The sequence below is a fragment of the Melanaphis sacchari genome, unplaced genomic scaffold, assembly GCF_002803265.2.
Source record: "Melanaphis sacchari strain LSU unplaced genomic scaffold, SCAv2.0 Contig21_pilon_pilon, whole genome shotgun sequence".
Lineage (NCBI taxonomy): Eukaryota > Metazoa > Arthropoda > Insecta > Hemiptera > Aphididae > Melanaphis > Melanaphis sacchari.
This window is the reverse complement of record NW_020271096.1, coordinates 357,138-428,268: the sequence shown is the minus strand read 5'-3', so window position 1 is coordinate 428,268 and position 71,131 is coordinate 357,138. Positions and strand designations below refer to the sequence as shown.

Here is a 71,131-nt window from a genome sequence, read left to right as displayed (position 1 = left end):
TTTTCTTTTTATATCTAAGTTTTGAAAATTTAAAACAAAATTCCTCATATGTAGTTCATATTGGAACCATAAAATCTGAAAAATATATTATTACAGTTATTTTTATAGACATTTAAAGTTCTAATTTGATCAAAATCACTTATTTAAACAATAATAAATAACAATTTGTTAATTATTTTGTTATAATTTAAAAATTCCTCCATTTTTGATTATTCTTAAATTTTTCACTTTCAATTTTTAGCATAAATTATCTAACTTTTCTATAAGAAATATGTACTAAATCTGAAGTCTAAATGAAACATAATCGTTTCATAATCATATTTTCAAACAAAAATAATTTGACAATTATACAGCAAATGGGATTATTGGGGGGGGGGGGGGGGGCAAAACGGAATACAAACGACTAGTAATATCAAAAAAATATAAATCACTTGGTTAGGTAGACCTTGATAAACCGTTTCCACTCAGAATTGTTTTTTGTATACAATGATACATCACTGAATTCAAATTTAACACGCTTATAGCCTATAGGTTATAATAGTAACACACTCAACACCTAATACACAGCGGAGTGTTATCCATTTACCTACTTTTCTTTGACTGTATTTACATTTAAGTAAAAGTTAAATAAGAAAAAAAATATGCTTTTTAATGAAAAAAATTAATTAAATTAAGCATAATATCTCTTATCATTTTTATTTGTAAAAATAAAATTTTTACTATTACTTATTGTTTTTTATTACTATAACATTACCTATAACCTATATATAATATATTTTTAAATAATATTTTACAAAGTGCTCTAAAAATATCTAAAACAACATGTAAAAATAGGCATATGGTGTACTTTGAATTGTTTAAGACCGATTACATTTTATAGAGAAGACACTTTTTTTATTTGACTTTTTGGACCACCAAGTCTAAGTGTCTATAGTAATGCCACTAAACATGCCCTTTAAGAAACAAAAAAAATTTTAAAAAAACCCCAAATGACCCCAAAAAAATAATCTTATTCAATACATTTCTAACAATTTTTATGAACCCTTATCAAAACGAAATAATTTATTAAATGTTAATATATACTACATATTTATACCTAAGACTTATAGTATAGTTACGTAATATTTAGGTAGGTATATATTATTTAAATTATTATAGCTGTTGCAGTTAATACAAATTATCAATAATAAAAACAAATTGACTTAATTATAAGTTAAGCATTAATCAACAACACGATATATTCATCTAATTATATATCTAATAAGAAAAAAATATGATTTAAATTACGATTATTACGGTTATCAGGACATAAATTTATAGATAACCGTTAGCTATTGCATGTTTGAACTTCAACTATGTATACCACTAAGCCACTATTCACTAAACAATTATCAGACATAAAATATAAATATAATATTTTAAAATAGGTGTACTTTATTTTCACAAAAAAGTAAAAACTGTACATTTTTCACCATTGTTTTTTTCGTGTTTGAATCATTTGTAACAATTTGTTAAAAATATTCTTAAGCTTGTAATAATATTTCTTTAATGAATACCTTTTAAATTCTGGCTCACTGCAATTATGACTAATTCGGAATACGTTCGTTCGTTTTTTTTTATGCGCCTCCGATCTATTCAACACCGAAGATGTCAGATACACAAACAAGATTTCAATAAATCTTAGTTAAACCAACTACTGATATAACTAATTTAATTAAAAATGAGTATATTGGCTTTATTAATAATTAAAACCATGATCTAACTGCGAGAATGATTAAAAATTTGAAATATGTTCCACAAACCAATAGATTGAAGTTACCGTATAATTACCTATTAAAAAAGAGTAGATATCTACTCTTTGACTTTACAAAGTGTTATTTTTTTGACAACCATCACGCCTTTTAGAGCGATAAAATGTTTCGATTTTCTACTTCAATATATTTTCTAATATAAAAATAAATCTAGTTGGTAGATAAGTAAAATTTAAACATTTTTTCTACTAATTTTGGTAAAAAATTATTCATTCGATTAAAAAACTTGAAAATATATTCAAAGGTTTCTTCCTTATAAATCATAGATCATTATTATTAAAACTCGAAAATTTAAAAAAATTATAGAAATACAAATTTTATAGACATTTAAAGTCCAAATTTTTTCGAAATTAAATATTTAAATGAAGAATAATGATTTTAGTTATATTGTAGTAATTCAAAAATATTATTCGTGTGTACTTGAAGAATTTACATAAAATGCAATGACATTTTCAAAATATATTAATTTTAAACTATGATTTATTTTTAATTTATACCTACCTACTACCAATAGTAAAATATATTGCTATAATAGTAAGTTAACAGCATTATCAAATATTTATTAAGTAAGTAGATAGTTGTAATGTAACAATATAGTTTTCTCTAAGTTACGTTTGACTTTAGCTTTACTACTCTATTCCGAATTTAGGACTTCTAATTAACTGCAATAAAATATTTCTTTTTTTTTTTAGTTATAATTTCACTGTGTTATCTTAGTATCAAAATATTCAACTATAAAAAAGGTTGTAAAATAGTATATTAAAGGAAAACAAAATATATAATAAATATGAACCAATATACGATATACAATCTGCAAAAAATATACAAAAACTTAAAAAAGTAGGTACCTCAGTACTTTGGAGTTTGTTGCCTTTAAAATGTCCTAACTCCTGACCTAAGCATACATAATCTTAGTACTTACATTAGGTATAATTGTATGAACATCATTCACACTAACGCATAAGATAAATCATAAATTTAAAATAAAATATTACTTATTCATTACTATAATAATTATTAATTACCTATTATTAAATAATATTATTTATAGGCACTAGGCAGGTATGTCATATCTCATATGGCTGTTGGCGGGTCGTTAAAATATTTCAGATAGCAGTGCGTACAACTGCGTTCAGGCACGATGGCGACACTGTAGTTAACATTGAATCTGCAATCTTTTTATTGCTGTCGACAACCTGGTAACCGGTTAATGGTGAATGGTTCTAGTTCTATGGGTAGTGGGTACTACGTCTTCTAGGCTAATTTATGGCTTTAGTACCTCTGTCCTCTACTCCTCAGTCCACTCTTCAATATTCCAATCACATTACTTCCTACTTTCATAGTTCTTTGTTGTCGTCGCGGTTAACGCGTGTGCGCCTGATATTTTCTAATTAATTCGAAAACCGCTAACAGCAATCCAAACTAACAATGGGCGTTGATGTTACATTCCTTGCCGAAGGAGACGGTAAGTTAAGTCCTATACTACTGCTCTGTGACCGCGTCGATCGTTCGGCTGACGGCTGATTTCAAGAGCAACCGGCCGGCGTCCGCGTCTCACGCGTATTTCAAAATTTTGATTTTTCAGTGTAAGACAACGAAAAATGCTTTTGGTTAATTGATATTTAACTAGGCAGACGCGTATGGCCGTGTGTGATCCCTGTTCGAAGATTATACAGCTCTTTTGCTGATTATGCTCATTTTGTGTTTTTTTTCACAGGTGCCACATTCCCAAAACGAGGCCAAACCGTCACCGTTCACTACACAGGTAACGTGCAATCAAATTTATTTAAATGACATGACCGGTAATGCCACTCAAATTTGCTTGAAAAATATTTATACAACTGCCCCCTTATTGCTGTGAGCCTCACTTAAACATTGGCCATTAACCCATAATTTTTAATATGTTTTAGTGCCATTAATTTCCTTTAATGTTTTATCTCCAAAAGTTGATAAAAAAGTATTAAGCATGTTGAAAAAAAATTAGCATTGCTTTATGAAAAACTAGAAAACCTATTCTAGACACTTTACTGTAATTGTTCTTTAAATGGATAGGGGGGGGGGCACCACACCTTAAAAGTAACTGGGACATTTGAAACTATTTAATCTGTCATAGATTTAAAACACTATTTGCCAATATATAGTTGCTTCTTAATTTGATACCAAAATATGTGTAATAGGTACATTGACTGATGGCAAGAAATTTGATTCATCGCGGGACCGTAATAAGCCTTTCAAGTTCAAGATTGGAAAAGGAGAAGTGATCAAAGGTTGGGATGAAGGAGTTGCCCAAGTAAGAAAATTTAATTTGTATTAAATAAGCTAAATTAATTTCTTATCTTAAATTGTTTAATTTTTCTAGATGAGCATTGGTTCTCGTGCTAAACTGACATGTTCTCCAGATTATGCCTATGGTGCTCTGGGACATCCTGGTGTCATTCCGCCAAATGCTACTTTGATTTTTGATGTTGAACTCATCAAATGCGAATAAAAATGTACACAACCCATGATATTATTACTACTTACTTATATACTTAATTAAATAATGCACCTTCAAGACTGACCAATATGTTTTTCCGATCAAAAAATTTCATTGCTAAATAACTGTCATGAATTAGTGTTAGAAAAATATTATCTTAACAAATTTACTATAGTTGCTGAATTGCCAAAATTATCTATAAGTGATTTCTAATTATCAATATGAATAATCTATTACTTAATAGAATTTTATTGTAATGCGATAATTATGTATCTTTTTTTCTTTTTAATTACACAAAATTAAAATAGAATACAACGATCAATAAACAAAATGTCTGTAATTATAATTAATGTTTTGAATTGTTTTTTATCCACAACGATTGTCATAAAATCAAGCTACTATTTAATGAAATGACTTAACTACTTGGTTATTCTCAAGCATTTGTAATGGTATGTTGTATACCGTTAATCCTAGAATACAAGTGAACATTTTCCTGAAAATATTGTATGAAGAAAGTATACTGGGTTATTTTCCTAATAATTATAAATTAAGTATTTTTTGTGATTATGCATATTAAATATTGAGTATAAACATTCAACTTAGTGTCAGGTATAGTTCAATGCTTTAAATAGAAAATTTTACGAACTAGAACATTTATATGTCTTTAATTTAGTACATTTTTTGAATATTTTTGAGTGATAAACAAAATTATTGGATATATATTATATATATATGATGATAGTTGATGGATAAGAGTTCTCAGAATACGTTATCGATAGTATCTGTGGGTTAGGTTATATTTTTTTTTTAACGGGCTTAATTATTATGTAGGTACTTTCCATGTATAGAATTATTAATATTTTTCTTTGGCTATAAATATAATACCATCGGAAACGTCTTATCGAGTAACAATTTTCTTGATTTTTCTATATTTACTTAATATTTTTCTGATACTTTGAAATTAAGATTTTTTAATTTGTGTCAAGTAAATTATACTAAACAACGGTCACTGACTAGTTTTTACTATAATTGTAAATTTGTAATACTATAAAGGGGTAAAGTAGACTTGTTTCAGCCGTTCGGGATCTACTGAAATAAACTACAGACTAAAAGCTTTCTTAAAGTCTGTTAATTGTTAAACTGATAACTCATAGTGACATTTTGTTTTTTACTAAACATTTCTAACAGAATATCAATATTATTTTTATAAATAATGAAATAATCAAATTTATTGCACAATGCATATACATTTTATCTACATCGTATCTTATTGAATAGCTAACTAAATTTTAAAATTGTTTCCTCGACTTGGTTGCGGAATACATTCCCACACAACATATTTGGTATCATTGAATATTTTGTAGATGGGTTATTCATTAATTTCAATTTATTGATAAATCAAATAGGTTAAATCCCAATATCATGTACATAAATGTGTAATAACAAAGTGCACCCGGATGATGGTGTGTGATGCGGGATCGGATCGGTATGAAGTTCTAGATCTAGAACATACCATATTAACCTACTCTAATAACTATTGCACTTATCAATGCTTAACAATAAATTATTTTGTTTACACCAGGTTAATAAAAAGTAATTTTGAAGTAGGACAAAATCCGAAGATGACTACTAATCGAAATAATTTTAAATTATTGTTGAACAGAAGTTTCAGCGACTTCTAAAAATGTGAATCATGAATGTAATAAACAACATAAATAATAACGGAGATAAATATGAACCTAATAAAAGTAGATATATCAAAAATCGTCAACCCTTATGCATGGAGTATTACAGAATGAAAATGTAGAATGATAAAAATGGCGGTTGAACGTGGAAAAGAAGTGCCATATAAGATTATTTCCTTAAAAATAAAATTATACCAAATTGTTTTTCGTGGTTTATTTAGTTTAAGTAAAACAGAATATGACAATAATACTCAGCACCCGACCTAGGAGGCGGGGGGAAATCCGAGGCACGTGCCCCGGGCACTGGTCATAAAGGGGCGCAAATTTCTAATTATAATAAAAAAAAAAAAGGTTATTGATATAAAAGGACGCCAATTTCATATTTTGTGCCGGGTTAAAAAAACGTTAGATCCGGCACTGTTAATACTATAGAGTAAATGAATATGTATATTTTTAAAGAATTTAAATGACCACCAATTGTAAACTGAATTTTGATTATTATTATATGTATACTCGTATCAACCATTAAAAATATTCGCTACTTGACTTAGAAGCTTTAATAGAAATTTATTAAGAACAATAATATTTCACTGTGTAGAATAACCCTATAGTACCCCAATAAACAATATAATATTAATCGACTTAATTGGTAAAGAATTTAATTTTAATAAATAAAAATTGATTTGATTAATGTTAAAAGAATTTTAAATTTAAAAAAACATTCTAAATACGTTTTTGTTGAAATAAGATGTGTTAGTCGTTTGAGAATTTGAGATACTTTTTGCTAAAGAAAATATATGGAATAAGAACACAAGTGAATACCTTTGAATTATAATTAGGTAAAGTTTTAGTAAATATATACAAAATAAATAAAAAATATTGCATGACCCATAGCACATTAAGCATGTATTAGATGTAACCACTAACCAATATTTTATAGTGTACCTATATGTATACTTATAATTATGTGTACGATAACAGTAGAATAGATATATTAGGTATGCGATAATACATTAATAATTTAATATACAATCGTAAAATAGGCACAATCGCTAAAATCCACTAAAACATATTCAATTATGCGTAGTTTACTCGATACAAAAACTATACGCTTGAATAATAATCAATAATTTTTTTAAGTACCCAACTCATTTGTATTATAAATATTGGCAAACATTGTAAAGACGATTAAATTATAGGGCTTGTCAATAAAATAAATGAATATTTATTTAATAAAATGACGTAATATTAAATTTTATTTAACTTTTAGTATGCTCTCCAACGGCGACATGGTGACTTCTGTATGCACTCTACCGTCTACCGTGTTTTATCATTTTACAACCATATTTAGATTTTCGACAATTTATTCTCGTAATAAGTGGACGATGTAAATATCGGTTAAACGACGAACAAAAATTATTAAAAATATTATATATTATTAGCAACCGTTCGTCGTCGTATCGTTATTCGTTTAATTATTATTATTCATTAATAATTATAAATATAAATAAATATTAAAATACTTGTGCCACATCTCTCAGAAATGCGTCAAATGTATCACTTTTATTCATACTTCTCCGCTACGTTTCAATAACATACTTGTAATAGTTATTATATTTAAACACATAATTATATTATTATATTTAAATATTATACCTTAGAAGCAAATATGAGTTGTACCGCACATATTTGTCTTAAAATTACTGGTAAATACGCATGTATATTGTATAATGGAGTTAATATAAGTAGTTAGTTAATAATTTTTTAGGCTTAAAAATCAGATTATACTCTAGCTTAATTAAATTCGCGGGGTATTTCATGTTGCAAAGTTGGCCCTTATGACTTAGTAGAGAGTTGAATGCGGATATTTTAATGGACTTTGTCGAATTCCTAACTTATTCGGACTTCTTTTGCCCGGTCTACAATCGCTATGGTCCCAGTTTAATACTAAAATTTGTTTAGCAAATTATACAGTAAACTATATGAAATTTTAACTATAGTTATAAATTTAATTTTTAATTTAAAAAAAAAAAATGTCCAAGTACGTTTATAATGAAATAAGATGTGATAGACGTTTGGGATATTTATTTTTATTTTGTTCATGAAAAATTTGTGAAGTAAAAACACGAATAAACCATTGAATTTTATATTTAATGTTAGTAAATAAAAAGTGTAAAGACAAAAAATTGTATGACGCATAACACATTAAACACATGTACCTAACAAGTATTACACTGTATATATGTATTAACATTGGTAATTTAATAAATTTATAAAATACAAAAATAAATCCGCTATAACATTTAAAAGTTATGCAGTTTACTCAATAATTAAAACTAAATGCTTGAATAATAATCAGTCATTTTCTAAAAGTAACTTAATTAATATTAACATTATTATTATTGGCAAAGATTGTGAAGACGGTTAAATTATAGGTTTTGGCAATCAAATAATTGAACATTTATTTAACAAAATTGATGAAATATTATGTCTGCTCTATATAAAGCGACTCATAAATACGCATGTAGATATTCATTTAAATAAGTTCGGTTCTAATATTTAGTGACGTTTAAGGTAATTTTTTCGTGGATGAATTTCACACGCTGACGGACCAACTAAATGTTTATTCCAATCTTGATGATCGCTTCCAATTTCTTCCAAACACAATGGGCAAATATTACTGACAGAATTTCTTTCTAAAAGCAAATATTTAACATTCATTAATCATTATTTATTGTAAGTATTCACCACACGAGTGAATGAATAAATTGTAGGTAACACATTTAATAAAAGGTTCATTTAAAAGTTAGCATGCATAGCTAAATTAATTTAGACAGTAATACTGTATAATGTATAGTCACCAATATTTTTTCAATTATTTACAGTTTTAAACAAAATTCATTAAAAATATTTTACCTACTTAAGTTAGTAACTATAAATGTTTAAATTATAATTTGTACGTAGTAAATTAAAATTTCAGTTCCCCATCAAATAATTCAAATACAAATAAATATTTTAATATTTGATCAAAATAGGTATATTTAGTATTTTATTAGTTTGTTAGTTAAACTTTTTAGCTAAAGAAATAGTAGAAATATATTTAACATTAGAAAGTCGATGTAAAGTAAAATCAAAATAAGTAAATACCTATATAGAACTATGAATAATTGCTTTAATGTACAAAAATAATGAACAGCGATATTGATTATTTTCGCAGCTTGTTTGTGTGAATAAATCGCTATACTTTTAAGATAATCTTACAACTTAAATACATAAACAACATACGTTTATACTTAATCCATAACTAATCTTATATTTTATACTAACTTTTACACGTTGATCCTGAAATATGATGCTCTAGAAATTCGATCTCGACTACTTCTAAACACCGATCGCATGTCGTATACTTATCTTTAAAATCACAGTCTTCTGAAAAAGGACGATTATCAGGACGTATTAGGTTTAAAATTCGTATAGGTAAAATCGTTGAAAAAAATATTAATTAAGTAATAAGTACTTAAGAGGTGATGTCGAAGTGTCATAATCTCAATAACTTCGGAACAATTTTCACAGCGCATCAACAATGGGCAATATTTCCAATAATGTATATTCAATTCTTCTTCGGAAAATGTAGATTCCTCTTTGCAAAATGTACAGCGACTGTAACAGTGAAAAAAATATGATATTAAATATTTTTGATTGAATATTAAATTTTATTCTACGCGCTCTCAGGGTTAGATTATATTATCAAAGGAGACGCGTCTACAGTAGAAAATAAAAAAACAAACAATAATACCTAACAAGTATTATATTATTATAATTATTTTTTCATATAGACATAAATAGTTTATGTGATGAACGATAAACCGATTCCTTAGACCGTATTACTTAGAGTTTATTTTGCTATTCAAGAAAGTTGGTTTGAATAATAAAAATTTGTTTGTTTAATTGTTATTACTGTTTTTATGGGAATAGTTTTAATTGTTTTCAAAATTGGATGAACTATGGACCCAAAAAAGTTGAAAATCTCTGGTAGGTACCTATAGTATAAATTGTATTTTATTTCACAATAAATGATAAAATGTATTGTATTTACTATTTAGTACTGATATATTGTGTTCATTTATTTATTATACATTCCTCCCCCCCCCCCCCCCCCCCCAAAAAAAATAAAAATATTCTAAGAATAGTGTCGCATTCATGAATAGCTATTTAGACATATATCATATTGTATACCTATATACCAAGTGACAAGTGTGCCGTAAATCATAATGATAGCAATAAGGTTCGCTATTTTTTTTTGTGTAAAATAAATAAATACAATTTTCAAACTGGAACCTATATATTATTCGCTAATATTATAATTTGTAATTTTTTTAAATTTTTATATAAATAATGTAATACATACTTTAGTTTCAACGCATTGATACTGTTATTTTGACCATTCTCGTAAACATCAGTCACACTAGCTGATGTACTAGAACTTAATTTGCTGTGGACTGTGGTATTGTGGGTACTTTCTTTATTATGATAAGTTGACGTATTTTCACTAGTCGATCGCACCAGTTTGCATTGTGTTTGACCTGCTGTGTCTATTTCGCTTAGTCTCTAAAAACCGTATAGATATTTATTATTTATAAAAAATACAAATGGTACAAGTTTAATTATGGTGTTTTGTAATATATTTTTTGATTATTTCCTATTTATGAAATATTAATCTAACCTAACCTTGGGATAGTGACAATTAACAATAAAGTCCTATAACTTTCAAGCACTGCTTTAACAAGATATAAATCGTAATATTTGTATACTTGAAACGTACAAAGTGCGTAGGTATTTGATATAAACATGGAGCTAATGTTTTTTACTTTATCAAAAATTTGTCAATGTTTTATGTTGAATAAACCGTCAACCGAGTTCCACCCTATCGTTTTTTAAATCATTTTAATAACACTATGGTGTTCAAATACATGATGGTTTATTTTTCAATACGTGTTCTATTATTGAAATATTTGAAATCTATTACATAAAAATTTGTCAAACCACTGAAGTTGGTTAATGGCTAATGCCTAATGTATAGATACACTATGTCACTATACATACTCACTTCTTGGTCGATGCGTTCAAACTCCTGCATTAGTTGCCTGTACATGATGTTCCGCCTGGTGATCTCATCATCTGGCGGCAATTGTTTTCGCACAAATCTAGGGTTAACCTTGTAAACATGCACTAAAATTCGCTCAGCAGCTTTGCGTACGGCTTCAGTCGGATGATGAATAGCTGACATACCAAATTCGCATAAAATACGACAGGTCATCCCGCTAGAAGAAATGTATAGGTATACAAATTTGCGAGATCAAATGCAATTATTAATTTACTATCAAAAAATTGATGCAAACCTATTTTTATCGGATGATACGCCTTGGCTGATGATCAGTTGTTCGACCATTTCCAAGCGACTGAGTATCAGTCTGGGATGTATGTTTCCGGTTAGTAAACGCGTTAAATGAGTCGGTATGATATTTAATTTTCTAGAATTAAAAAATAATTTCATAAAGGGTATATACACATGTATAGAATGGAAGTATTATAGGTACTAATAAAATCAAATAGTAAGTATAGAAGCCTTCAGTGATTTTATTTAACTGCCTAAGTGACTACCTTGGTTATAACTTATAAGTTATAGCTTATAATCAAGGTACGTAAACAATTAAATCTTACCTTATATCGGGAACTTCAGCTACACTTAATATGGTGTGCGTCGCTATGTTATGAATACGCGGTGTCGTGTCTCCGGCTTTCGCCAAAAGTTCGGGAAGTAGTGTTTCTAGACTTCGTGAAGCTTCGCCCGTCGAAACTCTATATACAAAGTAATCATACATATACTACAAAATTATGATTTATCTACAATAAATTATAATATACTATATTATCATCATTATGTACGATTAAAAATGTTATTATAAATTTTAAATTTAACTAATTTAAGTATATAAATAATATTAAACAGATTTGGACGTAGTAAATGATAACGACTACTTACCTCCCGGGGATGAATTCTGAGAACAGGAACCTTATGATTTCCGCAGACAGATTGTAGACGGCAAAAACTTTATCTCTAAGCGTTCGATGCAACAACTGGACGGCCGCCCGGGTCATTTTGTTCGGCGAGTGCCGAACTTCTACTCCGTCGAACATAAAACTCTTCATTGAACTTTCCATTAGCTTCAACCCTTCAACTTTATCCGAATACTGTTTCGAAAAAAAATGCTTCACCTGAAATTGTTAAACTGATCTTATATTACACGTATATCGTTGTAGGTAAGAACATTAGATAATATCATATAATAATAATAATAAAATATTGTATAGTATATTATTATGTTCATTTGCATACCATCGTAAGTCCAAACACTGAGATTGGAATAGAAGCTTGTTTCTTATCTCTTTCGCTTAACTTTGACGTACCAACACCGCTGGCCAACGTTGATGACGAAGAGTCTATATTATTTTGGGTTTGACAACTGAAAAATGATAACCCCCGTGCATATATGAACAATAAACATAATTTCGATAATTAAATATGTAGTTATACATGTAATTCGTGTATAAACAGAAAACACGTACAATCTTTGAGCTGGGATAGCTTGTTCATCGTACGCTTCGTAGCTGCTTTTGTTGGATTTTGGACGGATTGGTTTAGGTCTTTTTAACGAAATTGCTTTCGTAACGACCGTATGCTGTAGCTTTGGCGATCTAAAAAACAGAGACCAAAACCGTCAACTATTAGACGAGTTCTATTTTTCATCTTGAGTTTATTAAATTAACTAATTTTCGCACCTTTCCCTTGAGTTATTTTCAGGATAGTGAAGTGGCGATACTGGACTATGATAAACGTCTGGTTCGTCAGCCACTTCGGTTTCAATTTTTTCTGGTAGAATTTCTCGTTGACACGGCTTGATCGAAACTTGTTTTGGTGAAACGATCGGAGACAGTGAAGCCACGTACTTAGTGGATCCATCATTGGATCCCGGAGTCTTGTCGACGAGATCTTCAGGTTCCTCGTCATTTATTTCTAAAGGCTATTAAAAACGCAAATTTCAATGGAAGTAGTGTAATAATATTATTATTTATTTAAAAGAAAATAACAATTTGTTTATAGGTAATTCAATATTATATAAATTTGTCAGGTGAAACTCAACGTAAATATTATTATCTATATACTTATTTATATAGATACGATAGTTTGTTCTCAAGAGGAGATAAAAACATGAAAAAAGTACGATACTACACCGATTATCATTTAAATTGATAGCATATATCGATTAGTATTATGATGAGTATAAAATATATGTTTATGATTTAAACTCGATTAATTGATTATAAATTAAAGATTTTAATTATTATACTAGCGTACAATATTAAATTTAAAATTATATATAGACATTTATTTTAGCCTGGTATCTATTGATATATTATGTAACCGTAATTTCATATTAGTTGCAACGATATTATATTGCACCCTATTCAACTCACCCCATTTTTTTCCAAAAGGTCATCTACCCGATTTTCAATCATCACTTGTGCACGATACTCTTCCATTTGTGTTTTTTTCTTCTTTGCTTTACTGTAATCTTCATTTTGTATGGCCTGGGTTTTTGACAGTTCTAATTTTCCTAGCTTTTCTCCGGCAGACTTTAACTCTGTCATTGCTCCTTTTAATTTTCTTGCATACTCAAATCGTTCATCTGTACAAACGGCCATATTTTATTATTTTTTATTAGTGACATTCATTTTAAAAACATTACCTTGAACAGCTATAATCTTTCTGTTTTCTAGCATTCGAATAATTTGTGCAATGTGTTTATCCACATACATCTCAAAAGCCAAGTCATCACATATTGAACTGTGATGGGCAATGCTCCCTTGATCAGAATGTTGTTTTTCACCAATCACTTGTATACCTATCAAGCTCACCTACATTAAAAAAACTTATAAAGTATAATATAATTAAAAATTAATATTAGTAAAATACAAACCTGATTAGAACGATTAAAAGAATTTTTATGGTTTTCGTACAAAACCAACTTGACATAACTAGTCGCACTAGCCAACGGTAATGAAATAGTTTTAAGTTCTCTGCTTTTCACTGAACCACCATCATTATCATTAAGTGTAATATAGCCTAAATATTCGTAATTTTGAGTTAATAAATTATCTGTTTCCACGTATTCTTCTGGACCGATCCATATTTCAATTTTATTGGCTTTAAACAATTTAAAAAATAGATAATAAATTTATATGTTTACCATGCCTATGTATATAATATTAGTAAACGTAAAATGTAATTATTTAAATCTTACGTATTAGTCGTATTACATTCAAATAATTTTTACAATAATCATTTGAATAAATAATTATTAGTAAATTGTAAATACCAACTAAATTGTACTAATATTAAGCAGTTGATACCATATTTTCAAAACGATTTGGTTTATTCTAATTAATTTCGAATTAAATAATTCATTTTATACTTACGAATTAAATATTGATGAGCAAGTATCTGGATTTGTTGGATCACAGTAGTTTCATTAAGTTTAAGTATTAATTGCTGTGGATATTCGCAGTTTTTGGAAGACCTCCACCCCTTAACGGTCGGACCATGATTGTTGAGTTCAGAGCTTTGGTAAATTAAATCTTCGCCTAATTGTAAATTTTAAAAATACAATTTACAAGTTAACTTATAAGCGAGTAAGATAGGTACTATTAAACATTAGTTTAGTATTGAATATTTTGTTTATAGTTATCATATTGTTGTAATTTCTATGAAATCTTATAATACTAATTAATAAAATTTAAACACAATATTTCAACTATTGATTTTCTACTTATATTAATTATGTATACCATGTTTAACACCACTTTATATGATATACTCTTACATAACATGGATATTAAAAGACAGTATATTTCAATATTTTTAATTTTTGAATTGTTCATAAAATATAATACTTATTGACCATTGTTGTATCTTGTAATTAATAAACATCTCTACCTATTCCAAAGTATTATAAAGTATTGTATTAATTAAAATATAACTGGTATTTATACTAGTATATATCCATAGTATACATGGCACTATGGCAGTAGCAACACGCAATAGGATAATTAAGGCTGTACAATAGTAAATGTATTGCGTGTTAATAAAAACACGTGCCAAAGTTATAATGGTAAATGGTAATACAGCATTAGAACATTAAGCTCTTAAATTGTTATCAATAACAACCGATTAACTATATATTATTATTATATATTACAAAAAATAAAGTTTAATCACAAACTACTATGTCAAAAATAAATATCTTGTTATAATATTAGCTAGGCAACATAACTTACTTGTCTTGTAAACAACGACAAACTCCATTTTTCCAGCTGACATTGTTTACGTTGAACTGTACGTAATTAAACTGAAAAATATGTTTCACCGTTAAAAACACAAAAATGAAATACTAAATTTCCTTTTAACTAAATACTAATTTTACTTGATTTATAACATTACTTAAAATAATTAGATGTAATGTTTTAATTAAAATTACATAATTACAAGAGAAAAATCTTAATAAGATAATTTGTTATCAAACTTTTAATGTAAACAATTTATCTTCAAAGTTTTAAAATTAATTTAATTTGCCCTACTGATAACTTGATAGACAATTATTAATAGCTATTGGTCCTAGATCATCCACAAATCACAATAGTCTATATTATGTATTCGTGTAAGTTAAATGAATACATTTTTTTGTCATGAATACTTATTTTTTCTTAAACTGTTTGTATATAGGTACTTAAAAAAAAAAAATACATTCAGTATTCTAGTGTGAACATTTAGTTTATTCACTTCTCTTATAGGACTATATAAAATTATTAAATAACGTATTGGAATGTTTAAAAATAGTAAAACCGAAGAATAACATTCAGTGCACTCGGTACAAGGCGTTTTCAATAGTACCTTCATCGACACTAACAGACGTTATATATTTTACCTGGACGGACGAACGATTTTCACTGCTGTTGGCGGCGCCGAATTTTCTTCTGACGTATTTGAACCGTTCGGGACTATTAAACATTACGTCGATGGAACTTTTATTATTTTTTTTTTTTTCACTCGTTTCCTATTAATTTATCGTATTTTTTTTTTCTTCTCTCTGTCTGTCTGCCTCACACCCACTACCGCCTACCTACTTCGCGGCATACACACGCGCGCGCGTTTTTCCATGCCGATTGTCGACGACGCGGGATACAGAAATCAATCGATCAAAAACACCGCTGCAGCCGCGGTCGTCGTCGGCGGACGTCTGCACGCGACCTCGCAACAATAAAGAAGTTTTCGAACTTTAACGGTGGGTGGGCGGAGATCGGACGCCGCCGCCGCCGCCGCCGTATCGTGTGGTCCCCGTCACCCCACAGAAGAAGTGCGGCGATATTATAATATTATAGAATGAAACGCGTTACCCCGCGACTTTTGTCTCTGCGCGCTCCGGACCCAACGCCGGTGCGCACGCGCGCCCCGCAGCAACCGACGGCGCGTACGGTGTTCCCCGCACACAACTCGGAAGCCGCGCGCAATCAATATAATATTCGGCGACCCGCGCGCTCCGCCGACGCTTGATCTGGGGCCGGGTACCGCCGAACGTGGCGTCGTATACAGCGTGTTCCAAAAGTCACCGTTTCACCAGTAACGGGTTTAGCAAAAGTTTGATGGGGGGAGGGGGAAGGTACCGCCGGGGCCGTAGAGCTGGGGAGACCTCAGAGAGGCTTGGGGGTTGACGTCCCGGATTTCCGGTCGCGCGAAGAATTATTCAATTCGCGACAACATTTTTTGAACGACCGCGGTCGAGAATAAAATAATTATTAGGCTTACGCACCGCCCCGAGCGACGGGCGCGCATGTTATTCGGTCTGCGACGGATACTGCGATGTCGTTTAAATGCGAATTTGTCGGCGATATAATATCGTTTTTAATGTCGACGAGAGAATTCCGATTGAAACGGCACGCGAACTGCGTTTCTTGTGGATTAGGAGACGGGGAGGGGCTGAAAAAAATTGCATTTACAATTTTATCGTTGTATTGATCTGTTTACCATCTAGATAATAAGGGTGATGCGGGACTTGATTTGGTGTGTGTTCTGAACAAATTGATCGTATACGTATTGTAATAATATAATTATATTATTCGTGCGTGGGATTGTGCGCAGGCGACCATTGATCGACAGACGGTGGCGGCGCGGCGAAACGCCAGAGATTGAAGACGCAGTCGCGATCTTTCTGAAAATCTGAATATCGCATATTATTATTATTGTGTATTCTTCGAACGGAGTAAATTGTAATAATAATAGTTTAATATCGTTTGAATAAAACTATACCGGAAAACCAATCCATTATTGAGCATATTATTATAAATTTGAATTAATAACTATTATAATACATATTGTACACATTACACGTAATTAATATGATTCTCAATAATATTATATTATTACATTACATTATTTGGATAATATTAATCGTTGTCGACACTCTAAATATAGACCACGAATCATCTGGACACTTGACTAAAAATATAGGAATACCTTTATTATACAGCACGTCTGCGAGCGCCCTATATAGTAGTGTTGCGTTAAACATAATGACTTGTACCCTCATACAATATTTACTTTTCTGCGGTCTTTTTGTTATTAAAAATTAAATACGACTATACAAGATACATAATAGTAGTATAAAAGTGCATGTACAGTACCATGATATAAAGCGTTAAATATTAGAGAAACAAAAAAAAAAAATTAAGCGATGATACTATAACAACCTAAGAGAATATAAAAGCTTTTATGAGGATTATATATGTATAGTATGTACCTACCTATATTATAGATAATATTTATTAACTATTTTATAGGTAGGTAATTTGAACGGTTTATGATATTAATATATATTTATAATAATAGTATGTCGATGCATCTAATCTTCCAACAAACAATAATATTTATTTTGGTTTTACTTTTCAAAACTTCCAAAATACAAGTAATATAACGTTCGTTACATAGTAGCTGGTGCCCGCGTATACTAATGAAAACAGATTCACAAATTGCAGTTATACATTCATTAATTATTATTTAGGATGTTTTAATTATTATTTACGAGTGTATTCACTGCAGTAATAGCATTTTGAAATAGTTTCATTGACATTTATCAGAATTCCTATTATTTACTTAAGCTTTATTTGTTTTTTTTTTGTCTTGCTTTTTTTTTTGTAGTATACATGGCAAAATATCATCAAATATAGAAAATAATAGTATGTACATTTAGTAATCTATCAACAACGCCGTGTGATAATAAAAAGTTTGTTAATATTTGTTTGTACTTACAAAATAAGGTACACTAATTGAATGTCGTCGGTACATTTTTCAGTTAGAAGATGTAAAATTTAAAATTATTTATGAACAATTTTATTTGATAATGACGAATATTTATGGAACAAACATTTTAAATGTTTTCTAACCGATATAATATTATAATTTATAGTAAAAATATGTAACATTCTAATAACTATTAATTCGTTATTGTTAATTGTGAACAAGGATAAAATGAAAGTTGAAACCTATTTATATAGACTAAATAGTTGATTAAAAATATTCTATCTGACACGTAAAAACTCTTAATAGTTAATAAAGTAATTTATCCTAGCCTAGAATATAATGTATAAATATGGACTTTTAAAATTATTTTTACACTAATATTAAAAAATTTAAATGATAAACATAAACTAAAATTTAAAATGTACGATTATTAATGATATCATTGGTCGTTCAAATAATCTATTTAAAAATATTTACAATAACAATCGAGTAAAGTAGTTACTATTTTAAGTAAGGCGTTACTATGGAAATACCATGAGTATAAACAAATGAGAAATTATAACCAGATGCATTTTTATTTTTTATTAAACTAAAAATCTTTAAATCCCATTGATAAATTTCGACGAATTTAAAAATGGATTCAGCACATCTTAAAAATAAGTTTAATGCTTATGACAGTGACATGTATTCTCAATACGATTACCATTTAGATGGGGCAAAAGAGGATCCTGAGGAAATTCTTAGACAAGCACTACGGTCATCTTACAGCAGAAGGACATCAGTTAATACAATATTCATTTTTAACTATTAAAATAAACTTAAAAAAAATTAAAACTAATGTTTTTTTTTTTAATAGATGTCCACCAAAGCTCCAACGGGTCTTCCACTACCATTTGCCACAACACCAGTAAGTAAAATTACCTATAGGCTATGGGTACTTAAGATTTATAATACAGAATACAAATTATAATTGGTATGACATAACATTATTTTGTTAAAAACATTTTTATTTTTAAAGCAAATAAAAGACCCACATGCATTAGTTTTGAGACCAGAAAGCTCTAGAAGTGGTTCGGAATCATCAAACAGACCAGCAACAGCTGTCAGAGGAGCTGGTTACACATCACATTCATCTACTTATGATGTTTTAAGTCAGCCTTCAAGAAATATGATCATGTCAGAACCAAACAAAGAAGAAAGGTACCCATATATACGAGTATAGAACTATAAAACAAATTAGTATTATATTTTAAAATATATATTTATAAATATAAATTATATTTTCTGTTTATTATACAATAATAATGATAGCAAACATTAAACATGTTTTATATTAATAAAATTATAATAGAATAGAAGATAAAATCAAAAAACTTGAAAAACGCATTCATGATTTAGTCAATGATGCCTGTATGGCTGAAGCTAGAGGAGACTTCCAGCTGGGATTAGAGAAGTCAAAAGATGCTTCAAATAAGGAAAGAAGTTTAATTCGAATGCAAGAACAAGCAGGATTGAACGATTCTCACAATATTGATCTGACTTTTTTGGTATCTTCATTTAGTTACATTTTTTTATTCATATTATTACATTATTTAATTTATTTTACTTAGATTATTTTTTTTTATTTCTTATATAACAATATTGTATAAATAATTGTATAGAATTACTTATGATTACAAAATGCATTTATTCATCCATTTTTTAGGTCTTATTTACATTAGGTAACCAGTATGCAGCAAATGAAATGTATACAGAAGCTTTAAATACATATCAAGTAATTTCTAAGAATCGATTGTTTCAAAATGGTGCACGAATGAGAGTAAATGTTGCAAATATTTATGAAAAGATCGGACAGCCTGAAAAAGCAATTAAAATGTATCGAATGGCTCTTGATCAAGTACCAAATACCAATAAAAGTTTCAAGTAAATCAAATACCTATATATTATTTATTAAATAAACTCTGAAATAATAATTAGTTTTTTTTTTATTTAGGCGAGCTATTACACATAATATTGGTGTAATATTTTTGAAACTAGGCAAATATGAAGACGCTTGTTCAAACTTTGAGTATATTATGCACGAGAAACCTACGTTTAAAGCAGGAATGCATGCCTTGCTATGCTATTATATGTCAGGCAATAAAGATAAATCAAAACAAATATTCAAGCAAATGTTAGAAATATCATTAGATATAGATTTTGAAGACAAGTATGCTGCAAATTCTGTATGCAATTTTTAGTTTTTTAATTATTAATCATTAAATATTATTTTAAATAAATATTTGATAAATGTTTAGGACGATATTGAAGCAACACTCTTAGCAGAGGCTATTAAATCTGATCCTCTTACAAAATATGAAAAACAACTAAAATCGAATTTTGAAAAAACAATTCTAAACGCAGCACATCTAATATCATCAATTATTGAAGATACATTCACTGAAGGGTACAGTTGGTGCTTAGACACTATTAAAACGTCACGTTATTCGTACTTAGCTGGTCACTTAGAGATAAACAAAGCTGTCGGATTTCTTTATCAAAATAACATATCATCGGCAATTGATACACTCAAAGCGTTTGACAACAAAGACAGCAAAGTAGCGAGTGCAGCTGCTACAAACTTGTCGTTCATACATTTTTTGGTATGTCCATTATTAAACATGACATGAAATCATTAACTGACCAAATTTTATGCGTATGAAATTTATAGAAAGGTGATTTAGAACAAGCAGAAAGAACTTCAATAGCTGCCTGTGAAACAGATTCATGTAATAGTCTTGCGTGTGTCAATCAAGGAAACTGTTTCTTTGTCAAACAAGACTACTACAAAGCAAAAGAACTTTACACACTCGCGTTAGAGAAAGATATAATGTGCTCAGAAGCAATGTATAACTTGGGCTTAACTAATAAACAACTCGGGCATTTGGACGATGCGATGGATTGTTTTCAAAAGCTTCATGTCATTATTAGTAATCATCCGGAAGTTATTTATCAAATCGCATTGTTAAATGAAATGATCGGGGATTTTGAACAGGCCATAGAATGGTAACTATGCATAAATATCAACTTACATTTATAATTTTAGTTTGAATAATGACAAATGCTAAAATTATTTTAATAAATATTTTACTTTAAGGTATTTACAACTGTTGAGTATAGTTCCTGACGATGTCGGCGTTTTACAAAAATTAGGCGATATTTATGAAAACATTAACGACAAGCAACAAGCATACCATTATTATTATGAGGTTTCAAATACTTATTTTTGTAATCTTTTTTTTTGTAAATTTTATCATTAAATCTAATTTTAGTCATACCGCCATTATCCGTCAAACCTTGAAGTGTTGGACTGGTTGGGAGCATACTTTGTTGAAATGAAAGTACCGGAAAAAGCAGTAGACTACTTTGAACAAGCATCTCTTATGCAGCCAGCTGAACCAAAATGGTATATGTTGATTGGATCATGTTATAGAAGAGCAGGGCATTTTCAATTGGCTTTTCAAACATACAAAGATGTATTAAATAGATTTCCAGACAATACCGAATGTATGCCAACAATAATTTAAACAAATAAGAATATCAGATTAAATATTTAACAGTAAATCTCATAACTTAGGTCTCAAATTATTAATCAGAATATGTACGGATTTGGGACTGAAAGAAGCATCAGAATACAGTGAACTGTTGAGAAAGGCTGAGAAAGCTAAAGATATTAGAGAGCGTATAAGCACAGCACGGACTGGTTACCGTAAGACAATGGAAACAAGGGGTGGAACAGGTATGGTTACGACTTCTAATACAAGTAACTATGTCCAAAAGCCAACAGCTTCAGGAGAAACAAATATTTATGTACACAACAGCCCTAAAGATTCAGGTATAAAATTATGTTTATTACGCACCTAATTTTTACTGTGTAAATTACTAATTAGGTACATAATAATTAGTATAGGTACCTAAGTACTCGTAAAATGTAAATATGTAAGAAAATATTACGAATATTATACATACCTATAAAAAGTAAAAAAATAATATTCATATTCAACCTTTTAGTTTCTGATTATTGAATTAAAATTAATTGTACATTTATAAATGTTCATTAGCTAAACTCAATAACACATTTTGTTAAATATTTTTTAAATTATATTACTCAGGTTTGGTGAGCGATTCTTCGCAACGACCGCGGACATCTAGAGGAGGAACGGCTTTGATTACAACATCAATGCCATTAACAAGTGCATATTCACGACAAAATATTTCTGATGAAACCAACATATATGTTCACCCAGAAGCAAAATTATCTAATGGTAATTAAACGTATTATCATTAATATGAATTTCAATATTAAATACTATAAAGTGCAGTGCAGTAAAGCCAGTGATGCCCAAAATTTTTCTTTGGAGTGGGCCTCCAAAGGTTAGGTTTATAGTAAAATATTGCATTCATGCATGCCATAAACAGCAGAATAAATAAATATGTATAATAATAATGAAAACAAAATTAAAATAATTTGGAAATTTTACTTTTTATACATTTTTTTAAACTTATAAATTGTTTAATGGATTGAGTATCACTACTGTAATCAGTGGTGTAACTAGAGAGGTTAGCATAGCAGTTCTTAACCTTTTGTAAATCACAGACCTCTGATCAAAGATTCATAGAAATAACAGACTTCTAACCAATTTTTTTTTTCAAATACCTTTTTTTTTTTTTTCATAAAACATCACATGTTATCATAATCAAAATAACAATAATTATTTAATATTAAAAATTACATAACAAAACATACATATTTATAATTATTTTTACTACACTAAATTTTTATACTTAAAAAAATAATATAACTTATTTTATTTTTAAAACTTAATTTTCATTTACTTAATGTGATGGTTAGTGTTGCATTTGAGTGGTAGTAAATAAACAGTTACCAACCAAAGAGCTGTATGCCAATACATTTTGAATGAACAAAATAACTGATAAATATTAATAAAAAAATATTGAATGTAGAATCTACACCTAGTATTTAACACTGAAGATAATTTATTGATTGTATCAAATTCCATTATATCTCGTCATCAGTGTTATAAAGTTAAGATGGGTATATCTCTTATATAATAAGATACAGTATCTATAAAAAAAAATTAATAAGAATCCAATATTGTAATAATACAATCATGTCTCACATATCAACATATGTTATAACTTATAAGTGTTAAGGTTGCTGCGGACCACAAGTTAAGAACCGTTGGGTTAGTAACAAGCAATCACCTATTGTATAACCTGACCATAATACTATCATTTTGTTATCTTTACTTAACTAAAAATTGTTCTACGATGTTTCAAACAATTCAATAAAACAATGTTATGTTCTCGTGAACTTTAAGTATATTATACACAGACTATTTATACATTAATTTTAATTAAAAATACTGTGATAAGAAGTAAAATATTCTCATAACATGCCTAGAGGTAATACAAAACTGCAATGAAGGCTAATTACAGCACTAACTGTAATAACTATAACATACATAATTATAAATATTTTTTTTATAGACATGACGTATAGTGATCCATTGGGACCCTTACAAAGACCACGCACATCTACATCAAGACCAATCACATCATTAGAAAAAGAATTTGCAGATGAACAAGTTCAAGACCTTTTACCGGAATAATTATGCATATATTATAAAATAACAATAGAAATTATTTTATTTACATTTTTGCATAAACATAAACATATTTTTTTTTATTGACTATTTAATAACTAACTTATATTCAATAATCATTCAAAATAAAAAATAACCAAAAAGCCAAGAAATCCAAGATGTTTGAGCCTGTGGTTGATCTAATTTGGTTTCTATGACAGTTTTATCAGGTTTTAAAATTTTATTTTCTTCATAGCGACGTTTTGTTAATTCTAATGCAGCTAATCTTTGATCATTTAAAAATGAAGGCATTCCTAATAAAATAAAATACATTTTGATTATTATATTATTAAAATTGAATAAATTAAAAATAATAATATACCTTTACATTGGTACCACGACATAAGGTAATTTGAAACAGTAACTCCAGGGTCATCAAAGTAAGTGATTGAAAACTCGACTCCTGGCTATAACATAAACAATAAATTCAAAATCATGATATTTAATAGTGCAATAAATTATTCATAAAATTAATACCATGAACTGAAATTTAACTTTTTTTGTTTATAAATTATTAAGTACCATAAGTTATAGTATGTCTCATAAATTTCTTATATCTGTTAATCTCATAGTAAATTTAATTTTTCATTATGATTATTTAATGTTAAGTTAATTTATAATGAAGTATACTATTTTAAGTTGCATAAGAAGGATAGTAACAGAAAAAAATGTAATATAGCCTTTATATTTTAAATTATTAAAAGATTTGTTTTTTCTAGTAAATTCTAGTTTATATTCAATTTCGATTTTAGATATTGTGTACATAATGTTAAGTACAAAATATATGGTGAATATTTAATTTCTAAACAAAAAGAATATAAACATGTTTTTGAGTAAAAATAAAATCTAAATCAAACATTTTATATTTATGAACCTTACATACCTTATCAAAATCCTCATGTGGTTTAATGACAATATATGACCAGTAATTTTTTACTCTCCATTTATTACTCCGTTCAGGAAAATCAGGATGTTCGACGCTTTCACAAACAATTAACATTAATTTTTCATCTTCATCAATTTTGTAACGTCGTTTAAACACATAATCACGATTTTGAAACCATTTCTATAAATTATTCAAATAACTTATGTATTAACAAAATACAATAATAATAAAATAAGTAAAAGTAATTGAAAATAAAAAAATTATACTTAAGTCACATATTATAGATAATATATTAATTTAATAAAAAAAATCAATACACAGAACAAAATTAAAACAATATGAAAATTAAAAATAAAAGAAACTATCTACTAATTTTTTTATCAAAAATATTGTTTGGATATGTTAAGTACATAAATATAATAGAAACTAATATTAACTGCAAAAGAAGGTTTTTTAATCGATATGTAACATTTAACAACACTATATAATAAAAATATAATTGTAATTTACTCAAAAATTGATATATCTTAAATTTTAATAAATTTATAAAATATAAGATAGAATATATCGACATTATTACAAATTAAATAAAAACATATAATAATATAATAAATATAATGTTTATATTTTATCGTATACTATTAAATACTATTCAAATCTAAATTTCCAAAAAGTTGACATGTTGACTTAATTTTTTTTTTTTTAATTTGTATTTTTATCATTGTAATCACTTTAAAAATATTTTGATTTTTCACTTAGTATAATAATTTATTTAGTCTAGTAAATTTATAAATTTAAAATTGATAATAATATATTTTTTTTAAATAATTACCGGCCAACGAAGTTCCCAGTAAATGAGATCACTATGTGTAAGAGGCTCAGAATCAAAAATATTCAAGTCTACAGACATACTATCCCATTCTTTTCGATAGTCAAGATCTAACTGTACTTGCATGAAGTCTAATGCTGTTATATCATTAAATGATCCATGCACTAAAAAAATATATTAGTTTTCATCTTGAATTTTAATTTTTTTTTATAATTTTATTAGATACCTTTATAAATATATAAATTTTGATCTGGATAATCAACATTAGGTTTTTTCCAAGCATTGTAATAAGAACCACTCGTAAAAGGTTCCCATCCTTCTTCTGCAAAAATAAATTAAATCAAACTACAAAAAACGTTTTACAATATTAACTAAAATGAAAATTAATATTTAGTGATTGGTACTATAATTATTGAATTACCACTCATATTTCTACATCTAGGACAATCACAACTATTTTGTGAACAATCAAGTTTGTTTTGATTATCTTCTGTTTTAGAAATAGATAACTCTAGTTCATTATTATTAGAATCGGTATTTTGAGAAATACTATTTTGCTCATTTTGAATATCATTTAAAGCAGATTTTTCATTTAATTTTTTGACAATTCCAAATTCTTGACGTAACCTATGAAAAAATAAAAATAAATATTCATTAGATGAAAATTTAATTTAATATTATTAAGCCAATATACCTGATTAGTTCATCAACACATATTCTTTCTTTATACCAATCAAATGTAAAAGCCATAGCCACACACATGATCAAATTTTTTCTGTGTTTAGCCAATTGTTGTTTAAACTTATTGACTGCAGTAATCATTTTTTTACAAGCTATCATTACCTTTTTAGTTCTTGCAATATGAGCACCAAAGTCTTGTTTTTTAAAAAAATTTTTTGTGCGTTTTTTTAAAATAGATAATAATAATGAATCATTTGATAACGATTTTTTGCACCGCTTTGAAAATTTACGGCATACTGCTTGTGCCCGACAACTTGATGATGCCATTAGTAAATTTTGTTTCCAAACAATGTTTCTAATTGACATATTGACTAGCTAATAGTGATGTTACTAACAAAAAAAAAAAAAAAAAGTGAAAACAAAATATTAATCTTAAAATCAAATCAAAGTTAAAAATAATATTATTATTTTAGCATAAAAGAGACCTATTTGGAAAAATGCCAAAATATTTTGACTGTTTAAAGAAAACAATTATTTATTTAACCACTTTTAATATATAATAATAATGTAAGATTAAATCTGTCATAAAAATATATACCTACACAAATAGATAAAAAAGTAAATCTAAATTACTTGAAGAACAATCATGAAATACATTGATTAAAAGCTAATAAACAGCCATGAAAATTATTAAAATTGCTTTTAAAATTTTCAACTAATATCACATTAAATTTTTAAATACAAGCAATAGTTATTTTTAAATTTAAATTTTAACTTTTAGAATGCCATTCTGGGTTATTATTAGGGCTCGGAAGTTGATGACCTTAAAAACAATAAAATATGACATAAAAATGACAAAAATGTCCTTAAAATGGGAAAATTAAAAAATTAAAAATATATGTTTTATAAATGTCTGTGGTTTAAGTTATCGGCATAATGGTCAACAAGAAACGATAAGAAATGAACTAGTGTGAAATCAGTAAAAATAACTAAAAATGTGGGAAAATTACCTAAAAATCTCAAAAAATGACTTAAAAAGTAATAAACACCAAAAAATGCAAAAAAATGCAAAATAAAAATTAGTTATTTAGATTCACATGCTTACGAAACAGATTTGTGGCCAGGAGAGCATCGCCTAAAAAGTTCCAAAAAGAAATGCAAAATGCATCAACTTTTGAGCCCTAGTTATTATCATACACCTAAGTACTAAAAGCAACATTCTTTAGTAAAAATAGTAAAATAATATACATTAAAAAATAATCAACTATTTTATTATTTCATTAATTTACCTACTAAAAATAATACTTGAACTCTATTAAGATCAAAAGTTTTAGCAATTATTTATTAGAATACATCGTGATCAAAAAACTTACAAAAGTTGATTAATTAGGTACAATTTCAGTGCGTTAAGGTAAAACAATGTTAAACAACATATTGTTGCATACAGTTTGATAGAAAGTGTCAAAGTTGTTCTCAGTTCTCTACATCACATGTATTATTAAAATAATTTACGAGCCCGTCGGTTCAAATACAAGTTGATTATCGACTGAACGTTGCGAAATAGTTAAATGAAAGCACGGCGCACACCGATAACACCATAATTAATTCTCTCAATTGACTGACATTGACTAATATCTGATTAACGTAATATGAATATTACTATTTATTATATACACATAACTCGAAAGTAGCAAGTACATTACACATTTATATATCAGAAAAAAATATAAATAAAAGTTTTTGACTTAGGTCCAAAACACAAGGTTATCTTCGTCTAAATTCTAAATAGTTCAAACATGTGAAAATTCAGTGTTAATAAAAAAGGGAAAATAATATCAATTTGTTCGATGACAGTGAACACATTGTATAACATTATTATTAGTTATCACTTATCAGTTGTCCAACTCTAACAAGACTGAGAACAGTGAGTGAGAAGAGAACATGAAAGACCGGAAAGATTATTATTGGAGTAATTACTGATTTTAGATTATAATAATTATTAAATATTAATTATTAATCAATTAATTTACGGTTTAAATAGTGATTAGACCATTAAACAAATTATTTCTAGCTCTTGCAGAAAATTGATTTTTTTTTTTTATGTCAAGAACCTACTGATAAAAGAAAACTATTTGGTTATTACTGCAGTTAAAAATTTAAAATTATAATAGTAGTCTAATAAATAGTAAACAAAAATTATCAAGTAAAAAAAAGTACAAAATATATTCGGACAATAAATGACAATTATTATTGCTCGATAAAACTCGTGCCTAGTTTTTGTTAATGAAATATTTAAGTACTTTTATGTGAATCATGTATGAAATATAAATATGGATTTAATACTTGTATTTTTATAGTTTATATTGGTGTAACATACTAACACGGTATTAACTATTAATACTTGTACAAAGTAGTAGTAACTAGTTATTTCTATGACTATATAGGTACTCACTTGTTTTCCACATAAAAATTAAAAAGTGACTCAGTGAACAAAGTAATAACTAAGATAATGGAAAAACGTTTCTTCATTAATAAATATTCCGAAAGTCATGAGATTGATTTAAGTGTAAATGAAAAATTTTGGATAGATAAAGTAAATAGCTTAATGCAACTTGTTGATCAAAATGCTTCATCATCGTCAAAAAACACTTTGTATACTGGAACGGCTGGGATCGCATATATGTTTTATCACTTGGCAATATCAAACAAATTTAAAAACAATTCCTCAAACTATTTAAATAAAGCTATCAAAGTCCTGAAACTTAAAGAAAGTAGTTTTAATCGGAAAAAATCAAATCATTTTATTTGTGGAGACGCAGGAGTAAACGCTGTAAGTGCTGCAATATATAACCAGATAGGTGATGCTAAAATGGCTGAAATGTATTTGAAACATTTTGAGGATGGAGTAACTATTTGCAAGCCAATAGATTCTTTGAAACCTGGAGAAGATGAACTATTTGTTGGCCGTGCAGGTTACCTCTATGGAGTTCTTTGGCTGGAAAAAGTTTTTGGAAAAAAAATAATACCTGACCAAGATGTTATTGACATATGCTTAACAATTGTAGAATCTGGTCGTCAATATTCAAAAAAATATAATAGCATATTTCCCCTTATGTATTCATATCATGGTAAAGAATATTTAGGCAAGTGTTCTCAAAACTGAAAAAAAAATTTGCTTTATTTCAATCTCATTCTCTTGGTAACTTGTTTGTTATTTTTTGTTATAGGAGCAGCTCATGGCCTGTGTACAATTCTCCAAGTACTAATTTCAATTCCTTGTTTTATTAAAAATGAACCAAAAGCTTTACAAGATATCAAAAAATGTGTAGACAAATTGATATCTTTACAAACATCCAATGGTAATTTTCCTGCTAAAATGCAGGAACCCCAAGAAGATAAATTGGTTCATTGGTGCCACGGAGCTCCAGGTGATTAATTTTATTTTTTATAACTGTAAACCATGAAAATATTAAAATGATATATTTATATCTTATATTTGTTTATGGTCTATGACTCTGTTCGTAGTGTTGGTCTGGTCCACCTGGTTATCCTGCGAATGTTGATGGACTCTTTTAATAATTAATATTGGGAGTTAATAACTGAATGGGAGAACATACATTTCAATAATACCTACAGATATTTCAAATTCTTTTTAAACCAATAAAAAAAAATTTGATTTATTTAACACATTGTGCATCGCATTTAATTATGTTCTTATACTTTGTGCATACAAGTTACCTAATTGTAAATAATTATTTTATAAATCAAACTTAGATCTTCAATAAGCAAATAACATCTGGATCCCTTAACTTTTCTAACTATTGAAGAAGTCATCATTCAATTTATAAACAATTAGGTACATCATTGTTATGTTAGGAATAGGATCTTTCAATAATTAATTAAAAAACTATTATTTTTATAATTAATTAGGTACAATTTTATTATTAATACTATTTGTTTATTTTAATTTTTTTTTTTTAACAACAAGGTTAATTATTTTCTATTTCTATTTACAGTTGTAACAAAAATACCTTTTTTAAAACATTGTTATACCTTATACACATTATACCTACCAACAATGTGAGAAATTCTATATTCCTGAATATTACTGTTAAGAAAATTTATTGACATTTTGATTGATAAACTAAAAAATAATTATTACTTAGATATATATATTTTTTTTTAGGTGTTGTATACTTATTAGCTAAAGCATATTTAGTTTTTAAAGAACCTTCTTATTTGGAATGTTGTTTAAAATGTGGAGATTTGGTATGGGCAAAAGGACTTTTAAAAAAAGGCCCTGGTAAGCTATATGAAATTTAAAAATTTTAATTTGTATAATTTTAACTTTAAATTTTAGGTTTGTGCCACGGAATAGCTGGAAATGGATATGTTTTTCTACTATTATATAGGTTGACCGGTGATACAAAACATTTAAACCGAGCTGTACAATTTGGTAAATTTATATTCACTGATGAATGTATTCAAGGATCTAGAAGACCAGACAATTTGTATAGTTTATATGAAGGATTAGCTGGCACTGTGTGTTATTTAAGTGATTTAATTCAACCAGATAAAGCTAGTTTTCCATTTCTAGATGTGTTCTAATTAAATATTTTGTTGTATCAATCGTCAAGTAAATTATTAACCATGTATAGATTATTATAATAAAGTATGTCTTAAATATTTGAAAATGGTTGTACATTGACACATGTTATTAGGAATTATGATATAATCAATATATTGTAAATAAACTATGCACAACATCTATAATAGTTATCAATATCTTAAGGTATATCTGAACTTATGATTTTAGTTTAATATGAATGATGAACAAAATCATTGTGTATATAAAATTATAATTCTATATTGTGAATGAAATTATCTCTTCGAGATTCATGTTAATTGTATAAATCATTATTTTGTCTTGATTTTGAATTTAAGTTTAAGCCTAGCCTAATATACATTTTTAATAAGTGTCTATTTTTTAGTGAAAATCTCTATTAAATGTGTTCTGTAGTAATACTTCTATTTATTTTGTTTTGTTTTATTCAACCAAATATATATTATTTAAAAATTCTAAAAAAAAAAATATTTATTAAATAATTATCAATAAACATAAATTAAAATCACAGTAACAATACCAATAAATTGAGTAAATAAAAATAATTGTATGAATTAAAACAAATTTATATTAAAATAACTGTGCAAATGACATAGTATAACAATTTAATTATGATTAACTTTTCATTAATCATTTTTGGAATGAGACTGATTGGTAGACATTAATGTATTATAGAAAATGTTCTGGATAATTGTTTGAATTTGACTTCCAGAAAATGTTTGATCAACAGGAAACTCGCGTGCTATACTCTTATACAAGATTTTCATGGATTTCTTTAATTCGTTTGAATTTTCTATTTTATTTGGCTTTTCTATAACCAATGCTTCTAATTTTGTTAATCTGTCATTGGTTTTTATACTATCTAATTTAAATTTTTCAAATTCTTCATATAACGATTCAATACAAACTGACCTTAACGGAGCAATGATTTGATCAGTTTGGTTGTCCTCAATAATATCTTTTGCTTGAAAAATATCTTTTGTTTGAGCTAAAGAAGAATTATTTTTAGGAGCTACACTTATTGATTCTTGGCTTACATTTTCTGAAAAATCATTTATGACATCTTCTGGAAAATCATTTATGACATTTTCTTTAATTTCATAAACATTTTTCACAGTTACAGTTAAACATAAACATTGTCGGCCATTAGTCAAAATTTTCCAAGCACCCATTTCAGCAAATGGTATGTATATAATTCTTTGAGTGTTGTTATTAACCCCTAATAAAGATCTTTCCCAGCCATCTTGATTTACATTAACTTTTAAGTATTGACTATCTTCAATGTTATTAGAAACTTCTGGTCCAATTTTATTACCCTGAATTGTATTCGCAACATAAATTATCTCCACAACACTGCCAAACATTGCTACATTGTCATTCCGAGATGGATAATAAAGATCAAACCAAAACAATTCCTTATACCCATTAAGCTTCCACAGTACAAATGCCAAATGTGAATTGAAGTCCACAGCGTCATTTGTACTTGAAAATTCTAAATGCCAATTATCTTTGGAAAAGAATTCAACCGTATTATTTTCATTTACATTGTACTTGAAATCTTTGGTTAATATGAGATTGGCGAGAATAGAATTTTTACTACCATAAAGTAAGAGTTGATAGTAATTTAATTTCACATCTCCAGCCAACGCAAATCCATATTTACCAATTGCAGTTAATTCGTTGTTTTCAAGCTTGCTTACAGTAACTGCTTTCGCAACAATAGTTGCAACTACTGGAGGATGAGTCGTCAAAGATTTTGGTCGTTGAATTGGACGACTGGCATCATTTTGGTGATGTTTAAATGTTTCTTTTTTAGTAGTCGAGTCCATAAATAAAAAAGTATACCTTGTACAGTAGTTATTGAATAAAACGTATTCAACATTTCAAAACATAATCATGATCATGTATTCATGTTGCATTTAAAATTATTTATCAATTATCAGTTATCAATTTTTTATAAAATAAATTAAAATGATTATCAATAGTATTTTTATCATGAACATCAAATGATAACATTAAACCTAGACAGTAGACAATATTTATAGTGATCTCTAGAATACAGATCTACTATTGTTTTATGCTATGTTATTATTTATTATAATTGATTGTTATGAACTGAACAGGTGTTCAAAATTGTATAGTAATAAATAATTGCATCCCGAAACTAGAGATCGAGCACTAAAGTGGACAATAATTATTATAGTAAATTGATATAGTGCAAACTGATGGCAAATGAAGAACATTTATTTATTATTTGTTTTCATTTCTGTAAATTGTTTTTAGTTTTATATTTTTGTATCAGACACTGAGACTTAATTCTTTAATTGTTTTAACATTTTTGTAACCTGATATTTCAAATTAGATAAATCTTATTTAAAAATAGAAATAATACAAAGTACCTAAAAATACAACTTAGGCATAATACATACACTATACCTAGTATTTACATGACTACATAATAGACAAAAATTGAGTAACAGAAATAAGAAAAATACACTTCAGATAGTAGCTTTGAACATAAGATTTAATGAAATAAATTACACATGTTATGTACATAAGTCAAATTTAATATTTGTTTGATATAAAAAAAGTTTAATTAGAATACATCTAGAAATGGAAAACTAGCTTTATCTGGTTGAATTAAATCACTTAAATAACACACAGTGCCAGCTAATCCTTCATATAAACTATACAAATTGTCTGGTCTTCTAGATCCTTGAATACATTCATCAGTGAATACAAATTTACCAAATTGTACAGCTCGGTTTAAATGTTTTGTATCACCGGTCAACCTATATAATAGTAGAAAAACGTATCCATTTCCAGCTATTCCGTGGCACAAACCTAAAATTTAAAGTTAAAATTATACAAATTAAAATTTTTAAATTTCATATAGCTTACCAGGGCCTTTTTTTAAAAGTCCTTTTGCCCATACCAAATCTCCACATTTTAAACAACATTCCAAATAAGAAGGTTCTTTAAAAACTAAATATGCTTTAGCTAATAAGTATACAACACCTAAAAAAGAATATGTTTTTTTAATAATATTAAAATAACATTATTATTTTTAACACCAATACACAATATAAATTTCAATGAATGATACATTTTTAAATAATTGATACAAAAATATTTAAAATAAATTTTATTACCTGGAGCTCCATGACACCAATGAACCAGTTCATCTTTTTCAGGTCTTTTTCTTGAACCTAATTCGTCCATTGCACAAGGAAAATTACCACTAGTTGTTTGTAATGATATCAGTATGTCTATACATTTTTTAATATCTTGCATAGCGTTTTGTTCATTTTTAATAAAACAAGGAAATGAAATTAGTACTTGTAGTATTGTACATAGACCATGAGCTGCTCCTATAAAAAAAATTAAATTATTTTAAAATATTCTGAAAAATAAACTTCTATAATAATAAATACTTACCTAAATATTCTGTATTGTAATATGAGTACATGAGAGGAAATATACTTTTATTTTTTTTAGAATAATTACGTCCAGATTCCACAATTGTTAAACAAAGTTGAATAATGTCTTGGTCAGCTATTATTTTCCTATCAAAAACTTTTTCTAACCATAAAAGTCCAAAAAGATAACCGGTACGACCAACGAATAGTTCGTCTCCTCCTGGTTTAAAAAAATTGATTGGCTTACAAACAGCTAATCCTTTTTTAAAGTTTTCTAAATAAATTTCTGCTGTTTTTTCATCACCAATTTTGTGAAATATTGCAGCATATACAGCATTAACTCCAGCATCACCACAAATGAATTGATGTGAAGATTTTTCAGATGAATTGTGCTGCATTAGTCTTGATACTTCAACTGCTTTATTCAATAAGGCAGGAGAATCGTTTTTAAACCCTTCCGATGTAGCTAAATGATAATACATATATGCTATTCCTGTTGTTCCAATATACAAGTCATTATCAAGCGACAATGAAGCATTTCGACTAACATCTTCCATTAGACTGTACACACTTTGTTTCAAAAAATCATAAGACATATTTGAATCAACTTCCTGACCATCAGGAAATACATTGTCGAAATAGCGTTTTGGCATTTTTCAATAGATTTTAAGCACCTACAAAAATAAGCTACCAAATTGTTTTTCAACTGATGTCTGTTAATGGTATTAAAATTTATATTAAATTATACACTGAACATTAATATTAAGTTTAAACATTACTAAAAGTAAGAAGGTACCTAAATAACATTTTAAAAATACAAATACAACCTTTATTTTATTGTCAATCCTCTATGAAGAACTGTTGGTTATTTTTAATTCGTTGCTACAATAGTTGTTACTTTCTATGTAAGGTACCTATATGTGCTACATAAATTATTACGATAACCAACGAAATACGAGTGATAAAATAATAAAATAATTATTATTATAGAAGTAATCGCTCACAAAGATAATTTACCTACCTATCTGAATAATGAATATATTTTAAATAATGCTGGTCGGCCACGATTTATGTCTTATGACAGCATTACAGCAATGATACTTATTGATAGTAGATAGTACTATAGTAGGTACGCATAGGGCTAAAATCGTATACGATATGATTAAACAGATATTTGATAATACTAGGTTCACCCACAGCTGATAATCATAATCTAGGTTTATATTAAAAGGATTTTTAAATAATTCTCATTTTAAAGACGGGTTCACACAAAAATGTTTTATTTCAGTAAATAAAAATCTAATATCTATTGTTTGTAAAGAGTCGTTTTATTGGTTACATACGATTAAATAGCTTCTATAATAGGAAATAATTTTAGACGAAAAACTATCATTTTTTTTTTTTTTTTTATTTGTATATATTGTTGTCATTACACGAAGTTACATGAAATGAAATAGTTATTATGATTGGATATAATTTTTTGTATTTTGTACTTAGTCAAAATAACCCAAATAACTACCTATGTTAAAAAATCTTCGCAATCTTAGGTACTCATACATGCCATTTTATACTTCCTAATTAGTTGCATTTATGTAAGATATTTATAAGTTACTATGTAATATTATTCACCTATATGTTTATTTAATTTAATTTTCGAATTTTAATAGTTTATTACTGAAAGCTATATAAATATATTAATTTTTTATTTTAAGTGCAATCTACAATCTATACCACTTGAGCACAATAAGCAGATGTGATACAGATTAGTTATATACACAAATTTTAGAAAAACACACTATATCATCTTTAATAATATAAATAATAATAATAATAATAATAAAAATTAAATTAATTGTTTAACGTCTTTACTTTACATTAATCGAATTTATAATAAAAAAAAAACAAAATTATTAATTGACGTGTATAATCATAGACCTGCTACTAACGAATTAATGCGTTTTAAACTTGACAATCATAATAATACAGGTAATTGGGCATAATCAATGCCTCCATAAATAATAAATAATAATAATACCTCTGGTGAGATATAAGAAATAAACAGTTATGTTTATTTTATGAACAGTTTATATTCAATAGACATAATTACATAATATATAAATATATTCAAATCGAATTGGTATAATGAATAGGTATTGTGATTATTTACATAAATGTATTTACATTCTTCCTTCGAAAAAAACGTCAACAAAAAGTGGTCATAATTATATTTAGTTCCTTAGATAGAGCCGTTATTTTAACACGTTTAATAGTATACCAACTACCTCTGTATTATGCAATTGTGTATTCGTGTTTTGTCTGTGCACCTGAAATTTACATTTTATTTCAACTAATTCGATATGAAATATCGCAATTTCACCATTTGTAAATTATAATGCATATTAATGCCTATTACGTGTCAATAGTTTATTAATATATTTATACGTGATATCTACTAATAATTAAAACAAATCAATCTTTATTGATTCATAAGTTATAGTCGTTGTTTTTTGAGCAATTTTTATAAATGAAATTAGCACGTATGTATAAATGCTTGAGTGCTTTCAGGAAAAAAAAATTAAAATTTGAAAAGATTTTATAATACATTCTGATGTCTAAATTTTACAAAAATAAAATTGATTTAAAATTTGAAAGCAATGTATATAGAGTGCTCACTTTGTTCTCCTCTATTTATAAAAAAATATTTTTGAAATTTTATTTTATCAGTATAAAAATTCAAAAAGCATTATTTCTTGCATTAAACAAACTATGCACAGAAATGTTTTTTTTAAAGCCATTTTCAATTTTTTGCAGCCGTCAATTATTCATAAAAAATTCGTTTTAAATATCATTCCCACCAGGGGCGGATCCAAAAATTTTCCACGGGGGTGGGGGGACGCATAAAAAGAAAAAAAGGTCATTAGATAAAAAAAAACTTAGCTCAATAATGTCTTTTTTTATTTAATTTGAGGGGCGCTTCTCTTCGCCTCTCCTTGGATCCGCCCCTGATTCCCGCATTTATTATATGGTTAAACTTTGTATTTATGTACTAATTTTTTATGGGTATAAAAATTAATTCACATAATAAATAATACAAAGATAAAATTGGCAATTGGTTTGATGATATCTACATTTTTACACAATATTAATAACTTTGACATTTCTACGTCTATAGGTTATTTTATAGTTAGAATTTAAGACTTATTGCACTAAAATTGTTGGAAATTTGCAAGTACGTGTGAATCTAAAATAAATTATAACATTAAATATTATCAAACTTTTAATTATAGTATTAATACCTATATATAAGTAGCCGCTAGGTTAGGTTAGGTAAGTAGGTAGGTACACCAGTTTCTCCCACATTTACACACCTTCGACATTTTTTAATCGTCAATATATATTTGAATTGTATTAGATACAAAATATAATATTATTTTATTTAAATAAATTACGAGTATAGTAAAAGGTATGAATCATGTAATGTACTCAAAATAGGTAATGTTAATTGTAAAACTGTTTGAAAATTCTTGATAACTCGTGTTATACCTATATTATATATATATAAAGAATTTTCAATGATGATTTTGTGTTTTTCAACTTCAGTTTTTATGTGCATATAATTATATAAATAGCATAAATAAAATAACACTATCTTATTACTTATGTATAATGTATATAAGTATAATTGTATTACCTATTTACCTATAACTATATAACAGCAACTATCGACTAATAGGAATGTCATGGTAATGTATAATAGCGTTGAAAATGTTATCTGTATCTATATATAAGCAAGTGAATGTAATAAACATTGTTTTATGAATCTCATCCTCGTATAACCTCAATAGATTAAACAACTGATTTCATGTAAAGGTACTTAAAAACTAAAAATAACTCGAATAATATTAGTTCCCGCATGCCAGTTTAACAAACGCCACTCCATACCTCTTTTTCATTTTTCCTCCTTATTTATACACCTTAGACTATACTTGAATGATTATTAGTCCGTTATTATTATTTCTCGCTTTTAAACGTCTCATTTAATAGTTATGACTGTAATTTTTTTTTCGTAGTTTGTATACATATCTTTATACACATATTATGTATTATTACTTATTTGTTTATGACGCATTAACTGTTATGATATCAATGTATTGTTTTTTTTTTTTGAGCTTATATGTCTGATTTTTGTGTAAAAAAAATTGTAGCCGATAACAATATTTTAAGTGTGAATTTCTTATACAAATTTTAGGTACCTATTTGCATTTAATTTAGCCATATAATGTATTTCAGTTTCCAAAACAAAATACCTATAACTACTAGTACCTATTGATTTTAGAATATAAAGTATAATATTCTAAAATCAATGCTACTTAAGTACCTATATATTATTACCTACACAATTAGGGATTAAATATACGTTATCTAAAAGTAAAAGTTAAATTAAAGTACCTATCTACTGTAACAACTTACCATTTATCAATTAAGTAATTTGAAAAAAAGATGTTAGGTTAAAATCATGTTCATACATAAAAGGTGCTCTAACATGTTAAGTTAAGACTAATAAACAAATTATTTTTTATTTAAATTTTTAACATAAATAAATAAATATTTCTTGATATTTTGTTGACATGAACGCGTTGTTTATATCTATAGTATATAAAATAAGAAATAGTGTAGGATGTATTTTTATTTTTTTAACACAAGTAGGTAGTAATTAAAATTAAAATTACTAGGTAACTACTATTTAATTACGTATTAAGTTAATATTTTGTTCTATATTAACTTTAAACTTGCAGAGTTAATTGTATTGCTTGTTAACTATTAATTTACATAACTTAGTGTTCGTAACTTTGACTCGATTCAGCTAACTCAAGTTATTATTTTTTATTGTTATTAACTTGCATACATTTGATTATGTATATATGCGGCATTAAAACTTAAAATTTAAGAACCCGTGTTCTAAATAGTCATGATGCTACATTATACATCGGTACATAAATAATAGTCATTCTATACAAGCTATTGTGAATTTGTAACAAGGTTTCGAGATCATCGTCATCGCCGCCGCCCGATATTACCTATTACTAATATCATTGTATGGCCGAGGTGTATATACATTTGTACACAATAATAATTAACGTTCACGGTTTGACGATATGTTATTTTGTTTATTTATTATCACTATAGGTCGACGCATAGCATTGAGACTAATGAACAACACCTTATAAAATAAAAAAAAACAAAGGCCGTAGATATGTTTCAAAGAGACCAATACATACACATGTAGGTATTTAAAAAAAAATAGCAGATCAAAATCCCTGAACGAACATAAAACAATAATAGAAGTATAGAGATATGAATGTGTACAACCTCTCAACAGGCTAGAAAACATTTATAATACATACACACATATTGTATTGGATACAATGCGTTGATGTTATAATATTATTGTGCACACATATATAATATATACCTATGTACATATTCTATATGTGTGTATATAGGTACACACACACACACACACACACTATCGCAAACACATATGTATACGAAATTGTTTATGTAAACTATTGAAATAATGTCAAAATATAACTGATATCATATATTACAGTAAGTACTATAGGTATAGGTACACACGTGGATATATATTATTATAATGTATGTGTTGTGCGAACACAGATTAGGTTATGTATCTTGCTATATATGTATATTAATTGGCACGTGATAATAATATTAACTATAATAGCTAATAATTATTATATTATATGGTAAGCGCGACCTTAGCCCAGTGAATATCACGATGTATATTATATCACAGCCAAGTTTATAGAGGTACTTACTATGTATATGACGCATGATCACACAATATATATACCTATATTGTAAAATTTGCATCGTCCATTGTCATTTTTACTTTTAATTAAACTTAATGTGTTATTATTATGCACTTGAATCATGTTTAGTTGTCTTCTATATGTAATAGGGTACATCTGGCTTTGGCCAATGTCAATATCTATTCGCCAACACGTAGGCGAGTCTGTATACCTGTATCATATCATATATAATCATAAAGAATACAGATGTAATCGAATAGGTACAACAATAATAGTGTCAATAATATACTACGCCTATGAGTCTATGCACATTTATACATATATTATAATAACATAATGGTCATATTATAAAGAGGTAACCGCGACATATTGCAATTATTGCATTATATTATCCACCACTGTATTATTGCACAATCCGGAGGATTTGTCGTTTTAAAATAATCACCTATACAGATCCTAGAGAACTGAATGAATCATTATATTATTAAATACGACCTTGATGTCTGACGTAAAAAATACGAACTTAGACGAGATCTATATAGTCGGTATTAAATACATAAATATTTAAATATAATATAATATAACGGTATAGGCAACCCCATTTTTTTAAATAAATATTTATATTAGTTAATCTACCAAAACTCAACTATAGATTGAGAAATCAGCTGTTATATAGGCTAATCGATGGTATATCGATGGTACAAAAAAAAAAGAAAACTAATTAATTATAATAAAGAAACTGTAAATAAAGATTGCAAATAAAATATATTTTGATTATTTAAAAAATAATAACCCTAAAGAATAATATAGATCTTAATTTTTAACTTATTACTTATTTTTCTTCAACACAGCTCTTAAGTGAAATACTTTTCACAAAAATTATAATATAATTATTTTTATTCTCTAATTCACTCAGAATTTAAAAGAAATAATTATAAAATTTTTTTTAACATTTATAGTGAAATATTATGTATTTATATTTTAATAAAATAAAAATTAGGTAGTTACAATAAATATTTAAGCATATCTACTTGAATAGAAAATATTAGACGCCTCACATAGTAGGCAATTAAAATAGGTCTCTCTATAAGCAGTGAAAATGTTTGAACTGAATTGTTTGTTCTTAGTTTAATTTTACTTTTATATTTATTTATTGATATAAACGCCTGTAAGGCTCAAGTATAATTTGGTTGCTTACAATAATCTTAACTATACAGATAAGGTAAAATAGAACATATTAAGAAAATTATATAATTTTAGGAAGCAGTATTAATAATAGATCAACTATGATAATGAGATTAAAAAAAAAAAAAAGCCAATAGAGTCAAAAAATATCAATAATATTTTAGTAAAAGAAACTTAACTTATGAAATCTATAACTTTTGAATGAAATAAATCAAAATTTTTCAACTCATTACACTCACGAGTAATACGAACAAGGGGATTATTATAGCCATGAGAAGTACGATGAGGTGGAATTAAAAATGTAGTACGGTACCGCGAATTAAATTGAAGAATATTATAATTTAACGTACATATTAAATCAGGACAAGATATAACGCGTTTTATTATTTTGACATAAAACGAATATCTATATACATTTTCAGGAGATTCTAAATTGAGACTGAATTGGATTGATGATAAAGACATAGAAACTGATGGACATTAATGACCATGTAAATTATAAATGTAACTTCCTCTTATATCCGACAAGACGTAAAAACTTTCTCTGAACACGCTCAAGCGATCCAATGAGACCAATTTTCGTAGGATTCCAAATTCCAAAGAACTAAGCAGAATTCCAAAATAAGTCTAACTAGTGAAATATATAATGTTTATATATGTGTGAGTGTTAATGTACCAATGCATTTTTTTTTGTTTATGTAATTTAAAGTTTCACACAAGAAGCATTTAAAATCATAAAATATAACATAAATCGTACAATTATTCTGAAACGTTGAAACGTAGAGAAAAATATATATAACTCATTTATTCTTATTATTACAATTATATCGTTAATATTCTAAATGACAAACATTTGGTTTAAGCCTTGAAATCAAGTTTATACTTATAAAATGTATGAGATTTAAATCGTTTAACTTTAACCAATTATAGACTTGAATATTTTTTAGAAAGATCAAATAAGATGAGAACTTAATATTTGAATTGATAAAAGTGTATGTTGCATATTATTATACATCGGTAACATATTTTATAATCGGTCAACGCTAGAATTAATAATATTTTAATGTGTTTTACAGCCAATAAAGATACAACTAATAAACAGTTTATAATAATTTTGTCAGAGGAAAAAATTCATCTAAATTTTCAATCATATCGAATAATGCACTGCCTAATGTGATATAATATTAATAATATTATAGTATGTTGATATATAATACAGAGAAAGTCTATACGTTTGCTCACCCCTCCCCCTCCACAATTTTTCCTTTAATAATGAATAATGATAATGAATTTGAATAATTTTAATCTTTGAATTTTAAAATACTCTAATAAGGACCATATTTTCAAATAGATACTTACATGGTTTATTGTGTTTAAGAGGAGATTCCTGTGTTGACACCCACCAATTTTGGTCAAATTATTATAAAATCGCCTTTTTTATCAATAATTAATTTTTAATCAGATTTTGTTTGAAAATGCTTATGTATCTATATCGAAATTGGAACGAGTAGTTTCTGAATTATTTAACTTTAATGGGTTTAAAAGACAAGGGGTAATGATTTTTTGAAAATGTTGATACATGATTAATATTTTATAATTTGTAAAAATGTTTTTCATATAATAAATACCTACTTTAGATCCAATATTACAATTATTTTATATTTTTGTAAAACCATTTTTTAGAGTATTATTTTAAGTATACATACTAATCTATATTATGATCGAATAACTCAGTAACTATACTCGTTTGAATATCCAGAAAAAGGTTAATTATACTTATAAAAAAAAAAAGTTTGTATCTAACATAGATGACACTTCTTAAGGTTCAAAAGGTATGAGAACATATACTAAAAAATAACTAAAAAAAATATGACCCTTAAATATACCTACTTAAAATTTCCAAAAATCAGAATTTGAATAAATTCAACAAGCAGTTATAAAATAGGGGTGGCGTACTCAATAGGTAAATCACCGTAATATAAAATATATATGTATAGTAGAATACGGTAATTTATTACGGATATACTGTCGCTGCAAAAAAATATATTATCTCAAGGTCGGCCGGGCCGCGTTACAAACGGTGTTGTTCGTAGGTTTTCCCATGTTATATAGATATAATAGGTACAATATTAGCGTCAAAAAGAATCGGCAAGTGCTTATTTAAATCATATTATATTATATCAGCTATTTACATATTGTGTTGGTTACCGGTTTGATTTTTGGCAACATTAAAAAACTCGCAACAAACAGTACGCGCGCGAAAAGGGCATATATACCTCTGTATAGCTATATGCATATTTAATATCGTAAGACTCGACTCACTCTGCATGGGTGCCGTGACCTTGGACGATCGTCGATCGACCCACGTGAACCACGGCGGGCTCATCACCGCATCATCATCGCCGTCGCCGTCATCCGTCCGTACGCGACTGTGCGCGGTTCAGTCTTCAGTAGACGTCCGCACATTCGAACCGCAACATGACGCGAATCCCAACCGCGTTATCGCTGTTCCTTTTGCTGACCGCTGTGGCGGTCAGAACCCAACAGCAACAGATTCCTTTCCTCACGGAAATATTTCCCGAACAGCTCGAACAGCAGCAACTTCAGTTCCAGCAGAACCAGGTGCAGGTACAGTTGCAGCAGGTGCAGCAGGCGCTGGAGGCCAAGCCTCAGGACCCAGGACTCCGGGATTCACTGCTCCAGCAACAACAGCAGTTCGTGCTGATGTTTCAGGACATACAGCGGCAACAGCTGGTCCTCCAACAGAGAATACAGGACAGGCTCAGAGGAGCACAAACCGTACCGCAGCCCGTGCAGCCCGTGCAGCCTGTACAGCAGCAGCAAGTGCAACCTGCACCGCAAGTCGAGGAACCAATCAGAAAACCGTCTAACACCCAAGGATTCTGCAGGACGGTGAATGGTGAGTTGGGAACGTGCAGGCCACTGGTCAACTGTTTGTTGTTTTACGCCGAACTTCCCGAATTCAAAAGACAACCGTGCAAGTTGGCAGTCAACGAATTCGGCGTGTGTTGTCCTTCGAAAAACCTCAATTCAGGTAATAAATATGTGTATAAATATCAATACGAAATATGAAATAGAGTAATATTATTATAATTTATAAAGATATATATTTTATAAACATTATGACTATAATTTGATATATTCACTTTTTGGATTGGCGTGGTTAAAGTTCCAAACTTCGAATATCACGACACTAGCATTTTAAGTTTTCTCAAGTTTAAAGCAAAACATTCTCATTGGGTTTTTTATATTCATTTAGATACCTACTATATTTTCATTAATTATTAATTTTTTTCCTCAAAAATAACGTATACACATTCAATGAAACCCTTGAGTATAATATTTATAATGATAGTATGGGAATCAAGAATGTATTTTATTTGTATTAAAAATATCATTAGGTATCAAAAGTTATTAGTTATGGCAAGGTTATTTCTCTGTGAAATCTAACAAAAATTGTTACTAAAATTATTATGCATAATAATTAAAAATAATTATTAAAAACGTTTACTTGCTTAAGAAAAAACAACCGATTGAATATTAGTGTATATTTTCACATGTATAATATTATATTTGGGTATAAATAATAATATACAATAAAGCATTAAATAATCTTTATGATTTTTTTGAAAATTCATAATATGGCAGTATAATATATTTGATAATAAATTTTTTCACCATTTAATAAAAATTTGCAAAATGAATTGTATACACATTTTATAATAAATACGAAAACAAACATTTTCTATTTTTTTTCCAACATAATCACGATTTATAGAAATTTATTTTTTTATATTTCAACGTAATCGATCTAGCTATTCGTAAAATATACAAATTCTAAAAACTAATTTGAAGTCAACTTAAATCAACTTTAATGTGATAATTTTGATATTTTGTTTTAGAAAAAAATTAATACGATTTGTTTTTAATTTCTACTTTTTACAATAAATTTTGAGGATTAAAAAGGTTTAAATAAAATAAAAATTTAAATTAATTAATTAATTAATTAAATAATCAATTTTAAAATAGTCTTGACAACAAATTTAAATCTGTTTTAAAATTATATCGCTTGACTAGATCAATCAGTACGTTGAAATTATTACTTAACTATATAACTGTTATGTTACAAAAAATAACTACTTTTCATATCCTTGACAAGTATAGTAGGTACATAAGTTCCTTATATCATTTTTATATTTCTTATTTCAATAGAATTAACGAAAGACATATTTAATTGATATTGAAAACAATTACTTTATATTATTTTATTTTTCATTAAATATTTTATAAATTGTTAAGTATAATTTACTTTGAATCCTAGAAATTATTTATCAATATTAATAATTCAAATAACTTTATCTACCTGTAAAACCTACGTCGTACTCAGTTTTTTTTTTTATTATAAAACAATGAGAACAAGTACAGTTTATTAATAAATATGTATACTCACTATACTTAATTTTCAGAAATTTGTTAACATTTCTTTTAAGACATATTTAGTAAAATATAGAAATAAGAATTTTATTTATCACAATATTGTTAAACAAATATGTATGCATAGACAAATAAATTGTTTTCGCCATAATTAGATTATGAGTAGCATTTATAGCAGGTACCAAGCACCTACGTACATTGCTATCAAATTTTTTGAATTTTAATAATAAAAATATTTGTATTTTATACAAAAATAAAGTTCCAGCAAGTGGTCTTTTTAATATTTTTACATAATGTCAATTTCTTTTAAGTAAAATAGACAGAACACAATTATTAACAAATTAATTTGTTTGTATGTTAACCAAAATGTAATTTTAATACATTATTTATTTTCGTTTTATCAAATTTAAAATTAAAAACTATGTTATAATTTTAATAAAATATAATGAAAACCCATAAAAATGCATAGTCATCATATTGCTCGTGATTATTATGTTCTCTACAATTTCATTAACAATGGCAAGGCCTGTGTCAGCAGTAACGAATATGCAAATATTCACCGAGTATCAAGGACCAACGTTATAATTGTTTGCTACAGCAGATTAACAAGTATACAATAATTGATCGTCTGGAACGCGTTTTTCTATAATTTTTAAAATTACGCAGTGGTTGAAGTTTAGGTATGGATGGTATAGTAGCAGCTATTCTTATATACAGATGTACCTATATAGCTTTACACGTAGGTCGCCATACTAAACCAACAGCGATACTTACGCACACGCATCCGGATCTTCTATTAATAGGTACACATTGCAGACACCTATATTTTAAAATTATTTTATTTATTTATCAATAATTAATGGGTTTAGTTAATGGGTTACACTGAACTGCATATTTACCTAAATAATATGTAAAACAGGCGCATTTTTAGAATTTTTGCAATAAAAGCCGTAGGTGTAAATGACATGTGAAACCCGAACAGAGGAATTAAATAACTCGTATAGTGGGCATATACGAGTACATACATATACGTTCGTTCAGGAGTCATTGATCTATGGATTCACCGATTGCTGTTCAGTAATAATTCATAATAATATAACTGGTCCCAAACGGGTTTAGCATGCTAATGAGCTCTAGGGCGCGTATATATCGCATACACGCACACATAAAATACATAATATATAATATAATGCATTTATTATTTCATAACTCCTTTAATGAAATACAATATGCGTGATAGCGGCCTAACTCGATTTAAAGGTGAAAAAAGAGCTGGATATGAATCCAGAGTTCATAGATTAAAGCGACTTAATCCCTTTCCATAAATACTTTTGCTATACATACATTTAAATACAATTTTAAAAAATTAAATTAAATAATTAAATAATAATTTATGATAAATTGATAAATAAATGATAATAATACGATGATAAAGTATAGAAATTAATGAAAATAAGAATTGGGAACAAATGTTTTTAGTAAGTTAAATTTTTATTATAACAAGTTATTCATTGTTATTGGTTTGTTAATATATGTAAAAATATATAATATAATCAGAAATACTTATTATTAGTAGGTACCTACATATTATTTTACTTAGACTTTATTTAATAGTTTACGATTTGCATATTATTTACATAAACAAAAAGTGAAAAAAATACATAATATGAACAAATTAAAAAGTTATTTAAAAAGTTAGTAGATATATTTTATTGTCTATTTACCCAACACTTATGAAATTTGGATAATCGTAATTGTTGTCATAAATGTCTGAAGAAGTAGAACTTTATTTTGATGGATTTTTAAATAGTAGGTATAAGTACAAAATTAAATGTAACCATAAAAAAGTAGCAACCAAGATTTTTCTTGGAAGTAAGGAAAACGATTAAAATTTGAAACTTAAGGAGGGTTGCTAAAGTGCCAAGTATCTATTGTATTTCAGAGGCAATTCTGATTTCTTGGAGTTTTAACTCCTGTTTGATTGTGATATACCTACACCTATAAATATATTATATTAGCTTAAAAATATTATTGTTGTATAATTAAAAATATTATTCGGAAACTATGGTGTTGTACATATAGCCAACATCCAACAGACGCCGACTACGACCACAGTTACGGGCGTGATTAGAGCACCGCCACCGCCACCCGTCGAAATACCGCCGTTCACATCGGAACAGTTGAACATAGCCGCGACAAACGCGTTGCAACGCCTAAACGAGCGACGAGTACTTGTTACGTCTCTGTTTACGAAACGGATATTGGTGCCTACAGGCAGCGCCGCAGCATGGCACCAAGAGCTCTTCCCGACCACCAATGAGACCCTCACAGAAGGGGAACAGGCCCAAAAATCCGTGGATGCTAGCGTTGGGCTTGTAAACGAGTGAGTGTATATTATACAGATTCTAATTTATACTTAATACGTTACAATAAATAATAGACGCACAAAGGCACGTTATGGGGTTGACATGGTGGTTATCTGCCTCTCAAACGAGATACGTATGCAATACACAAGCTGTTAATTCTTAAAGTCTCAAGTAGGCCAAATTCTGAAAACCACGAGGAATAAAAATATCTTACAAAAGTACCTACGGGAAAGGGCAGAATAAAGACAATTGCAGCTCTAAAGCTTTTTAAATACGTATTAAAAAAAAAAAAAAACTAAAAGACTTGCCCCAGTCTAAAGTTTAGATTTGAGTGTATCTTGTTATTGAGTAGCTGGATTTTTTATGTTTAAATTCAATAACAAATTACAAAGTCATTGTATCTATACAATACAATGAGCGGAAATGATTTATTTTTATGTATAGGCACTTATATTTTACAGAATAATTTCGTATAAAAACGTATGAAGAACCATAAGATGAATGTTTATGATTTATATTAGAAATAACCTTTATACCAACAAAAATCAAAAGAAATTCGAAATTTTTAAATATGTTTAGATTTTTTTAGAAGTGCCTACTTAGAATATATTTGAACTCCTCTAAAGTATTAATTAAACCCTATTGTCTACCAATGTCTATCCTTATGTTCAATGTCGAAGATCATTACATTTTTTCTGATCTAAAGCGTGTAATATCAAATACGATATGTGAAGTGCAATTCACATATTTTTGAAAAGATAAAACTATTTGAAGTCATAATAATTAATAAAGTCTAAAAATAATCTAAGACATTGGTCTGAAAACTAAATAGACTTATATAATTATAAATTTATGTTTTTTTCTCTACAGTCATAAAGATTTGGACACGGCTATGGTAATATAACCAGAATTTTAGATTATAAAGAGGTAACTCTTTTTCTCTAATGAAGATATAAATAAAATTAGAAAACTCATAAGTTTTTCTTAAAGTAGCTTAAAATTATCTAAAATGGATATTTTTTTTTTTTTTTGATTTAGATGTATAATATATATAATGCGGACATTATTTTCCCTTAGGATCTATATTGTACAATATCAACAATACTAAATGATGTGCTATAAAATATAATTTAATATATTAATACTATAATAAAGAACGTAATGCGATTGTGATAACAATGTACTAACTCTTTTGCATTTTTTTTTTACATATTTAACTTTTTTGTTTGTCTTAGGTTACTTGAGTAAGTACCTGACCTACCTAGATAATAAATTATTGGATGTAAATAAGAAGTTTTATCCTATGATTGTGATGCATCTTATATTTCTGTATGACTTATCGGATATCTATAAATGTGTATAAGAATAATTGTAGAGATGAATTTAAAACTAATGAATTATGTATACACAATGATCGTTAAACGAAAACGTACCTATTGTGACGCCTTCTTAACCCTGACAGGCTGACTATTACATTTACTGTGTAATAATTATATAATATGTTCTGTTCGCAATAATGAGTAATATACTTGTAATTACACGAACACCTGAAGGATTTTCGACACTTTATATTATAGTCTAAAAAACTAAATATTATGTGTTGAGTTGGTAGTTAACTGATAGGTACCTACCTACCTATATTTATATTAGTAATATAGGTATTGCATTATTTAATAAATGGTTGAAAAAATATTATGAATAGGTACAAGTTAAATTGAAAACCACAAAACCTACAGGGAATATACGTATTATATTTGTTTATGGTATAGGCAGAGCTATATAAATAGGTGTACTGAATAAAGACTATTCACTATACTATAAATATATAGGTAGGTACCTAATAATTACCTATAGATAATACCTATATATAAAAGTAATTTTAACTATGATTATAATTCAGTCTTTCTCACATGATAAATCTGTGTAAACTACAGTTATATTTCAGTACTTAACTTCTAATAACCTATAATTTATTCAATTTTTAAGTATACCTATACCTGTTTTTTATCATTGTATAGTTTCAATTTGACACGTGAACAAGGTACGTTTGCCTTACCGAGCTTCAGCATTCTCGACACGGTACTTGGCGATACTTGTCCCAGGACATCATTTTGTCAACCTCATAAATACAGATCAACCGATGGATCTTGTAATAACATCCGACACGAGCTTTGGGGACGAGCTAGCACGGCTTTACAGAGAATTCTTCCTCCGAAATATGGAGACGGTGAGTACCTACCTCATTTTAGAACATGGTAATAACACGTCTTATAATCAGTAGAAAAATAACTGTTTTTCAAGCATTTATTATTGTCAGAGTTATTCTAATAAAATTGTATTTTAATTATTATTCAGATAATATTTTTTCAAATAAAAAATTATTCAAATGACTTTTTACAATTATTTGATTAAAAATGTATCCGATTAATTATCAGTTATTTTATTTGATTTAAGATTAAACATATTATATTCGTAATTTATAATTTTAAACACGCAAATATTAAAAACTAAAATTAACTTCGTATTTAAAATCGCACTGTTAAACATATTATTTTATTCTGAATAAATGAAAAAATATTATTAACAAAGCAATGTATAAAACTATAGAAAAAATATTTGTTATAGTAATTTCGTAATAGGTAATTACGAAAATAGTAAGTAATAATTAATAAGTATAACAATATTATTCGTCTAAGCTATTTAGTTATAACTTATATCTATAAAATATGTAATATATATATTCTACTTATTGTACATTTTTGGGTTACCTGTTACTTATTAGAATTTATGAAATAAATTGTATAACCCTTATTGTCAACGAATAAAGGACTACGACTTACGAGAATATATCAGTAAAAATAGTACAGGTGATACTACGTAGATTATAAATTATGTAAAAATAATGTATGCATAATATATCTAATATATCTATACAATGCAATCATTTGTATTAAAATGTAATATGCTTTATAAATATCTTACCATTGTGTACGAAATGCAGGTGTGAATTCACCGAGATCAAGAGCAGCCAATGGGTCGCCGTTGCCAAGTGCAAGACAAGTGAGTGTCACGTTTACTCAAGACGTGGATTCGCCGTCCGAAAATTACACAATGCTATTAATGCAATGGGGACAATTCCTAGACCACGACACAACGCACACACCCATAAGCAGAGGTCAAATGGGTAGTGGGATATCGTGTTGCAGGAACGGACGAGAAATAGAAAGTTCTCTACGCCACCCGGATTGTTTCCAGATAGAAATCCCCCGTAACGATCATATGTTCGCGCCTTTTGGCGAGAGGTGCATGGAGTTCGTCAGATCACTGCCGGCGCCACGTCCCGAATGCAATTTCGGACCTAGGGAACAGGTGAAAAATAATTATTTAAATAGTTTAATACATACCTATTATTAAAATGTATGCAAACTCGCCATTAAAAATACATATATTACATATATTTAAACCACAAACGATATGTGCTATGATTTTATCGTTAGATGAATCAAATCACCGCTTACCTTGATGGATCTAATATTTATGGGTCTTCGCTGGCCACTCAACAAAGCCTCCGAACGTTCCGAGGTGGTATGCTGCAATCGCAAAATATCAGAGGAAAACAGCTTTTGCCGGGAAATCCTTCCGAGTGTTCCGACGATACGGGCAGATCTGCATGTTTTAGAGCAGGTAGGTAAACTAGATCTCAAGTCTCAAAGAGTTTTGTTTTATATTTTATGTAACTATGTGTACTTCTTCTTGCACAGGCGACGGGCGTGTAAACGAACAGATAGATTTAGCTCTATTGCACACCATTTGGCTGCGTGAGCATAATCGTATCGCTTTCGAGTTGTCCCGACTAAATCCTCGTTGGAGTGACGAAGCAATATTCCAAGAAACGCGGAGAATAGTTATTGCTCAGATACAACACATAACCTATAATGAATTTTTACCAATTGTTTTAGGTAAGACTACCTTCCTACCTATATGGAAACCCTATGAAATGTAATACAGTTGGTCATGGGCGTAGCTAAGATTTTAATCAGGGGGACCAGTTGATGACCTTTTTTCTTTTTCCACATTTTATAATAAAATTTACATGTTTGGTATAAGAAATATAATTTAGTTTGAAGCGCAGAGGAGTGCAAGTGCCCTCCTGCCTCACCCTTGCTACGCCCATGCAGTCGGTATTAACGATTTCTCTGATACAGGAAGAAGTTATATGTCCAAGTTTGGGCTATCTCCAGCAGAGAGTGGATGGACAAGGAATTACGATCCAGATTTAAATGCTGGAATAACTAATGCTTTTGCGGCAGCTGCTTACCGATTCGGTCACACACTTATACAAGGAAATATCCAGTTAGTAGATTTTTAGAAGTGAAATTTTATATGAGAATAGTTTAAAAAAAATGATAATTATTTCAGTGGTTATGGAAAATTTGGTAACATCAGAGAAAATCTTGTACTCAGTAAACAGCACTTTGCACCATTTAATTTGTACAAAGAAGGAGCTTTAGATGACTTTATCAGAGGAATATCTTTCCAAAGTTCTCAAAATTTTGATAGATTCTTTACTAGAGAAGTAATTTACATTTACTAACATTATTAGATAAGCATATTGTTTACTCCTATTTGCTATATTTTAATTATACACTTTATCCTTAGATCACTGACCATTTATTCCAAGGTAATCTAAATTTTGGACTTGACCTAGTAGCATTAAATGTACAAAGAGGACGTGACCATGGTTTACCACCCTACAATGAATGGCGACAAGTATGTGGGTATGAAAAAGCAAGGAACTGGAACGATTTAGAAGAATATATGGAACCACAAGTATAAACTACTATAATAATTACTTAGTATTTAAGGATATGAATTTAATAAATTACACCAATGAATACTTAGTATTCATAAAATTTTAAATTAACTTATTGTAGGTATAAAAAAAATCATAAAATACAATAAATCTGTAATTTTTCTCTAAGTTGTTCAACAAGAATAATTCTGATTACATGCACTAACGTCTAAAATATAAGAAATAAAATATTGTGCTAAAAATATTTATAATTTTGATTTTGTATCATACTCATTATTAATTTAGATTAAAATTTAAAAATATAAATAAAAAAAATTATTAAATTTTTTATCCTACTCATAAAATAAAATGCATAGAATATTACCATCAATATCAGCAATATTATTTTTGTTACAGACTATTGTTAGACTTGCACGATTGTACAATTCGGTTGATGAAATAGACTTGTATATTGGAGGAGTTTCAGAAAAACCGTTGAAAGATGCTCTAGTAGGCCCAACTTTTGTGTGCATCATTGGAGATCAATTCTCTAGACTTAGACGTGGTGACAGATTTTTCTACGAAGAAGGCGGTCATCCGTCTTCTTTTGATCAAGGTAACTAAATTTAACAACTATTTAGATTTTAGAATGTATTTACATTTAAAAGGAATAAAATTATTATTTTAGTTCAGCTACAAGAACTCAGAAAGAGTAGTTTGGCAAGATTATTGTGTGATAATTCTGATGATATGGCTCTCATTCAACCATTAGCTTTCTTAAAGCCATCGTTTTTGTAAGAATTTTCATAATTTTAAATTATACCAATTAACTCTATCAATCCACTTCTATATAACTAATAAGTAATAACTGTTATGGTTTTCAGGAATCAAAGGGTAGCTTGTGCAAGTTCTTCTATACCAAAAGTGGATTTAAGAGCATGGGCTGGAGAAAGAACAGCAGTACCATAAATTTGAGACTGTATTAACATCCACCATACCAATCAAATTATAAAAATGCTATACAAAGAGGAGAATAAAGAACAACAGGCATTCGTGCAATATGTGATCTACTTTAAGATTTAAAATATAGCACGTAAACTACCACATATATTAGAATGTAATAATTATATGTAATCTACAGTAATGTAACACATTTAATTGATTGTTATGATCAGTTTGAAAAATTAAAACGAATCGTCTACACTTAATGCGGTCATATACTCAAATGATTAAAGCCTGGTACAAATCAATACATAAATCTGATGATTACAAAATATTTGTAAAGTGTAGGGTTAGATTTAAAAAACTAGAATTGCAGTGCTATTGAAAAGTTTTAAATTAATATTATACTACTTTATTTGATTAACATTTTAATAATAAGCAATTTAAAAATAAAATATTATGTGTTAGATCAAAAGTTAATTATTGTAGATGATTGTTGTGCCGTAGATCACATATTGCATGAATGTAGAATAACAAATGAATAAAAATGTATGATATTCATTTGTCATAAATTAAATAATAATCAGTGTAGATTATAAAAAATGTAAATAAACGTATGCAAAACATTAAAATAATTTTAATTTACAAATTATTATAAGTATTTTAATAATCAACTATAAATTCCTCATTGATTTTCATCTTCATTAGTTTGTTTTACAAATGATTTCTTTTGAACTGGTCTACACTCTGGATATTTATCAGTCAAAAAACTCCTTATTTCACCATACTCAGCTAACAAGTTATACTTTGCCTAATAATAAAACAATTGATAAAAATTCAAATTATTATAAATAAAGCTTTAGTAAATAAAACAAATTCTATTTCAACTGTACCTTATCCATATTTCTAATAGTTTCAATTTTTTTCTCTTTAATATACCAATGAGTTTTTTTGGTATAAAATGGTAAGGATTTCTTCTTCCGTAACCTTACTTTATTATCCATAACATACTGCAAAAAATCAGGAGCTTCTTTAGGATCTGTTTTAACAGGTCCTTTTGGAGAAGCAACAATTACTGGTAAGTAATCATTTTCTTTTCTAAATTCTACAAGATGATAATTTGTTTCATCGGCCAATTGTTGATGAGTTTTCTGTAAATAACGAACTGTTTTAAGATTTAAATTCAAAAATTTAAAACATTAAAATATGTATGGTTATAATTTATAAATATACTAAGCAATTTTGACACTATTAACAATCAAGGATGAACTGGCCCATTACAATAATAGATTAAATGGCCTGATAATATTTTAGGAATTAGAAGTATAATACATGAAATTACATAAAAATATAATAAACAGAATACATAAATAGGTATATAGCTTATTTGCTAGTTTGATTTTAAGTATCGTTATCCAAAATTTTATAGTATTATGGAGTGATCAACCGTTTTCTCAAATTTTCGATAAGCTATTATATATCATTCAAAAAATTTGTACAATGTTTAAAATATACATACAGATATATATATGAACAAAAAGCCAGAATAAGGATTTATTTATACGCTGTAATTATTATTTCATAATTTTTAAATTGTATTAAATATAAAATATGTATTTGCATATAAATATCAAACATTAATCCTAAGAAACTAACCTGTTTTAATAAGCCCAAAAAAAATGCTTTAACAACATTTTGTAAATTGGTAGAACCTTCTACTTTGGCATACAAGTCTTTAATACCAATAATTTCACAAATTGTTTTTATAGCACGATGACAAATTAATCCATGACCTTCAGGTCTTTTCTCCACAAATATTCTAGTGTTACAGAATTGTGTAAAGAAGTCGTGATAAACGGTATGGTTATTGTACCGTTCAATATACATTAACTTTTGTCCTGCCCTATTTTTAGCACGTCTTAGTGCAGCTCTAGAATCGGCTGCTTTACCTAAAGCAAAACCAGCTAAACCATTTTTATTACCAGTTACAGCAACAACACTTATTCTTCTATAACGACCAGCATTAGCTTTCATACAAAATACAGTTTTGAATTCTAACACTTTGGTATCAAAACCATCAAAGTTATCTGTTAACAAATAATAATAATAATTTAAAAAAATTAGATTCTGGAGAAAAATTATTTAAAAACTTAACAATTAAAATACTACTAACATTCATTTATAGGATCTGGTGGTCCTATACTGCGTCCAGGCATTTTGGAACCTGACCAACCTCGTTCAGTTGGTGAAAGCCTTAACATTTTAAATGTACCCATTGAATCTCTAAGCTTAATAAGACGAGCTTGTCTTTCAGGATCTGGCGGTAATTTAGTTCTTTTTATTAGATCTCGCCCTTTAATTATTGGGGCATTGAGCCCAGGCCATATAATATTATCAACACCTATTATTAAAAAAAAAAAAAATTATACATTTTTATTTAATATAAATTAACAAGTGACATTCGCCTAACATCCTAGATTTTAGATTTTGTCATAATTTAATAAGATTTTTTCTGTCTCATAAAAGAGTAATATCAGGAAGCTGATTTCTGCACACAATGGTTGTAAATAAAATCTATCAATGGGAATGGCTAATGTGTAATAAAAACCCCACACACAAGAGCTCTGTTTAATTATTTCAACAATCATTTTGCTTGCATATTTTGCTATAATTTATAGTAAATTAATTATTTAGATGCAACCAATTATTTTCAGAAACAAAGGCTGAAAATTAAAGAGTGCAGTTTGACTGAAAATTGGTTGAAATTCTGGGTTATTCTTTTATGGGACAAAGTATAATGAGTAATAAAGGTACTAACCATTAGTGTACTCCAAACATAGCTTATAAGTTAAACCCATGAAAAAATACAACTTTATTTATCAGTTATAATTTTGCCAAGTTTAAGAAAATATTTACATTAACACCCTAATTTAATAATTCACAGTTGAAAAACAATAGATAACTTACCTACACCAATGATTTGTCCTCTATTAAGATTTTTTGCTCTTCTTTTACCAGCACCTTTACCACGACCACGTTTTTTACCAGCATTACTTACACTTGTAACACTTTTCCAAATGTGTTCAGCCGTATCTAAAAATAAAATTTATTGATAAATTATAAACTTATTAAAAAACTAAATTTATTTATTTATTGTTAAGACAAATACATAAGTATAGTATCAAAAAATAAAAAATAAATTACAAACTTTTAAGAAAAACATATAGTTAATGACACTTACGTTTTTTAAAAAAACTTTCATGACGCACTTGCTGAACACATACAGATTGAAACTGTAATACTTTGGTCTGAGGCACAATTAAAGTTCTATAGTAGCATCTAGTACAATCTTTCAAAATGTCAGGACCTAAAATATAATTTATGTATAGTTTGAATATACTCAATCATGTAAATTTCACTTATCTCATTGCATACAAATAAGTATAATAATAAGTAAATCTTACATATTTAACAAATAAAAACACAAGATAAAATTATAATATACATTGCACACAATATCAGGCAATAACTAATAGTTAACAAATTATATTTATAATTTACTTACGTTTGGTAGAAACCACACTTTGGGCAATATTAATACTCTTCGGTGAGAGCAGTCGCTTCAGCACAGATATCATTTTTTTTATGTGTTATATAATATTACCATAGTATTTTAATTAAAAAATTAATAAAAATCTACCTTTCAGAACAAAAATTAGGAATACCAAAAAGACCAAACCAACCAGCCGGACTCCTTAACAGAAATATATGTATAGAATAGAATAGAATATGAATACGAAATAGATTAAATGATAACGAACCAGACCGCTTATCAAAATTGTTAAATAACTTACCTAACCACGGTTGTAACTCGTAGTAAAAAATAAATTAAATTTCATTATACTCTTAGTATTAAGTATAGAATGGTTAGTTTCATAGGAAGACTGAAAGTTAGTTGCAATTTGCAAATGCCGGTCACCGGTGTCAGTCTAATCATTGATTATAGAATAATGAACACCTAAACACCTATACCATAATTTTAAATTTTCTAGTCATATAATAATTTATTTATGTAATCGGTTTTGATACATAATTTTTGAGTTAATAACACCTTATTTGTAAATACTGTAAAACTGTGTAAATAAGTTCATATTCGATATTACCATCCGTCCAAATAATTGACTTGCAGCCAAACTTTACAACATTTTAATACCTCGAACAGATCAAGTCAAATGCTTAGGTATCGTTTTTGATAAACGACTATCTTGGAAAAATCATATTTCCGAAAAACGTAAACAATTAAACTCTTGATTGTATTACCTACTCCCATAGATAATATTATCTATTTAAAATTAATTTTGTAAAATGTAATACCTACTGTCAATGTTCAGAGTTCAGTATATTTTTATCAATAAATAATTGTCAGTTGAATTTTGATTATTTTTGTCATTCCACACTCCAATGCTAATCAGTTACTAATTAGTAATTACTATCACAAAATATGAAAATAATAATAATAATAGAAAATTGTTTAAACATCGGAAATATTTGATAGGTACCTAATAACTATTTATTTTATAGATTTCTTCGAGTTCAGTACTTACAGATTAACACTTTCAACGCCGTTGACGCGTTTCCCCTTCTATCTATAAAGATTTTTTCTAGAACATATTTTTGACTTGGGAACCCCAAAAAAATTATCCACTTGGCCCTAATTTTATTAAATCAAAATAATAATAATAATGTAAGCTGTAGAGACCTCTAATTTTCTCAAATTCTTCCACAGTTCCACCTCTCTCCCCGTTATTCTAAGTAGGTAAAAACGACTGAGTGCTCCCTACATCATGTTTATTATACTAATATTTATTTATTTTTTACCGCTATTATAACACTTACTTGTTATACATGTTAGTACAGTTGTATAATTCTTTTCAAAAATAAAAATATGTTCACATTATAGATAGATATAATAGCTTTTAATATTAATTATTCTGGATGGAGGCGTGGAGCCATAAATATATTGATTTTATGATGATGTGTTGTTTTTTTTATGTTTGTATATGTGTATGATAATTGATGGGCATACTTAGGTTATCGATTTAATGCTTCAATTTTCAAAAACAGGGATGGTTTTAGGTATAAAACAAAATGTAGTTTATACTTTGAAGAGATCAAATCTCAAAATTACCAGTTTTTATTTTTATATTTGGGAAAAATAAACAAAAAATTAAAGAAAAAGAAAAATGTTTGCAGATTTTTGTTTAATGTAATTCGAAAACGAACGACTTTAGATACTTGAAAATTTCACCAAATTATTTACTTTCGATAAAATTTTCAAAATATTTCAATTATTTTTTAACTATATACATATAGGCATAAAAAATGTTATTTATATAAATTAAAATTAAAAATTCTTTCGTGGTGAAAAATTTATAAAACACTTTTCTTTTTGCATTTAAGTTTTGATTAAGTTAATAAAAATAATTAATTTAAGTTAAGTATATACAAGAGCATTAAGAGAATTTGTCAGTGCAATAGAATTTTCTTTCAGACCCATGCGCAATAAATAAAACCCATTCACGTAGTCGTTTTTTATAATTTTTAAGTAATCATCAAATAAGATTTTATTTTTGAGGATAAGTGATATTGATTTTATATTTTAATATTATTTGTCTAAAATTTAATTTTTTATTTTAACTGCTATGGCCTGTGGATATTAAATTGTTTTTGACAATATTTAGACGAATTGAAATCGTCAATGTCAAACTCTAAAAAATATTACCTACAGTGCTGCAACTATAAGGATTTGGAGCTTAGGCATAGATTGTATTGATATAATTTAAGTCTAGAGGGATCTGTCATGAAATGATAGGCTTCTTTGAAAGTGCAATGCACTCCCAATATTTTCTCTATATAGTTGTGGCACTGATTACCTTTTATATACCTATTCTCATTGTATTTTATAATGAGTAATACATTTATTGTGAGAAATTTACGTTTACTCAAAAATATTAAAAACATATTTTGTGTAAATGCGTTTTATTTACGTTGCGGCGTGTGGGTCAGATAGAAATACAATTAATATTTAATACAAATGTCAAACAGTGTACTAAGTACTGACATCAGTGACATCCATTTAAGTTATAGAAGTTAATAGCTAACAAATAATAAATTTAACTCACTTGGTGGCTTATCATCGATTTAACTGAAAAAAGATAAGTAATTGAAATATTTAATTAGGTATTAATTAGGTATAAACTAGTTTTTGAAGAATAAAAAAAATATTTAAAAATAACTAATTAGTTAATATCTAACTTTGAGTCTTTACATACCTATATAAATTATAAATTATTTAGGAACCTATAATAGGTACTCATGAGAATTCATCTAATAATAATTAAAAATTAAAAATCTCTCCACCTCATTAATTTATGATTTGTACACCCAATGGCCAATACCCATGATTACTGCATAGTGTATAGTAAAATTCGGGCTGGTTCATTTGTTCATAAAGAGATATGAGTTTGTATTATACAGTGGTATAAAACTGTATTATATAAGGTATTAAACACATGGTATAAAATTATTTTAAACGTACGGTATAAAAAAAAATGAAGACGTTATTTTTTTTATTTATTATTATCATTTATAATTGTGGTAACATGTTTATTTAGGATTCATGTGTTGAAAATGATTTAAATCAATTATACTATTTATACCATTATGATATTGTAAATATAGGTATAAAGAGATAGTATATAAGCATTAATTGTGATTTTCGATTTATTTCCATTCAAAAATACCTTTGTTTATTTAAAGTTTTTAAAAATAAATTACATTTTTTTTTACTAAATTTTTGATATTACATTTATGTACTTAGAAGTTAGAACTTACATGAAGTAAAAACTGTGGAACCAAAAAGTTAGTAGATATATTTATATATGTTAATTTAATTATTGACAGATAAAAAAGTAACTTAAGTCCTAATTTATTTTAAAATTTATTAAGAAAATTTATTTGATATATCAAAAATAAAATTTATCAAGAAATATAAATTGTAATTAAAATATTTTTAATTTAAATCTTTCTAGTCATTAATTGGGTATATGAATGTATGGTATATGGTAAATCATAACTGGTGTCTAATAATATGACTAAATATTAATTTGGTAAATTTGGTATAAAATAATTCTTGTATTATGTATTTTTTTTTAATGTTTTCTGATATTTTAGCCATTTTTCAATTAATTAATTTTAAAATGATTCATATTTCCTAATTAATAATGGTTTTGTAACCTATGAAAAATTTCCGAAAATTTAAGGCAGGTACTAAAACGTTCTATAACACTGGTATAATACCCGTATAATATGGTATTATACAAAATAAAGTAAATAAATAAATAAAATAGTTAAAAATACCCTATTAAATATTTTAACATTTGTATTTGTTCATATTCCAAAATGTTCTCACTATTAGTATTTATCATTAAAATTGTAGATATAGTCATCGCAGATCAAAGTGAAGCATCATTGTATTATTTGTTAGCCAAAACATCTGATACCATTGTTCACTGCTGCATAATTGCATTTATTTGCACTCTAGTTTAGATGTTAGTTATTCTTTTTTGCTTAGAAGCTTCTATGCGAATGAGAACCATTATGGTTTCTCTCTATTGTGTTGATCAAAAGCGGGGGCGTGTTCATTGAGGGTGGACGAGGGTGTTATATCTCCTCCCCCATTGATTGTTTATATCAATTGATTTCTCATCATTTACTATTAAAATAAAATTTCGTGTTTTCAATATTGTTTTGTGTGAATTTTTTAAATTTTAATATACCTAAGTTAGGTTGTTTGGTAAAAAAAAAATATCATGTATAATAAAGTAATGAAAGCATGTCTACCGCTATTGTAGGGCAGATGTTTATTAAATATTAATAAATACCTAATAAATTAATAACATACGTATAATATACAAATTTTCCTTGCACATTAATTATTCTTTACGTATAAATACATGTTTTATTATAATTAACTTTCACCTGGAGATAAATGCAAGAATATACTATTTTTTCTTTGATCTGAAATTTGTCAATAATGTATTACCTCCCTAGCCCCTCTTTTAAAAAAGTTGAACACACCGCTGTCAAAAAATTTATGGTTAAAATAGACCCTACACTAGAACAAGTAGAATAACTGGATAAGTATATAGATGTTTAGTGAATACACTACAGAGGAATGCCATATACCTCTACATGTGTTTAATATCAATGGTCGGAGAGCTCAAACCATCTGTTTTTAACCGGTACGTCACCCGTTGGTAACTACTGCAGTCTGAAATTTATGAAGAAATTTGACAAAAAATTATTGAAAAATCACGGGTGTAAGAAAAGTATATTGTAATAGATGGACGTTGAGCAACTCTTATAAGTCTTAAAGTGAAAATATATTGGGACTGTCTGGGACTAATATAAAAATAGGTAAGAGATAAGTATTAGACTTGGACTTTTGAAAATATTATCTACTATCTAGATACTCGTTCTAGTCTCGAAGTAATTAGTACTTAGTAGTCAGTAGTTTTGGTAGATACTAGATGACTCGATCAAAAGTAGATTGAAGTTATTGAAGATTCGTTATTTCATTCTATACGACTATAGACTATAGTACTGTACATAGTATATTAGTATACATAGTATACTAATACTATACATGGTTTTTGAACATCAACGGAATTAACAATCATTAGTATTTAGACGAAAAGTGTGACCAACCTTTTTTGTTTGCAAATCATAATTTAATGAATTAATCATAGACCTATATGAACTAAAGATAATTGTTAGCACAAGTCAGAATTTCTTAACACAACTATGGTATACTATAGTACGCCAAACTATAGTATGGTTTACTCATTTGCCAAAGAAACTCGTACATTGTTTTGTTTTTGTTTTTCCATTTATGGTTAATTTAAATGAATGTACAGGGTACATTGTTGTACGTGATATGGTCACACTGCGATGCTCGTTATCGGTCGTTGTCCCCCGGAACGGCTGTAGACTTCCCGTTGCCTTCGCCTCGCCCTTTGCCAATGGATCGCTTCCATTGTTTACCCTCCTCACTTTTTAGATTTACGTATATTTTTTTTTAGTTTTTAGTTACAGTTTTTTTTTTTTTTTTTACTATTACACAATTTATAATTTTGTTTACCGATATAAAATTCACACCATTCAATTTTTGTGTTCCATAACTTTTACTTTAGTAAGTTTACCGGTTTTTTAGAATGGCTCCGAAAAAGAGAGAAAAAGAACTAGACAAAAACCGAATGGATCACGCTCAAGCTGATCATGAACTTTTTCTGCAAGCATTCGAAAGTAAGTTTAAGTATTATTAGGTAGCTACCAATTTTTGTTTTTAAATTAAAACTGTTGTTAAACTTGTTCTAAAGCTCTAAAATTAAATACTGATTTATGTATGTTGTTTACATTTTGATTTACTAAAACTAAAATAGTCATCATATCAAACAAATTAAATTAGTACGTATTTAAATTTAAATATATTTGCTTTAAATTTATATTTTCTCAAAAGCTTGCTATGAATAACTAATATTGAATTATAACAATAAATATTTTGTCATTAGGTAGACTATATAATTAATTAATAGCCAACTTAGTTAATTTTATATTTAGGCATTTTTAATTTTTAGTCAAATAGTCTACTATTATTAGTATCCATTAGCAAAACATTTATATCTATGTATGGAGTACAAATTAAGATAGTTTTTTTTTATCAATGATATTTAGTTAATTTTTTAGTCACTGATTAATTTTATATTAAATGTGAGTTAAAAATATTTTTTAGGTGATGCTTATTATTTTTTTATTTTTTTAAAAAAAAACTTATGTTATTCTTATTTATTGTTCCTATGTATAATTTATTACTATAAGCTGTATATTTTTTTCTTTACCTATAACCATTAAAATATAAATTATATTAGATTAACATTTTTACTTAAATTTTACATAATTTTCTTTTCCTGACTTTATATACATTAAGGTACATATTATAGTTTGATAGATTCATGTTATAAATTATGGTAATTATTTTTTCAGAACCTACCCAAATTTACAAATATTTGAGGAATCGTAGTTTGTTTTCGGTAAGTTAATAAATATTAAATTAAGATTCTAAATAATATTAATGTTTAATGTATTGATACATAGTTATTTTATTTTAATTTAGTTTTAGTATCTTATTAGTAGTGATGGTCAATGATATCAATAATTCGATATAATATTGATTATTGTATTAAAAAAGTAAATGAGTTTAATTCCTTAGTGTGATGTAAATTTGGTTAAGTGAAAACAAAAAAGGGACTTCAATATCATGATACAATATTGAAAAATTTTGACAATATCAATATTTGAAATTATATCGTTACTCATCACTACTTATTAGTTTATTATATTTAACCTATTACACTAAAAATAATACATTTTGTAATGTAAAGAAATTGGTATTAATATGAATTTATTTATTACATATCAATGTTATAAGCGATTAGTAACAATTTTTATGTCAACTACTTCATTTAGTTATCTTGTGTTATGATAAACTTTTGTTTATTAATTTACATTAAAATATTGTCCACTATTTGAGGTTATTGCTAATTTTTTTTTTATAAAATTAATATATTATAAGAAAAAAGTAATATTTTATCTTTGTTCCTCAGTCTTATATTTTATTTATTAGATAATATCTATGACATTATTTGGAGTACATTAATTTTATTTTTGGGAAAAGCAAAATATGGTAATTTTTTTTTTTTTTTGATAAATAATATCTTTATAATTGTTGACTTTAAATATATAGGAAGAAATTATTCTAATTCTCTATTATTAAATAATACTGAATATTATAATTCAAAGTTATGTACTATATTAAAATTCATTTTTTACCTACACTACAGTTGTGTCAATATCCAATAGGTAAGAACAATACATTTATGAGAGTTTTTTTATAAATATAATATAGTATAAAAATGACCTTGAACTGTTCAATGACTTATACTAGTTAAATTACCTATAATAATTTATTAATACATATAAACATAAGTTATTATGTTTTGAATTTAAATAAATATTACATAATATTTTAAGATTAATTTTGTTATGATTCATGACTTGTTTTAGCCATTATTTTTAGTCAGAACTTTAAGCTACATGAGAGCAAATCGTCCAAAACCAAAGCGTCCAAAAAAGAAATTAGATATTGATTCATTGTTAAACAATGTAGAAAATCAAGTTTATGAAAAGAAAACATTTAACAAACGATATTTAACAATTAGTTATATTGGATATTTTGACGATAAAAGTAATTTTATTATATTAGTTTCATATTCTAGTGTTAGAAGTTAAAACTAATAATAATACTAATTAAAATATTTTTCTTTTCTTTTTTAAAATTTTATAGTGAACAATGCAAATGGGCCTGTTAAAGTTGAAACTACACTTGTGAAAATATGTCACAAAAAACGTAAAGATGTTTGCCCATATACAATGGTAGGATACTACATTTTTTAAATTAAATCATTTTAACAAATTTATTTAATTATTTTAGGTTTCTTTTGGCTTATCATCTGTTCCTGTCAACCCAACTTGTTCTCAATTAACATCACAATCACCAGTAGTGTCTATTCCTGTTGAATCAGTTAATACACAAGGACATGTATCTAAATCACATCATTTATTAGTGAGGATTATAAATGTGATTTCAAATTCAGATTCTGAAAACACTGGTTAGTTAAATAGCAATTTCACATAATATAGTAGATTTTAATAAATAGTCATAATTTATTTTCAATTGAAATAAATAAAAATAATTTAGAGTATTGAAATTTGAAAATTTCAATATTTTAAATAAATTTTAAAATATTGATTATAGCTGTTTTAAATGTTTAAAAATTTTAATTTGCAATAATTTAGCCATTAAAAACTCTTTGATTAAATGGTAATCAATACATTTTTTAATTTACTATTGAGTAGTAAATTATATTGAATTTTGAATTTACTATTTAATATATAAAATTAAAACACATTTATGGAATTATATAAAAGGAAACATATAAATAGTTTATTTGAATCTTATCTTATTTTTATGATAAATTATGCATTTTTAAAATATATTTAAGTGGTATAATATAAATATTACTACTATAATAATTAATACTATTCTATTTCAATAATTTAAATGCCTCGACACATTAAGAAAAAAACTTAGTTTTAGTTATATTTATCATTAGTTTATTTTACTTTATAAAATGCATTTCAGTTGTTTTAATTTTATTTTTAAAATTGCATTTTAATTTCAGAGCCGAGTCAGAAGAAAAGAAGAATGAGTATTAAAGAGGGTAATGGTATAGTTAAAAAAGAAATTGGTGCAAATTTAATTATTCATGACAAACAGAATCGATGCTTGCTTAAAGATGGTGACTATGATTGTCTAGTAGAAGAAATTAGTGGTGAAAGTCCTAATTTAACTACAGGAAAATCGTGTTCATGGGAACGTCTCAAAGTACACATACATTTGTCTTTTTTAACATTTTAATCCATTATATGTTTTTTTTTATCATAATATTTTCTATAATTGTAGGAAGTAAGAGCTGGACCACAATTTAGTGCATTTGAAAGCCGTAAAAAGATCAAGCTTCGTTTAAAGTGGTCAACAGAACCTAATAGTACTGCTGTTGTTTATCCTCTCGTTGATAATAAAGAAAATAATTGGCCAAGTATTAAATTTACATACATTGTTAAAACTTATATCTAATTTAGCTAATATTCTTATAGCATCAAATTCTAGAAGAAGTAGCAGTGTTCAAAATGCAAATGGTTCTCTGGATTCTTCATCTAATAAGTTGAAAATAGTATACCAATTCTTGTACAATAATAACAGCCGTCAACAGACTGAAGCTAGTGAAGATTTACACTGCCCATGGTGTACATTGGATTGTTTTACATTATATGCATTACTTAAGCATTTGAAGTTATGTCATGCCCGGTTTACATTTTCTTATGTTGTAAGTTGTATTATAAAGTTTCTTTTAGCTGGACTTGCATTAAAACTAAAATTTACAGCCAACAGGATCTGGTGCAAGAATTGATGTTGCAATCAATGAACACTATGATGGTTGTTATATTGGTAGTCCACAAGATTTAATTGCACAACCACAAAGGGATGAATCAAAGAATGTTGGTTACCGTATAACTAGAGTTGGTCCGGTAAGACGTACAGTTGTATCAAAAATAGTAGTTTGTCATCCAAAACGACTTAGGCGTGCTTCATTGTCCGAGTTTTTACATGAACTGGAAGATACTGATGGATATGATGGCCAAAGACCATATGTTACTGGACATAATAGGTAAAAATACATTTCCATACTCTATGCAAGTTAAGATTATTTATAATTGGCAGTGACTAGTTTTTGTATACAAATGAGTTACTGAGTATAGTTTTTAATTTGAATAGAATATAAAGTGGTTATATATAACAGTTTTTAAAAATTCTTTAGTGTACTGACACCAATATTAAATCAGATATTATGTTAGTTAATCCTTATTGCGTATACACTAATGTTAACTATTTATAATATGTATTTTTCAAATGAATCTAAGAAACCAAAACATTAAGTAAAAAATAACTATTAAAATGTTTTAAATTATTTTATTATAACTAATAACTAATTGTATAAAATAACAAATATAACTTTCAGATTATATCATCATACATCAACATGTCTTCCAATTTATCCACGAGAAATGGATGTAGATAGTGAAGATGAAAGTGATCCTATATGGTTGAGGAAAAAGACTGCAATGATGATTGATGAATTCACTGATGTCAATGATGGTGAAAAAGAACTAATGAAGATGTGGAATCTTCACGTTATGAAAGAGGGGTATGAGTGAATATAAATAATATATTATATTTAACTATAAATAATTAGTCTAATTATTAAAAATTTACTTTCAGATTTGTTGGTGATTGTCAAATATCATTAGCTTTAAGCATGTTTGTTGAATCTAAGGGTAGATACATTCTTAGAAAAAACTTATATAGAAATTTTATGTTACATCTATGCAACTTGTGTGACTTACGTCTTATAAGTCCAGTGACCTTTTATACAACCATACAAAAATTACAAGATATTTTAGCTGTTGATTCAGAAGCTAGCAATGTATTATATGAATCTTTTGAAGCACAGCGAAAATATTGGCGTGAGGAAGGTGCTAAAAAGGCCGAAGATCGTACTGAAATTAGGTGTTTAGTACAAAGTCCATTGCAGTCAGACATTGGCACTAGACGTAAACCTGCTGGATCATTTTATCCATTAAAACTTCAAGATAAATTAAAAGGAAAAGTAATTAAACAACAAAATAGCCGTAAAGGAGGAACTTCTACAAGACCAAATCCCCCTGCCACCAAAAATGCAAACATTGTTGAAGAAAAGAAACTTGATAAAAAAAGTGACAAAAAGGGAGGGTCTACAACTAGATCTCAATCTGCTGTACGAACTGATAAGCCAGAAAAACCAGTAGAAAAACGTAATAGCACATCTTTGAATGGTGAAGATCATAAAATATCTGCAACTCTCACAGTACGACGTAGGACTTTTCCTATATTGACTGACAAGAAAAAACCAGTTCCTGAAAAATTGCCAACAAATGTGTCTGAATCTATAAGGCGAAAGTAAATAGGTAATTATTGTTGTGATAATTTTGAGAAAAATTGTTATAAAATTAAATCAAATTTCCCATTATGTCTAAAATGAGTTGTTCACTATTGTCATAAAAATGTAAGTTAAGCTACAAAGAGGAGAATTATAAGTTCTTATTTTTGTGATCATATAGTTTGGTTTTATTATTTTTAATCTTTGTACAGTGGATAGAAAAATCTTAGAACTCAGCCTTATAATTAAGATTGTTAAATCATTTTCATACTAGTTACACCAAAAATACTTAAAAGTAATTGTTCCATACAGTAAATGAGTTCTTGAAATATGTTATTATTACTTAGAAATTATAGATATCATATTATATATTTAAATAGAATTTTAAATGTTATTTACTATATTAGGAGTAATATTTGTATATCACGTAATTGTAATACTTCAATTGGTATTCATTTGTTTATATTGTTTTCAATCAGTATAATCTAACAATGAATGCAAAATGAAATACTTTCAAATGATTTATAAATACTTTATATTATTATAATATTAAATATAAAGTATTGCCTCAACATTTTTCCTCGTTAAAGTACAATTTATATATAATTTGGAAGTTACCATGTAATACTGAATTATTTACTGTTCACAGTCCTAAGTTTTTGATTTATTTTAAAAGTGTGATATACTGCATACTTGATCATGATCAATATTTCCATAAAACAATTGAATTTTACAAACAACTATTAATCAAATACAAAAAAATTTAAATATATTTTTATTTTTTTGAGAGGGGGGATATAGATAAAATACATTTTGACATTTTCTTAAAAATGTTGTTTTATAAATATTTAATTTGGTCATAGCTACCAAAACAGGGTTATCGTTCCACTGTGCATTGATTAAATAATAAATATTCATATTTTTCATAATTGGTGTAATTTTTATTCGTGTATAATAAATTATAACAATTGTAATTCTAAATGATATGCTATTCAAATTAAAATAGGCTTTTTAACATTTGTATTTAATCTATTTGTGAGTACAGTATTCTTTGGTTATGTGCAATATAGCATAACAGTATTTGCATACAATCACTTATTTAAAAAACAATATAATATTATAGAACTAGCACTAGCAATCTGGGTTATGTATAGAATTACAGATTGTAGTTACTAGCTTTACAGTCTCACATAATTATGTATACCTACTTTGATTATTTTAAAGATTTTTTTTTTATCTATTAAGAGTGCAACTGTTAGAAATGTTAATCCTAATAATTATTTACTAAACATTAGATATTAATTTAGAAATTTTAAATTTTATGTAATGGTTTAGTTATTTATATGATTTAAAATTATAATTATATCACTGAAGTAATTGGTTTTATATATAAACATGTTTGAAAATAACTTGGTAGTTTTTTCTTCGTTAAGACATTTTGTCCTACATGAATTTATTTATTTCTTACGCTAAGTATAAAAGACTTATTTACATAAACTTTTTATTTTAATGATCAATGAGATAAATAATTAAGCCTACAAATATGCACACAAGTAGTTAAAGTATTTATTGTATATTTCACATTGGGTTTGAATTAAAAACATTATATTTTAGTTTTGGGTATATTCACATAATATTTATACAGGGTTTTTTTTTCATATGATTATAATATACTTGTCTAATTATTTATTATTCTTTTATATTTTATCAATGACTATGATTTAATTAAAAATAACTACTAATTATTTTTTTTATGAATTAAATATTATTATTTATAGTAAGTCATAAATTCAACCATTTTAATGTTTATTAAGTAGTCTATTTTAAAAATTAATTTTAATTTAAATAATATTGCACTCTAAACATGAGTGATACATGTAATGACATTAATTATCATTAGACCTTTGAATTAGACTAAAGGTATTTTTTTCAATTTAGATTAAAATAAAATAATTTTAAGGCCAAAACAGTGATATTATTAAAAAAAAATAAAAATAATAGTTAAATACTTTATCTGTGGCCGATTAAATACAATTTTTGATTCTCATGTTTAAAAATAATGAAACTTAACATTATTCTTCTAAAAATAATATGCATTTGTACAAAAGAACTATTCAAGCAATTTAATTTATAATTTATAAAATCTTTATTTATTTAATTTAAAGTCTGGATTTTTTTGTTAAAACTAAATATTAAGAGTTCTCATTAAACTAACTGATTTATAATTTTAATAGTTGGTCAAAAAATTAGTAATTTGTTTTCTTTTTCACTGCCTTTAGTTCACTGCCTTAGTATCTAAATAATGGTAGGCA

The 71,131-nt window shown here is 27.1% G+C and overlaps 10 protein-coding genes across 14 annotated transcripts; 5 read left to right on the top strand and 5 right to left on the bottom strand.

Moving 5' to 3' along the window:
- The first annotated feature begins 3,077 nt into the window (after positions 1–3,077).
- Positions 3,078–4,576, top strand: LOC112593985 (12 kDa FK506-binding protein). The gene is made up of 4 exons (XM_025338574.1): positions 3,078–3,276; positions 3,529–3,576; positions 3,989–4,101; positions 4,171–4,576. Exons 1-4 carry the CDS (start codon positions 3,240–3,242, stop codon positions 4,297–4,299), a joined length of 327 nt encoding a protein of 108 aa, XP_025194359.1. The 5' UTR covers positions 3,078–3,239; the 3' UTR covers positions 4,300–4,576.
- A 3,773-nt stretch (positions 4,577–8,349) lies between these two features.
- Positions 8,350–16,502, bottom strand: LOC112593984 (centrosomal protein of 104 kDa). Of its 2 annotated transcripts, XM_025338571.1 has the most exons (17): positions 16,016–16,482; positions 15,369–15,439; positions 14,511–14,675; positions 14,012–14,238; positions 13,781–13,949; positions 13,509–13,720; positions 12,813–13,054; positions 12,600–12,728; positions 12,370–12,496; positions 12,016–12,248; positions 11,694–11,831; positions 11,372–11,503; positions 11,080–11,293; positions 10,381–10,580; positions 9,490–9,632; positions 9,300–9,401; positions 8,350–8,668 (listed from the first exon to the last, which is right to left on the bottom strand). In XM_025338571.1, the coding sequence occupies exons 2-17, from the start codon at positions 15,409–15,411 to the stop codon at positions 8,532–8,534; spliced, it is 2,613 nt and encodes an 870-aa protein (XP_025194356.1). In that variant the 5' UTR covers positions 15,412–15,439; positions 16,016–16,482; the 3' UTR covers positions 8,350–8,531. The 2 variants fall into 2 exon arrangements, with proteins under 2 accessions (XP_025194356.1, XP_025194358.1); XM_025338573.1 differs by lacking the exons at positions 8,350–8,668; positions 9,300–9,401; positions 9,490–9,632 and having other exon boundaries at positions 10,429–10,580; positions 11,076–11,293; positions 16,016–16,502.
- Positions 16,503–19,018: 2,516 nt separating this feature from the next.
- On the top strand, positions 19,019–24,133 carry LOC112593980 (intraflagellar transport protein 88 homolog). Its single transcript, XM_025338567.1, has 13 exons — positions 19,019–19,165; positions 19,241–19,291; positions 19,403–19,584; positions 19,736–19,931; positions 20,090–20,307; positions 20,378–20,609; positions 20,682–21,026; positions 21,095–21,429; positions 21,521–21,632; positions 21,696–21,930; positions 22,001–22,258; positions 22,536–22,688; positions 23,935–24,133. The coding sequence occupies exons 1-13, from the start codon at positions 19,019–19,021 to the stop codon at positions 24,054–24,056; spliced, it is 2,586 nt and encodes an 861-aa protein (XP_025194352.1). The 3' UTR covers positions 24,057–24,133.
- On the bottom strand, positions 24,116–28,226 carry LOC112593982 (stAR-related lipid transfer protein 7, mitochondrial). Of its 2 annotated transcripts, XM_025338568.1 has the most exons (8): positions 27,859–28,226; positions 26,499–26,875; positions 26,226–26,431; positions 26,031–26,126; positions 25,808–25,968; positions 24,973–25,155; positions 24,412–24,496; positions 24,171–24,343 (listed from the first exon to the last, which is right to left on the bottom strand). In XM_025338568.1, exons 2-8 carry the CDS (start codon positions 26,849–26,851, stop codon positions 24,171–24,173), a joined length of 1,257 nt encoding a protein of 418 aa, XP_025194353.1. In that variant the 5' UTR covers positions 26,852–26,875; positions 27,859–28,226. The 2 variants fall into 2 exon arrangements, with proteins under 2 accessions (XP_025194354.1, XP_025194353.1); XM_025338569.1 differs by lacking the exon at positions 27,859–28,226 and having other exon boundaries at positions 24,116–24,343; positions 26,499–26,851.
- A 106-nt stretch (positions 28,227–28,332) lies between these two features.
- On the top strand, positions 28,333–31,270 carry LOC112593983 (lanC-like protein 3 homolog). Its single transcript, XM_025338570.1, has 4 exons — positions 28,333–29,628; positions 29,713–29,913; positions 30,672–30,788; positions 30,846–31,270. The coding sequence occupies exons 1-4, from the start codon at positions 28,995–28,997 to the stop codon at positions 31,091–31,093; spliced, it is 1,200 nt and encodes a 399-aa protein (XP_025194355.1). The 5' UTR covers positions 28,333–28,994; the 3' UTR covers positions 31,094–31,270.
- Positions 31,271–31,694: 424 nt separating this feature from the next.
- LOC112593979 (FK506-binding protein 15-like) lies at positions 31,695–33,027 on the bottom strand. Its single transcript, XM_025338566.1, has one exon. It carries the CDS (start codon positions 32,936–32,938, stop codon positions 31,736–31,738), a length of 1,203 nt encoding a protein of 400 aa, XP_025194351.1. The 5' UTR covers positions 32,939–33,027; the 3' UTR covers positions 31,695–31,735.
- Positions 33,028–33,612: 585 nt separating this feature from the next.
- Positions 33,613–35,634, bottom strand: LOC112593978 (lanC-like protein 3 homolog). 2 transcript variants are annotated; one of them, XM_025338565.1, is made up of 5 exons: positions 34,833–35,634; positions 34,548–34,748; positions 34,262–34,480; positions 34,011–34,127; positions 33,613–33,953 (listed from the first exon to the last, which is right to left on the bottom strand). In XM_025338565.1, exons 1-5 carry the CDS (start codon positions 35,179–35,181, stop codon positions 33,706–33,708), a joined length of 1,134 nt encoding a protein of 377 aa, XP_025194350.1. In that variant the 5' UTR covers positions 35,182–35,634; the 3' UTR covers positions 33,613–33,705. The 2 variants fall into 2 exon arrangements, with proteins under 2 accessions (XP_025194350.1, XP_025194349.1); XM_025338564.1 differs by having other exon boundaries at positions 34,548–35,633.
- An 8,325-nt stretch (positions 35,635–43,959) lies between these two features.
- Positions 43,960–54,502, top strand: LOC112593986 (peroxidase-like). The gene is made up of 12 exons (XM_025338575.1): positions 43,960–44,602; positions 48,085–48,385; positions 50,387–50,595; positions 51,370–51,737; positions 51,866–52,052; positions 52,130–52,327; positions 52,574–52,721; positions 52,788–52,944; positions 53,028–53,198; positions 53,578–53,776; positions 53,849–53,954; positions 54,045–54,502. Exons 1-12 carry the CDS (start codon positions 44,026–44,028, stop codon positions 54,127–54,129), a joined length of 2,706 nt encoding a protein of 901 aa, XP_025194360.1. The 5' UTR covers positions 43,960–44,025; the 3' UTR covers positions 54,130–54,502.
- A 215-nt stretch (positions 54,503–54,717) lies between these two features.
- LOC112593987 (28S ribosomal protein S5, mitochondrial) lies at positions 54,718–57,872 on the bottom strand. Its single transcript, XM_025338576.1, has 7 exons — positions 57,668–57,872; positions 57,344–57,469; positions 57,070–57,195; positions 56,276–56,503; positions 55,759–56,189; positions 54,996–55,253; positions 54,718–54,913 (listed from the first exon to the last, which is right to left on the bottom strand). Exons 1-7 carry the CDS (start codon positions 57,738–57,740, stop codon positions 54,788–54,790), a joined length of 1,368 nt encoding a protein of 455 aa, XP_025194361.1. The 5' UTR covers positions 57,741–57,872; the 3' UTR covers positions 54,718–54,787.
- Positions 57,873–63,166: 5,294 nt separating this feature from the next.
- LOC112594046 (polycomb protein suz12-B) lies at positions 63,167–69,151 on the top strand. 2 transcript variants are annotated; one of them, XM_025338648.1, is made up of 11 exons: positions 63,167–63,468; positions 64,207–64,253; positions 65,287–65,467; positions 65,567–65,655; positions 65,714–65,891; positions 66,465–66,667; positions 66,746–66,881; positions 66,925–67,169; positions 67,228–67,511; positions 67,863–68,048; positions 68,123–69,151. In XM_025338648.1, the coding sequence occupies exons 1-11, from the start codon at positions 63,378–63,380 to the stop codon at positions 68,841–68,843; spliced, it is 2,361 nt and encodes a 786-aa protein (XP_025194433.1). In that variant the 5' UTR covers positions 63,167–63,377; the 3' UTR covers positions 68,844–69,151. The 2 variants fall into 2 exon arrangements, with proteins under 2 accessions (XP_025194433.1, XP_025194434.1); XM_025338649.1 differs by having other exon boundaries at positions 66,940–67,169; positions 68,123–69,150.
- Positions 69,152–71,131: the final 1,980 nt, after the last annotated feature.

Excerpts from the sequence above, each read along its gene's own strand:
- LOC112593978 (XM_025338564.1), bottom strand. The coding sequence starts at position 35,181 with ATGCCAAAACGCTATTTCGACAATGTATTTCCTGATGGTCAGGAAGTT. Across the intron at positions 34,481-34,547 it reads TTACAATACAGAATATTTAG|GAGCAGCTCATGGTCTATGT; the intron begins GTAAGTATTTAT and ends TTTTTTTTATAG. Across the intron at positions 33,954-34,010 it reads ACTTTTAAAAAAAGGCCCTG|GTTTGTGCCACGGAATAGCT; the intron begins GTAAGCTATATG and ends TTTAAATTTTAG.
- LOC112593984 (XM_025338571.1), bottom strand. The coding sequence starts at position 15,411 with ATGTCAGCTGGAAAAATGGAGTTTGTCGTTGTTTACAAGACAA. Across the intron at positions 12,729-12,812 it reads GAAAATAACTCAAGGGAAAG|ATCGCCAAAGCTACAGCATA; the intron begins GTGCGAAAATTA and ends TCTGTTTTTTAG. Across the intron at positions 12,497-12,599 it reads GCTATCCCAGCTCAAAGATT|TTGTCAAACCCAAAATAATA; the intron begins GTACGTGTTTTC and ends ATCATTTTTCAG.
- LOC112593985 (XM_025338574.1), top strand. The coding sequence starts at position 3,240 with ATGGGCGTTGATGTTACATTCCTTGCCGAAGGAGACG. Across the intron at positions 3,277-3,528 it reads ATTCCTTGCCGAAGGAGACG|GTGCCACATTCCCAAAACGA; the intron begins GTAAGTTAAGTC and ends TTTTTTTCACAG. Across the intron at positions 4,102-4,170 it reads GGGATGAAGGAGTTGCCCAA|ATGAGCATTGGTTCTCGTGC; the intron begins GTAAGAAAATTT and ends TAATTTTTCTAG.
- LOC112593982 (XM_025338568.1), bottom strand. The coding sequence starts at position 26,851 with ATGTCAATTAGAAACATTGTTTGGAAACAAAATTTACTAATGGCATCA. Across the intron at positions 25,156-25,807 it reads ACTGGGAACTTCGTTGGCCG|AAATGGTTTCAAAATCGTGA; the intron begins GTAATTATTTAA and ends AATAATTTATAG. Across the intron at positions 24,497-24,972 it reads CACATGAGGATTTTGATAAG|CCAGGAGTCGAGTTTTCAAT; the intron begins GTATGTAAGGTT and ends TTTATGTTATAG.
- LOC112593983 (XM_025338570.1), top strand. The coding sequence starts at position 28,995 with ATGGAAAAACGTTTCTTCATTAATAAATATTCCGAAAGTCATGAGATT. Across the intron at positions 29,629-29,712 it reads TCATGGTAAAGAATATTTAG|GAGCAGCTCATGGCCTGTGT; the intron begins GCAAGTGTTCTC and ends TTTTTGTTATAG. Across the intron at positions 30,789-30,845 it reads ACTTTTAAAAAAAGGCCCTG|GTTTGTGCCACGGAATAGCT; the intron begins GTAAGCTATATG and ends TTTAAATTTTAG.
- LOC112593987 (XM_025338576.1), bottom strand. The coding sequence starts at position 57,740 with ATGATATCTGTGCTGAAGCGACTGCTCTCACCGAAGAGTATTAATATT. Across the intron at positions 57,470-57,667 it reads AAGTGTGGTTTCTACCAAAC|GTCCTGACATTTTGAAAGAT; the intron begins GTAAGTAAATTA and ends ATTATATTTTAG. Across the intron at positions 56,190-56,275 it reads ACCAGATCCTATAAATGAAT|ATAACTTTGATGGTTTTGAT; the intron begins GTTAGTAGTATT and ends ATTTGTTAACAG.
- LOC112593979 (XM_025338566.1), bottom strand. The coding sequence starts at position 32,938 with ATGGACTCGACTACTAAAAAAGAAACATTTAAACATCACCAAAATGAT.
- LOC112593980 (XM_025338567.1), top strand. The coding sequence starts at position 19,019 with ATGGATTCAGCACATCTTAAAAATAAGTTTAATGCTTATGACAGTGAC. Across the intron at positions 21,633-21,695 it reads CATACCATTATTATTATGAG|TCATACCGCCATTATCCGTC; the intron begins GTTTCAAATACT and ends ATCTAATTTTAG. Across the intron at positions 21,931-22,000 it reads ATTTCCAGACAATACCGAAT|GTCTCAAATTATTAATCAGA; the intron begins GTATGCCAACAA and ends CTCATAACTTAG.
- LOC112594046 (XM_025338648.1), top strand. The coding sequence starts at position 63,378 with ATGGCTCCGAAAAAGAGAGAAAAAGAACTAGACAAAAACCGAATGGAT. Across the intron at positions 66,882-66,924 it reads TAAAGAAAATAATTGGCCAA|CTAATATTCTTATAGCATCA; the intron begins GTATTAAATTTA and ends TATCTAATTTAG. Across the intron at positions 67,170-67,227 it reads GGTTTACATTTTCTTATGTT|CCAACAGGATCTGGTGCAAG; the intron begins GTAAGTTGTATT and ends TAAAATTTACAG.
- LOC112593986 (XM_025338575.1), top strand. The coding sequence starts at position 44,026 with ATGACGCGAATCCCAACCGCGTTATCGCTGTTCCTTTTGCTGACCGCT. Across the intron at positions 44,603-48,084 it reads TTCGAAAAACCTCAATTCAG|CCAACATCCAACAGACGCCG; the intron begins GTAATAAATATG and ends TTGTACATATAG. Across the intron at positions 53,777-53,848 it reads TCCGTCTTCTTTTGATCAAG|TTCAGCTACAAGAACTCAGA; the intron begins GTAACTAAATTT and ends TTATTATTTTAG.